The sequence below is a fragment of the Columba livia genome, chromosome 11 (genome assembly GCF_036013475.1).
Source record: "Columba livia isolate bColLiv1 breed racing homer chromosome 11, bColLiv1.pat.W.v2, whole genome shotgun sequence".
Lineage (NCBI taxonomy): Eukaryota > Metazoa > Chordata > Aves > Columbiformes > Columbidae > Columba > Columba livia.
The window spans coordinates 8,043,586-8,115,674 of record NC_088612.1 but is presented as its reverse complement, the minus strand read 5'-3'; the positions used below and the strand labels follow the sequence as shown (position 1 = coordinate 8,115,674).

General features: G+C 38.8%; 2 long non-coding RNA genes across 2 annotated transcripts; one reads left to right on the top strand and one right to left on the bottom strand.

Annotated features, from left to right (window-relative positions):
* Positions 1 to 37,038: 37,038 nt before the first annotated feature.
* On the bottom strand, positions 37,039 to 49,470 carry LOC135580560 (uncharacterized). The gene is made up of 3 exons (XR_010475360.1): positions 48,314 to 49,470; positions 47,347 to 47,426; positions 37,039 to 37,948 (listed from the first exon to the last, which is right to left on the bottom strand). It is a non-coding gene; the product is annotated as an uncharacterized LOC135580560 (long non-coding RNA).
* LOC135580561 (uncharacterized) lies at positions 42,704 to 57,555 on the top strand. The gene is made up of 3 exons (XR_010475361.1): positions 42,704 to 42,836; positions 53,436 to 53,603; positions 55,780 to 57,555. It is a non-coding gene; the product is annotated as an uncharacterized LOC135580561 (long non-coding RNA).
* Positions 57,556 to 72,089: the final 14,534 nt, after the last annotated feature.

Sequence of the window (72,089 nt, the reverse complement as noted above, 5' to 3'; positions counted from 1 at the left end):
GTTTTTATAGCACTAAAGATACCCTATTGAAATCCAGTCTTTAGTTTTGTGGGACTTATCTTCCATTTCTCTTATGTGTATAAAAGCTTATAGGTGGAGGAAAAAGGCTTGTGTGAAATTCCTCAAATGAGATAAGAACAGGCACCTAGGCACCTTTTAAATTGTGTTCTGAAGGCAAATTAGCCTGGACTTAGGAGTATCAACCAGTAAGGCTGTCTTGCTTTTGAAGATGCTCATTTTCTTATATCTTATATCTTAAAACAATGAGAGTGCAGTGTTGCCACCATTGCAGTGATGCAGGGAGAAGACAAGAGACCATCAGACAATCATCCAAAATCAGTTCCAGGGCCTCCCACTGTGCCCAGTAGGATGGGAAACTCAGGACAGAGCAAGCACTTCTCAGGACGCGATTGGGAAATAATGGTCTAACTTCATGTATCAGGCATGAGAATGGGAGTTTATGTTGCAAATGGAAATTTGATGAGTGTTCGCTTGCCTCCTTGCCCTGCACATTTTATATTTCCTATGTACATCATCTGATCTTATGTGCCTATAAAGCTTTTGTTTTTTTTTTTTTTTTTTTTAATAAAAGGCCACCTGTTTGCTTTACTTTTAATATTTCTGCAATATTTGAAGCCCTATAAAACTCCTGTTGAAATAAATAAGATAGGCCAACTCCAGCCCAACTGCTCACACCAGTTTTTTTTTTTACAAGCTGGGACTGTGATAATGTGTGCACAGTAAATGAGGATCCGATGCCAAATAATTGTAGCAGACTTTTTTCTACCCCCCAGGATTTCCCTGTTTGAGTTGACCAGGTTGTCTGCCCTCTGAGGCACGGGAGGGAGGGAGCAGAGGTAATGGAAGTGCCTTTTGCAAGTTAGACCTCTTTGTCTTCCTTTCTGAAGTAAAAAAAAGGTGCCAAGAACTTCATTCAACTGCTCATTTGGATACAACCAGACACCCTGGTGTCAAGTGAATAGGAAGCAATGGGAGGTCAACATGTCTCAGTGCCGCAGGAGAAGGGGGTGGCCAGAACTTCACAGCAATCAGACCATGTATATATATGCATATAGACTACCTATATCAATCATTAGATAGAACATGCATGTGACGTGCATATACACATGCAAGGCTATTAATGTGCAGAGAGGGAAGTAGCAGCTTCCTTTCCTCTGCATACACACCTACTCCCTCTGAACTGAGGAAGAAGGAACGGAAGATTAAAATTAAACACCCCAAATTACTTGAAAGTATCCTGAATTATTAGGAAGGCAAAGCAACGGCCCAGCAGGGAGTGGAAAATGTAATAATGACAAGTTTTATGCCTAAAGGGAAGGCAAGAATGAAATCAAAAGGATCTGATGGGGCCAGGTGAGTAAGGAGTCAGCCAAGCAAGGGGTGTGAGGTACCTGGAGGCAGTGCAATGAGCTGGCAGGGAGCCACACTGCTGGGGAGAGAGGAGTAGTGTGAGAATGTCAGAGAAAGAGCAAAGGGGAGGGAGGAAGAAAGAGGCAACAGACCTTAGTTTGCACTGGAGCGGTCCTCTGACACATGGTGGTGTCTGTGGTTGTAGGAGGAGACACCCAGGTGCACAGAGCCCCAAGAAGGTAGGAGCCCACGTTTCCATGTTTGCACCTCTGCTGGGTCCTCATCCCCAGACACCTGGGCAGGGGCAGACAGCTGGATTCCAGGCACTGCAATGCTGAAAATGCCAAAATGCTCCCAGCCTCCCCAGGGAAGCAGTCAGGGCTCCAAGCCTGTATTCAAAACACAATTGGACAACACCCTCAGAAACATGGTGTGAATTTTGGGGTTGTCCTATGCAGGGACAGGAGTTGGACTTGATGATCTTTGTGGGTCCCTTCCAACTCAGGACATTCTATGATTCTGTGAATATGAAAATTCCTGTGATCTGCGGGAAGTTGGGTCAAGATCAGACAGGGTGGCTGGGGAGCAGGCACCGATGCTGACTGTGGCGATGTCCTTTCCATTAGCCCATGAAAGGCAACTTCAAAAACAAGGTTTATGTTTGCCATTGGCTGTTTAATAGGGGATTAGTTAAAGGGAACAAACTGGCAGTAGGTTTAGATGGATGTGACTACAGGGACAAAGGCTTAACATGATGTGCTTGAAAATGACATTTGCCTGTTGCCAAGCAGATGTGGCCCGCTTGTACCTGTTGCTTTGGTACAAGGGTGTATGCAATGTGAGGAGCATGGATGGAGGGGTACCTGGGTGAACCCAAGACCAGTCAAACCTTCACCCTAGCCACTGAACTGCAAATCTATCCTTTACTCAAATGTGGGGAGATCAGTTTTTTTGGGGGGTGCTATTGGTGGAAGACAGATCGGCATTTCTAGATTGCTGGGAGTGCATACACAACTCTTCAGTCTCCTGATTTTCCTTGGCAGCATGTACAGAGTCACAGACACCTGGGCTATAAAACCTGACCACTTTCCAAACCCAACACTTTTGGGTTACTCTCTGCTGATGTTTTCCTGGCTCCTTGAACATCAGCTTTCAAGAACCTCAGATTTACAAGATGTTGTTGTGGCTGTAGCTCCATGTACTGTCCTGATGGGCTGAGATGCGCAAAGGAATGAGAGTGCTCTTCAGCCCCTTTCCAAAGCTTTCGCTTGTGAGAAAGTGGTGGCACTCACTCTTGGCCAAGTGATTTTTCTTTGCAGCAGGCAATGGGCGTATCACTCAAGAAGAAAGAGCCAGGGCTGCCCAGGCAGTGCAAGGGACCTGCTAAAGGCAGCTTGGAGTCTGTCAGCCCAGCTGGACCTACTTGAGAAAGAGGGCAGGAGAGCAGGGCTGGGAAGGGATTAACTGGTTTTGGGGAGTGGTGTTGCTGCCTGGGATACTGTTTTAAGCACAAGCGTAGCTACTTCTTGGCCTTGATGCATCTGGTGTATCTGATCGCAGCTAGCTAAGGGATCTGCAGAGCAGGTTGATTGAAGGCCTTAGGACATGTCAAGGAGAACAAGCACAGGACAGAGTGCCAGCTTGCTGGGCAAATGGCAGGAAGCCTGGCTTTATCAGGATGCTGCAGGCAGGAAATGATTTGAAGTACACAGCCTTTTCTTGTGGAGTGATTGAGGGAAGGGAGGAGGGCAAGAACCAGAGCAGCTGGGGCTATATTTCAAAGTTGGTTTCCATCTCCACTCTCCTGTGTTACTGCTCTTTCTTCCCTCCCACTTCCCCCCATCCCCCCCAAAAAAAAAGAATAAAAAAAGGAAAAAATAACACAACTAGACATCTCTAACTGTAGTAATTCTCATTCTTTCTTTTCCCCTTCTTTTCTGAAGTGTATGTGCCCCAGATTGGCAATATTTCACCTACAAAGAGACAGTTGTTTTGAAGCCAATCTCAGCTCTATCTCTCGTTCTTATGAGTTGCTTAGGGTTGGCTGAGGAGAGAATTAGAGCTATTTAAGGGATACTGTGAATGTCAGTGTGATTGTATGGGGACTCTTAGCTGACCAAGGATCAAAACAGAGTAGCCAAACTGCTTATATAGAAAGCCCTGAGGGAGGGTGGTGCTGGGGTCTGGCAGAGGCAGTATCACCAAAAATCAGGGGGAACAGCCCTGTACTTCATAGCTGCAAAACGCAGCTGCCTCGGGGAACATGAGAAACCCATGAGTTTGCAGAAGCAGGAACATGTCATCTACATTTGCAAAGCTGTGCTGTTATTGCTCCCCAGACTGACCAGTTGAAAAGGTGGCTTCGTTCTGTTAAACTGCAGACATGCACTCTATGCCAGAGATGATAAACCTCCAGCCTTCTCCATTTCGCTCTTCCAGATTCTCTTCTGCCTGTCTTCCTTTTGCAATAATGTGAGAGATTTTTCTTGGCTGTCCCCTTCCCCCTTGGAGACCAAATACAGACTCTGCTGCTGAGTTTCTGAATTTATGACAAGGACCAGCTTTTTCTAGCCTCAGTTTCCATTAACAACTAGCTCACAAGAGCTGCATTTGGACCATTTGTTTTGTCTCTTGGCACCAGCTATTTTATGAATGAGAAACGTAGCAAAGGGCAAACAATCAGAAAAGTGGTTCCCACTGTTCTCTACCTGGTGGGAAAGTCTTTGTAGCCCTTAGGTCTGGTATTAAAACTTACAAACTCTACACTTGTAGCTGTTGTGTAAAAGCTGTTATTGCCCTTAAAACTAGTCATTGGAGTTGAAAGATAAATATTATTCCATATCTTATTGAATAAAATATATTATATCACAGGTGATGGAGACAGATTGTCTCAATAAATTCTGATACTGTATTCGGAGGAAAAGTGGCAATAAAAATGCTGATGACTTGACACAGGGAGAATATTGAATGTCATTAACATGTTATTTCCTCTGTTCTGATATCACTGTCATGTTCTTCCCACTGCTCTAATCTCTATCAGTTGTGGGCTTTTTTTTTTTTTGCTTTGCTTATTTGAATGAGAAAAATGACATTTTTTCAGTCCTTTAAATTAACCACTACTTGAGAAATTATTAGAGATAGGAGATGACATCCTCAAATATAGAAATTAAAACATGGTTTGATATTTAACAGTATGTTATGTATGGGCTCAAGAGGAATCCTTAAGACTGTCACTGTCATCTGATAGTTGGTTACAGCAGTCATAGCCATCTGCATAGGGATAACAGCAGTATCTTGTTTTTTATAACATACTTTGAAAGCACTTAATGAAGGTAGTTGTTGCTGTTCATTTACAGATGGGGAAACTGAGGGATGGGGAAGTTAAGTGAGTAACCCAAGGTCATTTGCTTGTTCAGTGGCAGAGACCGATTCCTGTGATGTGTCCTGCCTCTACCCAGTAAAAGGTGTATTGCCATCCTATTGCTGTGAAACTTGATCTATTGCACACTGCAGCCACTTTTCCAGCCCATGCTAAACTCTCCCTGCTGGACATACAGCCCAGCAAATTTTTAATTGTCTTTATTAGAGATACTTCTGGATTTATTTTCAGCTTCTGTCTAGATATGGACTGTATATCTAAATATATATTTCACAGTGGGGTTTCCACAGCTAAGAATGTATTTGTGTACAGTTATGAAATGAACCCGCTAGGAAAGATAGCAATAAACCCTGTCTCCATCCCCATTCCCCAAACCAAAATAAACCCACTGCTTTTCAGAAAGCCTGAATCTGCCCAGGCATTCCCATTCTGTCACTTCATGCCAGAAAGCCTGTTGTGATAGCCCTACGGGCAACTCAGATCAGCTTGTACCAAAAAGCAGTTGGATCATGTGGATTGCTTGGCATCCTCATGAGAGAATATGCTGCTGGCCTTGAATGATAGCAATTAAAGGTGCAAAGAAGTCATCTGTCTATTTGCTAAGGCCAGCATCTAGACTGGTCTCCTACTGTAATCTTGTGCTTTATCCACAACTAATTCTAAATGACTCCAGGAATAGCCACCATTTCCATTACAGGACCATTTCATGCACTGTTATAGATATTGTCAGATGGTTTTCAGCAATTAAATTCTAAATTGATTTCACAGTTGCACACGCTGCTTCTGTTATTTATTTTGGTCCTCACCTGTATTCAAAACCTGAGGGAAGGGGGTGCCTCTGTCTCTTCACAAGTAGATGCTGCTGCAGAGCTGAATAGAATATTTTAAGTGCCTGAAAACCAGACTTTTACTTAGAAATAGTGTGCGAGGCAGGTACAACGGAGTTTAATTCTCAGAAAGCCTAAGCAATAACACTGACAGATTTTGAAAAGGGAAAAATACCATAGATCTTTTGCTAAGTGTCACAGTGCCTACTTTTTTCCTATTTGTTCTGCTGTCCTGTAGGAAGATGTGTTATTTCTCAACATAGAACAGAAGATGGAATTAGCTCCCTGGTATAGCTGCATTATTGCTCTGCTATTCACTTCTTGACTTCAGCTCAAGTGCCTACAGGTCTTATCCTGCTAAGTTGATGGGAACCTTCCTGGTAAGGCAGAGATGGGGCCAATAAACCATAACAACTTTATGCCTCAATTTACCCATGTGCAAAATGGGAATAAAATTCCTCGTGTTTTGTAAGGCACCATTGAAAAAGCAAAAGGAGCTAGCTGCAGAGTAAAGCTACAGAGTAAAATAGTATTTGTACTTCAAGTCTCATGCCTCACCTCTTTTGAACAGCTGCTACCTGAGTACAGATCAGAACTCTAATGATGTTCTCTTGTACTCAGTGTCTCCCCTTTTGCCTAGGATGCACACTGGAGTATTTGTGAAGCTTCCTTTTATTTTATTTTATTTTATTTTATTTTATTTTATTTTATTTTATTTTATTTTATTTTATTTTATTTTATTTTTAATCTGTGCTTTTTGAGAATCATTCTGGATTTAGGTGATAATGCTATGTCCTTTTTCTTGCAGAAAGCGCTCTCCAGGCCAAGATCAGCTTCAGGGCAGCTACTTTAGTGACAGGGAAAAAAGAGATATTCATACCGTCTTGGCACCACGTCATTATTATCATGCAAGCAGTTCCCCTTTTTTACTAACATATAAAGAGAACAATTGAATTTTGCAAAGCAGGACTCTTAATCTCCAGGATCAGATTCTTCACGGCAAGGAGGGGGTGTAAAAGTTTCTCTCTTGCTCTGTCTTTTCCTGGTGCATGGTCCCAGCTGTATGACTCCATTCATGAATATGCATGAAATCAGATATGACATTGCCCTGCTCCCATTAATAATCTTGTCATCTGACTTGTGCAGCATTAAGCTTCAGCCCGTGGCTCCTCATAGCGAATGCAGCCTGAAGGAGAGAGAGGGAGGGAAAAAAAAATAAGGCCATGCCTTTTTTTTATTGGGATTAAGTGCTTGAAAATTTTGGCAGGGGGTTGCCAGGAGAGTAAGGGGAGGGAGAGAAAGAGAGAGAGACACACACAGGGACAGAGAAACAAGAAATCCTCGATGAATGCGTTGGCTTGTTAGAAGTCCAAAGCGGTGGGTGTAATGGTATGCGAGCTGACCTTGAATATAGCCACTGTGGGTTGCCCCAGCTTTTTTGTAAAAGAAGCATTTGCAGCAGAGGTTTGGATTTCAGGCTTTGCAGTCATCAATCATCTCAGCCTATTCTCCTCTTTGACAGCTCTGTACAAGGCCTGACATTTGACACCCAAGACCCCAGGACTTACACAGAGGCACAAGCTGAGGCCCTAGGGAGGAGGTAGGGAACTGGGGGAGAAGAAAAAAATCATAACACAAGAAACATTTTTTTTTTTTTTTTTTTTTCAAAGAAGCTACAAAACAAATTGTAACTGTAATAGGCATTGATTTAACAGAAGAACATCACATTGAGTTCTGTTCTCTGCGTTGTGCAGTTCATGCTGATAAGGCTGATCTGAAGAGGTGGGAGAAGAAAGGCGGGCTGAGAGGGCTGTGGGCAAGCAAGATGAGGCTCATACCTTCCTTTCTGCATACCTTAGGCCTACCCACCTACCGAAGTTCTATTCCATTTCAACACAGTTAACCTGCACTTGAGAACTTCCATTTCAAGCCAAGCAAACTGACTAGTTCCCTGAAACTCATGGGTGACAGGATGGACCTAAGCCAGGTTGCCTATACTAAATTTTAGCCAGCCTAGTTATGAAATCAAGTGTCTGGATTGCAATTCTGGGAGCACTGGGAGTCTAAAGGGTGTGAACAAAAAGCAGATATGATTTGTTAAAATAGATAAATGTTTTGGTTTAAAACTTTCTTCTTTCTTTTTTTTTTTTTTTTCCCCAAATAAGTTCTTACTTGGTCTGACAGGTTTTAACAGTTATAATATTTTTAATATTGTTTGTTTGGTTGTTTTTTATAATACAAATACAAATACAGCATCATTCTGACCCCTGAGACTTTCTTGTGAGCCCACCCTTTGATTTTGTATCTTTTTCTATCTCTACAGTCTTCTGTCCCTCATACCCACTTCTAGTTAATAATAGGACAAGTCCTATGTAAATTTTATGTGCTGTTAAACTACTTATTCCACCAATTTGTCATGAAAGCTGTCTGTGGCCCACTGTTACCTCTTCAGTCATAAAAAGGGAGGGATTTGGAACTTTTCAGGGTGTTGCGGGTGAGTTTAGGCACAAGCAATTTTTTTGTGAGCAAGGGAAATTAAAGATGTGAGTGTTAGTGGGCAGGAACAGACACAGCAAAGTATTTTTCTTCAACATCTAACTCTACAGCAGCACATGACATATTTAAATTGATCTAGAAACAGGTGACAAAGATTGTCGCCTTTATGCTAACTTTGGATTCAGCCCAGAAGTATGTATCCAGCCTGTGAATTTTGCTGACACAGGAGGTCAGGTTAAATTCTCTGGATGATTTTCCAGAAATGTTAGGCTGTCCCTCAAGGAGAGCTTTACTCATGGGGTGGTTTATTTGAAAAAGTAGCACCCCTCTTCAGGAGTTCCCCATATATTGTTTTTGATCTTTTGTGCATTACTTTATCTTTCACTTTGGGTATTTGCCTTTTGCAAGTCACTGCCTAACTCGATGTGTGGATCACGCAGTACTGCTTCTCATTCTTGTGTGGTTGGCTGAAAGGTGTAGAGATAAAAGAAAAGTTTAAGCATATGTCATTTCTGAAACAAACGTTCAGACAAGCACTTCCAGAGTATTTAGCAAACTTTTGTTTCACATAAACAAAACTGCTTTCTCCAATGAACCTTCCTGGAAATGGGTCAAAAATGATGTCAAAGTCAATTAGCAGCTTTTTATGTGAATGAATGTTTGCAAACATTGTTCTGCTGTCCTGCTTCAAAGTAGTAATTACAGTTGGAGCTCTGGATAAGGAAAACCTGAGCCTACTCTATAGGACACACATTTACTGCCTGCAGGGGTTAGGATGAATATTTTTCCCTCCCCCACCTATGGACTGAGCTAAGTGCTCTGTGGATTTTGAGGGTTGCCTTCCTTGGAAGTATCAGGGTTTAGCCACTGCTGCAGGCACTATACCAAACTTGATGGACCACTAGTCTGATTCAATATGGCAATTCCTCTGTTCCTTGTATTTTTCAAACTGGCTTCTGTGTGCACATGCCCAAGTGGATGATTTATCGCCTACTCTGAGGTATGGTCTTGCATAGAAAAGGGCAGGATCAAGCACATTTGCTGTGTTTGTGTATGTGCATATGTGTCTAGAGAGAGACAGATATGAAACAGCTGATCAGTATTGTTTTCTTTCTCCACTCTGGAATGAACCTAATCTGTGGTTCTCTTCTTTTAACCAGCTGCTCTTGCATTTCCAACTTTTCATGCAATGCTGCTTTCTACTTTTCCAGTTGGCATTCAGGGTAAAGGAAGGAGAGGATATGTGTCAGTGCTTTGGATGTTTATTTCTCTCACTACTTTTCAGATCCAAGGACAAGCCCACCAATACCTTCCCAGACTCCAAACTTGTCACTTGAGTTTCTTTTTCTTTCTTTCTTTTTTTTTTTTTCCTATTTCTGCACTCAAAATGAGGAATTTGCAATATTAGAAATGAGAAGTCTTAATCTATTTGGAAATGCATTGGTCTGTAAAATAAAAGAGGGAGGTATTTGTGTGGGTTTTTTTCCTGCTTGTTTGTTTTATTTCCTCATCTATAAGTTTTTGAAAAAGATTCAATTTACTGAAAACACCTGAAAGCAGAAGTTTGAAAATGTCACCCGAACTGGAAATGGTTAGTTTTAAAGCAATGAGTGAGCTGTCATTACAACCCATTGCCACCAATTTATTTTTGTGGTAAAGCTTCAGACTCCTCCATCAGAGACCTGAAGGCAGAAGCATGTGCTACTGGTGGTAGCACATCCACTGCAGGCATTAGGATTGTTCTCCAGCCTCTTGCACCTCTGACTCAATTACAAACACACAATGTAGATCATCGATCCCTTGAGGCTGTTCAAGAAAGAAGGGGTGTCTTTCATCTAAAAGAAGAAACCAGAGGCTTGTTGTAGAAATCCTACAGGACAGTCCTTTGGCTTGTTACATAGCAGTGCCTCAATAGTTTTGCTTCTTGTTAATCTAGTATGAGTATGATCTGCATCCAGTCTTCACCTGATTCTGTATTTTCAAGCTTTCCTTGTCTGCAGGGCTATTGTGCTGCTATTTTTGTTTATGTAGTCCTCAGCTGTGTACTTTATAAAATTTGGAGTTCTGGTAATAAGTTTAATGTGTAGATCCTTATCAAATCCCTAAATATCTACTAGAAGGTCACAAAGAGGAAGTGGTTGTCATTGTCCATGAGCCTATTTCATGGTTTTATGATCAGGCCATGAAGAACTTGATGGATTTACTTTGAGTTTTTAGGTTTGTTTTGAAATCAAAACTCCAGATATAGATGTACAATGGACATGAAAAGGAATGGAAGACAGGCAAGTCCTGTGGACTGCAAGTAGCCTTAGATGTACTGCACACAAAGAACAGGTGAAAATAGTACATGCAGTGCAAATAAAATAAAGTAGAGTATTATGGTCTGGAGTGTACCTGATTCTAAAGAGACCACTTTAAAAATATTAATATAAGGTGAAAAGAATTGTCTAGCATTTAAATTCCTTTACCGAGACACAAAAGCTCAGGCAAAACACAAATCAAGTGAAACTTCTTGCTGTCAACAGAACACAATGAGAACCAATAAGCTGCTATGTAGTACATCATAAATATCTAGGGATAAACACTGGAGACCAAAAGAAGAAAGGATGGATCATTTCTATTTGACTTTTTTTTTTTTTTTCCTTTTTTACTATTTCTGTTATGTTTGCTCTATAAAAATGATTATTATTCTCTTCATACCACCAATATTGATGTGAAATTATTGCATAAGTGGAGACAAAGGGATCAGTTTCAGCAGAGAGGCAGCCTTTTTCTAGGTGTTATAGAGACTGGTGGATGAAGAGTCCTCGCACTGGTGATGAGCACAGAGACAAGTAATTGTGAAACCACATTGATAATTCATCTGCAAACAGACCAATGTGACTTTCCCTCTCATGCCCCCAAAATGTAATAACTGCAGCTGTGTTCAGCTTCATTCAAAATATCACGTCCTTTTTCCCTCGTGCATGGGTGGACACTTCATGATGCTAAATAGGACATTTTTAACTGCTCATATCTGTACCTTGGGGCCTACCAGATTTGAGGGCAATGTAGTGCCTGCTCATTTGACTTGCACAGCTGCAAAGCTTCCAGCACAAATGTGACTCGAACGCTTTTGCGCAGGGTCTGTGTGTGATGGCACATCGCTCAGTTGAAGAGGAAAAACAGAGAGACAACAAACTCCCAAGCCTTAGTGGAGCAAGACACCCTCCGCAAGCCTATGAGATTAAAGCAATGGATTTTCAAGTAGTTCTTCAGAGTGACTAATTTATATGGATATCAAGGATTCAGTGGGAGAATTAAAAAAAAAAAGGTAGCTAGGGGAAAATATGATGCTCTCTAAGTCCCAGTGGTATGCCACACTCATTTTACTAGAGAGTTTATTCTTTAGTACTTTCATGGATTGACATGAGGGAGGAATTCGCATGTCAGGACAGATAAAATCTCCCTCCTGCCAAAGGAGTCTATTCAGACATGCATGTTAGTAGGTTGATAACTTATTCTGTATTGCAGAGGACTCAAAGATAGACATTTCTCCTTTTATCTCCATCTCTGTGCGCCCTGCATACTAAAGATATGGGCAAACAGCAAGATACATCTTAACTAGCCCTCTCAGAGAGGAGTGACTTCTCTTAGTCCGTGCCAAGAGATGCAAACTTAAAGGGATAAGGTGTCACACAGACTAATAACAAATAGATCAGCAATGTTTATGCGCATAATTTGAGCCCTGTGTGAATATTATTTAAAAAAATACAAACTCTGGACTTGGAGGTTATTTTTTTTGCCAAAAAAAATGCACAATATTGCAATGCTCTTGTTTCGAGTGACTCTGCTAGAGGGATGTGGAATAGGTTGAGAAAGACGGGGGACTAGAACAAATCAAACACGTTGAATAATCCATCTTTGACACAGTTTCCAAACACTAATGAAACCTTTGTGTTTTTCTGGAAGATAGGCTTCTTCTCCTGCTGGGGAACTGAGTCAAAGAACTTTACTCCTTGACTGGAGCAGTAGAAATATGTCTCCTCATCAAACTGGAATTAAAATTTAGGAATGTTTAGTCTGATGCTTAAGCTAATCATCTCCATTTCACATTTTTTTTATTTTATGGGGCTATTAATTGTCACAATTTTAAGGAAATTGGTTATTTAAGAGTATTACATTATGTGTGTGTCATTCCTAAGAACCCTGTTTAGAAAATGTGGGATGAGGTTCCTCTAGAGTATAGCTCAGAGCACCTCCCAACTTCACCCTGGCAAAAAGACTTTTTCATCTCTCCTTCTCCTTCCAGTGACGACACTGGGAGAGCAGCCTCCTTCACTGGGAGCTGTAGGGCTAACCTTGTGGGTATGAAATAAATTAGACATCCTAGGAGTTTCTTTGAACTTCTTTCATCCTTCCAGCTTGGTTCCCAAAAGTGAATTCTTCTTATTTTTAAGCGGTTTGTATACTTAGATTGAGATTAAAGCGGTTTATATATAGATGTGTGTACATACCTAAAATGTTTGCCTAGATGTATCTTATCTAAACTTCTGCATGTATCTGAATTTCCCAGGCTTGATCCATGGTTTGTGTAAATTGATGTTGTCTCACTGTCTTTGAGTAAGCTTATTTACGTCAGCTCTGGAATTAGTCCCCTGTATTCCAGCCAGCACTTAGTTGCAAGAGTCAAAATAACATCAATACGTACTGTTTTCCTGTTGTCTCCAGCCTCTCTAAAAACAGAAGCTATTAGAAATATTGTGAGAAAACTATCTTGCAAGTTTTGCTCCCCACTCAAGAGTTTTAGATGGATATCTGGCAAGAATGTGCAGTTGTAGCAATCTCCAAAATTCAGTGTAGTTTTCTTTGGCTTAGTAGTAGTTCATTTTGATTTGCATACCCCAGTTTCGAGATCTTGTAATTTTGGAGATCTTCAGACAACATGTTTTTCTTTTGCCTCACCATTTTCATATGCTTCCAAGTTACCTGAATAGAGAAAGATAACATAAGAAAAATAAGTCATGAGAATTGCCTTTTTATGTTTTTTTCCCCTCTGGGACATGCAGTCTATACTGCAGTCTATTCTAGAGAATGCTTTCATTCTACCTAAGGTCTGACACAGCATGCTTCGTTTTGGAAATAGTATTTTCCCAGGCAAGACTTAGTGAACTAATCACTCAGAGTCATAGACAGACAAATGGACTATTTGTTTCATCCTAATTATTAATGTGGTGTTATCACTAATGTTAATATATAATGACATACTTTGCAATGAATTTTCCCCTATTTGTGTATCACTCAATATGAAAGTGATTCTTATTAGACTATAGAAAATGACATCTCAGCATGTATAATTATGCATAAGAAGTTAAGAAAAGAGGTAAAATAGACTAGCATAAGTGACCAATTTAGATTCACTCATACAGCATATACATTCCATGGTTATTTCACATTTTCTTTATTAAATAGTTTTTTCCTGTTCTTATTGACCAGTAAATTATTCAACATTTCAAGACCGTTTTAGACAAAGAGATTTCAGCTTTGAATTTTTCCTTTCTATTGATCTTCGTTTGATTTACAACCACTTCCTATCAGAAAGTTCTCTCCTGCTTTATGTCAACCAAATTTGGGGCACAGTTTCATCCTCACGGAGCGCACCTGCTTTGTGTCCCTTGTGAAGGGAGATTAGTCTCTAGCTTTGAGAATTTGTTGCCCTTTGACTATCTTCACCGTAAAACCAACCAAAAAGTTAAGCGTGTTTCTAGGTAGAATTGCTTGGAGATTTGTAAAAGTATTTTGATCTTGGATCTGAGCCTGCCATTAAAGTGCTTGACTTGCCTTGACCACTGTAATTTTAGAAAGCTGACCCTTCTCCCTTGCAATTTACACAGTGTTTTTAGCCTAATGCAGAATTTCCCTCTTCTGCAGCTGGGAAGAGAGTATCCATCATTTCCAGATGTGGACATATGATCCAGGAGGCAATTGAAGGTATTTTGGAATCATATGGTTTGGCTTATGGGTTTGGATTGGTCAAGAGAGATTTGCTTGAAATCCTTGAGAGAGAGTGTGGCACCTCACTGACTTGAGAGGCATTTTGTAGTAAAACCTGAAGTTAAATGCTTTTTATAGAGAGGCTTAAAACTTCTAAAATATAAATCTAAAATATTTATACATGGGCTAGAATGGAACAGAAGTTATGACCTTATATGTGAATGTCTAGGATTCGTTTTTTCCTTCCACCAGCCCACCTGGAATGACTTTAGCTTTCAGCTTTGCCTCGGGCTGTACCCAGGTTAGCTTCTAGTGACTTATGACTCCATCAATCTGCACAGATATGTGCTGTACTCCTTCAAGGGAAGTAGTTCATCTTCCATATGACTGCATCTCCACCTCTTCCAAAGTTCAAAGAACCCAGGACAATTGCTTATTTGAACGAACTCCCAGTGAGCATATATGATGTTCTCCCTGCCTTCCTGTGTGAGTCAGGACTTTCTGGTGAAGTTTGATAGAGACAAAAACTTTCAGAGTAATCCATCCCCTGTTGAACTAGAAAGACATGTGATGAAGTTGATGAAATATCAGTTGAGATTGGTCAGTATGTTTTAAGGAGATTTGAACTGGAAATGGATCAATTTAGAGCTCTTTTCTGAAGTCAGAGGAGCAGATTTTTTATGATCCATTTCCCATGAACTAACAACTGTTCCCTATCCAGCAGACAGTTTACTTGTAGCTATTTTGACTTGCATTATTCCACTTAATGAAGATAAACATAAGTCAGACACAGGAAAGCCACAGAATGAATATGAACAGGAATTGTTCCAAGTATTCAGCATTTACTAGACAAAATTGGCCAGTAATTCTTTTTGCTTTTCACTGAGGATAAAAATCCCTGAAAGATAATCATCATCGTGGTTTGAACTAATACAGCACTTCTACCCAGTGATCTGAGAACATTTCCCAAACATTAACTGTGCTGAAAACAGCCTTGAGATTAGGTTCATACTATTTAAAATACCTGTTCTACAGACAGACAAACTCATGGGTCACCTAGAGGTACCATGACTTCCCATGGGTCACAGAGTCAGAAGAGTACAGATTTCTGACTACCACTTCTGTGATTTCAGGGACATTGCAAAGGATGTTTAATATTGCTTATTCAAGTTGCTTAAATTATTCATACTACAGTGACTTTTGGGATGAATATTTTTTCTGCTTATATGCAGCTTTTTTAAAAAATTCTCCTTTTTTAGTAATTATTTGCGTGGATGTACATTGGCACATTTCATCCTGAAACTGCTAATGTTTTTAATGCTCAAGATTCTAATTGGCAGATGATTAGTGATCTTAATCACATGTTATTTTTTCTTCCTCTTGATTGAATTAGTATAACTTTTTTTTTTGAGCCAGAGGAGAAAGAATGTCCAATATTCTACCTTTGTGGGAATATAACCAGTTCCCTGATAGGAATATCTGTTCCCCAAACCTATATATGAACAAAAATTATTTGCCTGTATGTTTCCATAAAGCAAATAGTAGGATGACATGAGCGTGGGTGTAACAAATGTTCTGAATGAAGTTGGGGTCTCGCAGATACTGTACTTCACTCAGTTCCGATCACTGTACAGTTAATAGGTGATGGCGAATGGACTTCAGTAACGTACTGGCGACAACTCAATGCACTCACAGCTCCTCACACTTTTTTCTATATGCTTCTGTCTTCAGTCATCAAGTGACTTCTCAGTCCAATTTTGTTTATTTATTTGTAGTTTCATGGTTTAAAAGTTACCCAGTCTTATCTTGCTTGTATTCCACTAGTGAGAGTAAGTAGACTGTGATGTTCACACCAAAATAGTTGGCCCAAATAAATAGATCATGCCCTTCCTGAGCCTTGAATCTATGTTGTACAAACAGCACCATATAGTTAATTTTTAAGTTAGCTGATGAAGTGTTTAATAAAGCAGAGACTGGGGGGATGAGGAAGAGACATGCCACCCATAAAATTAATTGTTCTGGTGGGCTTCATATTTTAACCCTCTGTATTGTGGCAGGAACAAATATGGAGCTTTGACTAATTAGACAAGAGGGGAAGATAAAAGTACTCATCAGCTTGTGGGCAAACGCATCAAAAATGTTATTTAGGGATAATCACTGGTTTATAGATACAGTGCATAGAACGCTGATCTGGGGATTGGGGTCTCCATGTTTTATTCTCGATCCTGTCGTATTGTGCTGTCTGATCTTGAATACTTCACTTTCTGCTTCTGTTTTATCTACACATCTTTGGGCTCACATGCCTGCAGACCATAACCCTGTTGATCAGGGCACGTCCTTCCAAAAATGTATTTGCAGATTCTGCCTCCACAATTTCTACAAACCTTGACCTGATTTGGACAAGCAGGTTCTTTGAATTACAGCAGCGCACGAATTGACATAAAACGGGAATTATTTAATGGGGCAGGTCTCAGTGTTTTAATTAGATAGCTCAAAACTACCTCTTTATTCTTTCACGTAAAGCTAGATTTGAAGCAGATGCTCAAAATTTATTTATGCATGCATTCAAACAAGACAACATTGTAACTGAGAAAGCTTAAAGTTTTGTGCTTAAAAAAAAAAAAAAACAAAACACAACGCTATTTGGGAAATGAAGTCATCTGCAGAAAAAATACTGACACAACAACAAAGCAGTCTTTAAATTCCTCTGTTTCTGGGTTAGAGCATGCCATCTTTAGTATTTATTTCCCTAAGAGCTTGCCTTTTTATTTAACAGATGTATACTCCTTTCATTGGTGTTTATTTAAATTCCTGCCAATATATCTGAAATCAGCACATACTCAATGTTGATGCACCACCTTGCTTAATTGACTTAGCTGGAAAATAAACAGTGCAAGGCTATTTTAGCAGCAAACTGATTGATACAGCTACTCATTCCTTACCTTTATCTGTGTACCACACAAGCAGACAAGTATTAGTGCCTGACAGCACAAACACAAGGTTGCTACATGTTTTCTGCAGTCTTTAACATTTTAGGGACAAACTTGATATTAATGTCACTGTCACCCTTCAAATCAGAAGAATAACCTTTTAATCTCTGCTGCTCTAAAACCTTGATAACATCCATAAGATGCTATCAGAACCACGAGAGCTTATTAAAAATTATTATTTTTAAAACAATAGGTTCCTGATTATTCACAGTAAATAAGGATTATAAGGCTATTCACGCAATGTGAATAATTTGCTGCTAATAATATTGACACTCAATCTGTCTGCAAAATGTCTCTGTTAGCAGGAAACAATCACGCTAGGAGGTGTTAGGAAGACTTTGCAGTGGAGTGTCAGAATGAAGCAATTAAAAACTGCTTGGAAAACGTATTTGAAGTATAAAAAAATTATGCCTTTTTAATAATAAATATTAAAAATAAATAATAAAGTATTATCACAGAGAAAAATTGCTTTCTGCTAGTTTTGCTTTTCTTTATCTTTTGGAAAAAAAAATATGGATTTTTTTAATAAAAGAGACCAAACTTAGAACATATTGACCAAAAAAAGGCAGTGAAATACAGCGCTCCCACCAAAAAAAAAAAAAAAAGTCAAATTCTGACCATGCAGTGGTACTGATCACTCAATGGGGACATGAAAACACTGGATACAGTTTGCTTGACAAAATAGAGGAGGAAGGGCTTTATCAGAAATGCATAAAGGGATCTCAGTGAAACCAATATTTTAGTTTCATGTAGATTATGCTCTTTCCACACAAATCTTAGTTCTGACGTGATCTTTTGTTCAACATTTCACCAAATAAAATGATTATTCCTGGGAAAATATTTAGCAGATGAAAATGACCATTTTCATGTGAGTTGGGTTAGGAACTGATACATCTTTTTGAAGGAATACTTTGGGGGTTTGCATTAAAGATTTTCTATCACATATTTCAGAAGTTAATATTTATTTTTGTTAATTTAGCACAAAGGTTACTTCTCTGAAGCTATTTTTGAGCTCTTACCCATCATACCAGGGTATTAAGTGACTACAGATTTTTGCCATTGATATAAAAGTGTCCTAGTGTATTTATGCTACATATGTCCTTTATTAGAATAGGATTTTTATACCATATAATTAAAAAGGAATATAAAAATAACACAATGACAGAATATAGATTTTTTTTTTCTTATGTCTTTGGTCAGGTGGAATTTTTAACATTAAAATAGTAAATCAAAAATAGGATGCAGTAAAGAAGAGCCATTAGATTAGATCTGATATGAAAGAACTTCATTATATTAGAACATTTAGCATATTTAAACAAAGGAGTTTTCTGTGTGTTATCAATTATGGTTCATATTCTTTTTGCAACAGTTTTCTTTTATTTTGTATTAAATTTTCCTGATAAAAAATTTTGTTCTTAAACAAGTCAACATGTGTACAAATAATTTTCATGGTGATTTTTTTTTGTGTGTAGTGGGGGTTTTTAAATGATTGTTCAGTTTGGCATGTTTTGTATTTGCTTACTATCAGCTTGGTTGCAGATACCATTCCTACTGTACTCTTACTACAGTGAATTAGCATATTTTTAATAGTCATTTATGTTAGATGTTCTAAGAGAACATGCACTGTCAGGCAAAATAAAATCCATATAATTTCTTAGTCATACTGGTATTAGCTACTCAAATAGTTAGTCTTACTGAGTGCATTACATACATGTTAAACAAAAGGGGAGAATTAGAGGAAAAGGAAAATTTTTGTACTCTCAATATTGGTTTTTTAGAGCTAAGAACTGAGACAGAACAGTCAAGGCCCAGAAAGCTTTCTTAATTGTAAGCTAAAAGGCATGAAAATCTTGGGTTGAACTAACAAGAGGAATAGAAAGCTTTGCTGAACAGAAAGTCACTCCTGAATAGCTTAAATTTACAATTATCATGTGAGTAAATCTCCTATTGATTTTGAGCTGAAATGGCTCAGAGCTGGTGGCTTCAGAGCCACCTCCTCAAGCTCTGAACATGTCCTTGTGTTTGAAACTCACTTTGAGCACATGAGCATGTTGCGGCCAGATAGGAGAAAATTGAATCTCATCAAGAAATGACCAGTGCAAGAGAAGGTTATGAGCTTATTAACCTGATGAATAAGAAGGTAAATATTTGGTGTAAAACCTGTCAGAGATTACACTTGTAAAACTTCTAATTCAGCTATTTCCTCTTATAGCTGTCAAAATATGTCTGGGATAAGTTAATGCAACATTACACATTTCAGAAGCTTTTCCTCTAACCTGAATTTCAATTATTTTTTTCTAGTAAGTTTTTTCCTTCCTCACCAACCTGTCTTTATCAACAACCTAGCTTTTTGTCTGCAGGCTGGCTTCTCAGCTGTTTATTTCCATAGCTATCATCCTTGCTCTTTGTTTTCAAAAAGCTTTCAAAAATCAACTCTTAAAACAATAGCAACCTGATGGGCTGAATGCCACATGGATAATGACTGATGGACTTAAGGAATGAGTTTTGCTCATGGAATGGCGTCTCACTGGTGTCTCTGCAGCCTGTCTCCACTGTTTAATAGCATTTCTGGAGAAGGCTGGAGAGAGAATTGTGGCCCTGATACAAATTTAAACTGAAGGAGACAAGAGGTAGAAAAGTAGAGCAAAGGAACACCAGAGACCAGTTGCCTCCCACGTTCGCTACCATCACATGAGTCAAATGACAACATTTTACCATGAAAATTGAAGTTATTGGACAATCGTTACCTGCAAAATTTTCAGCACTGAGGAAATAAAAAAGAATAGCTGGAGAAGATAATTTTTATTTAAAACCAAGTACACTATTTTAAATGGTTCTGTAGTCTCTGCCTTTCACTAACTCTTTGCCCTCTAGACGAAGAAGGATTTATCTCATACATTCCAAAAAAAAGTCACCTCTCTGTAACCTACAGTTCATTCAATCAAGGCTTAGCGTAAATAATCGGTATGGAAAACACCAATCGGCTTTGACTAGCCCCTGGATTTAGAAGGAATACACTGCTCATGTCTGTGGAACTCCTCTGGGAAGCAGAGAAAGGAGAGTGTGTCTTGATTTACACTGCTCTATTTCTCAGATCTGCCAGCCTCTCTGCTCTGTCCACTTCACTGCCGTCAGATGCTGTGAGACAAGCATATGGTGTTTACTTCTCTGACTGACATCTCTCTGGTTTTCCTCACTCCTCGAGAGAATCCTCTCTTGCCAAGTCAATTTGCAAGGGCTTGGATGTAGCCATGGCCCTCTGGTTGGGATCCAAACTATTCCTCGTTTTCCCTTGGCAAATGGCAGTAGAGGACAAGCTCCCTCCACCCTACAAAATCAGTGTTTCACAAAGGGAAACTCAAATCTAAAGAACAGCCTGATGCTGTGCCCTTCTGTATCTCATTCATTTGAAGACATATGAAGATGGCACTCCGAGACTGTGGCATCTTTTTGTGCATCCCCTGTGAGTGCTGGGGACTGCAGGGGAGTGGAGCAGCCCAGGTCCCAGGTGAGGGACCACTGGAAAAGCCTTGCCAAAGGGCTAGGGACAGCCGATGGCACTGCTGCTGCAGCTGATGAAGACTGAAATGAAGAAGAGGTGCCAAGCAAAAGATTTGCATTTACTGGAGGTTGTGAAGCTTAAATGGAGCTTGGCTTAGCAGTGGTTTTAATATCCCAGGGAGTTTCCCTTCCCACTTAGAGACACAAGCTGGATGTTTTTGCAGACAAAAATTAAAAAAAAAAAAAAAAAAGAACTCCAGCCTCTTTTAAGATCCACTATTTGCTCTTTATTCCTTTTCTTTTCCTCCTTTTATCTCCTCCTTCCCTCCTTCCCTTCAACACTTTGATCTAGTGGCAATGGCATCTTTATCACTCTTATCAGCTCCCCAGTTCTTGGCTGTCCTTTTGAAGTGTGATTTCCTGAGTCTAGTGGTCAAAAAAGGATACTAGGCACGGCAGGTTTCCTGCCACTTTTCCTCTGTATCTACAAGTTTTCTTTGCTTTCCTTCCTGTTTTTCTGCTTCATTTGTTTGTGCTTCCCTTTGCTGTCCAAACCTGCTTCTCTGCCTCAGACAGATTCTCCCACACCCATAGATCATTATCATCCATCTATTTTTCTTCTCTAACATCTCAAAGTGATCTTTCTCTTTTCTCTACTGTGCCTCATCCTTTCTATTCTTCCTTCCTTCTTATTTCATCTCTTTCTTAAGGTTTTTTCCCCAACCCTTTAGTTTTGACTCATGTTTTCTGGTCTTTCTGAGATTGTCTTTAGACTTGTTTTAAAGCCTTGACTAAACTGGTGAAAAGTCTCAAAATGAACCAGATGATCCTTTGGGATTTTGTCCAAAACATACCCGAGTCAGAAGCAACACTAGTTGACTCAAAGGGATTTAGGGCAAACTCCCTGTTCTTGCATTTCCTGAACATTTGCTAGGCTTTTCAGCTCACTTCTGATGGCAGTTTGCAATCTTTAACATGTTATTAGTTTGAAGGAAGATCTTCATAGGAAGATATTTTTTTTTTCATACTAAGAAAAATAATGCTCTGAAGAGATATTTGGCTTTCACAACCAGTAAATGCAATTCCATATTTTGTTACAGGCTGCAAATCTGTGTTGGGATTTTCCGAATCTATGATGTATGAAATAATTCAGATGGTAAAACATTATTCGAGGGCTTCCCAATTATTCCCACAATACCTGTTTGGGAAACTGAATAGTGCTGAGGCTGTTTTCTCTGCTTTTGAGCAGGTTTTTCCTTTCCATGGGGAGGTAGTGGTTCAGTTACAAAATCTCACAGCCGTGAGTTTAGGCTTTCTCATGCAACAGCGCTGAGTGCATCCAGACACAGGAGGAGTGAGGAAAACTTCATTTCAGCCACAATGCTGATATTTGGCAAATGAGTGGTTTTACGGTGCTTCATGCAGCTTTGTTATTTATTTATTTTTTCTTACAGATCCAGCACAGTGACTTAATAGGGTGAGCAGGGCTATCGCATTAACTTCTCTATCCAGCTGGGCACAGATTTGCATCCTGCTGCCACTGGGCAGGGTAGGATCCGAGTTTGCTTGCTGGGTATGGTGTAGCTCTCGTACCCAGCTGAGCTGTAGCTTATCAGGGGATACTTTGCCTCTTGGAGATACAAATGGCAGCTGCTTTAGACAATAGGAGATGGCCTTGGCATCTCCCTGCTCTGTCAGGGAACATACTGTACTTCACTCTCACCAGATGCTCATGGTGCGTTATCATCACGCTTTCACTCTAGGAATCACTGGCTGAAAAAAGCACTAGTAAGGCTAGGGGTGAAGTGAATACATATTTCATAACATGAGTTTATTGCAGCCTTTAAATTCTGATCTGAATCAATATTCTCCGATCCTAAGACTTCCAAACTTTTCTTTGTTACTTCATTCCAATAAACTGATGTGCTTACCACCATGAACATATCAAGTTTTTGCTTCTCCCTTATCTTTAGAAAGAAAAAAAAAGAGAGAATAATTCTGAAAATGCTTTTTTCTCCTTCATTTAGTTATTATTTAACTATAGAAAAACGAGTGTGAGAACAAGAAGGGAAAAAAAAAATAAAAAAGGAAATTAGGAAAAAAAAAAAAAGGATCAAAACTTCTGATTTCAGCTTAAATTTCTTCCCTCTTTTGACAGTCAGCAGAGCCCATGAAGAGTTATTCTGTCAGATAACACAGTCAGCATGGAGGAAAGCCAAAAGACTCTCTCTTTTAAATAGGAAGGTGGATTGGTGCCTGCAAAGGGTGTTTTCAGGCAGTGAGGCTTTGCTGTTGTTGTCGTAGCTGTGTAGCGGTGCAAGACAAAAGGGGACATTGCAGCTTTCCAGCTTTCAGAACTGGGGGCTGAGGAGGAAAGGAGAGAAGAGCATGATTGATGGAGTTCTGGTTGGCTTATAAAGGGCAGCCGGGAGTGCAGGGAAATAATCAGGGAAAAGGGCGTCCCGTACCGGCTCTCTCAGAGGGGAGAAATGAATCCTGCACCTCTGCATTATTAAGTTGTCAGGCGGGCTGATGATGAAAATCTGAAGGTCAGGCATAACAAGAAGCACCTTATGGGGAGATCATGACCTTTCTGGAAGTGCTACACTCATGTTTATCTGCACCTAACCCTTATCCACAATTCTTCATTTGATAAGAACATTGGGAGAAGGGATGGGGAAGGGGGGGCTAGAGGGGGAAGTCCTCATCATATGTATAAGCAGTGTGTAAAATTAGGCTTCCTGTGAAACTGATTGTGGATGCTCAATTCACAGTGAAAGATAATAAACCAAAAGGACACACGAGGGATGCAGGCAGAAATTGTTCACTACAGTGGAACTCAATAAAGGGAACAAGAGCTTTCCTAAATGACAAATTTGGTACAGCGGTGCTAAAATCAGGATTCTCCCTGGCACCACTGCAGCAATTTGCTCTCAGCTCTACCACTTTTTATTTACTTTGGAAGTCCTAATAATGTTAGAGAGTGGCTTTTTCATCTATTTATTTATTTATTTCTCCCCAGCAATGTTTATTCTTTAACTGCTTACTTTAAACCAAAGAGTCAAGGTGAAGGACAATGAAACGTTAGATTCCAATTGATTTTTCCTCTTTAGTTTCCATATCAGAAATGAGAATAAATATAAATATATTCCAGGCTTAGATGCCTGTCCTGTGCGTGCCTTATTGACTGCTTTAATAAATGTCGTGACCCCTTCTGCACACACGTGCACACGAACTCACACATGCTTGCAATCAAATAGGTAGAGGCATTGCTCTAATGACTGATGCAGTAATGATGGCAATTACACAGAAAATATTCCAAAAACATATTCCAAACCTAAATCTGGTCTTAGTATGTGCTAATAAGGTTTTACTCCACCCTAATTTACAGCATCTTGATTTTGCTTTTTAAATCCATAGGGTATTTAAAGCATGACAAAGTACACTTGTGGAAAAGTGAAGTCAAACAAGACTTCATAATTATTGCAATATATTCACTTTTCATGCATAATCCTTTAAATTAGCAATACAATATATCACCTCTACTGCCACTAGAGGCTAATGCACCTCTATTGAAAGCTGTGTTAAGGAAAATTATGTCCTATCTTGAGAGGGCACATAACCTTCCAAAATATTAAATGACAGTAGGTTCCAATCCTGTAATTCTTGCATACTCAAGTAGCCTCATTAGCCTTGATTTTCTTACATCAATGGACAATAACCTATTAGCCTTAATGGATTTACTAATATACATTGATGTGAGATCAGAATCAGTACTTTTGGGATGTCTTATTTAAGGATTACCAGAGCAGCAGGAAAAGAAATATGATATATAAACTAATGAATACTTTTATTAGATTAATAGTATGATACTGGAACCCATCAACTGTCTTTAAAATGACTCTTTAATGAACAGGTGACACTGAAAAATACTATGTTGTCGATAGAGCACATAATGAACCTTCTGTATCACATAAAAATGAAAGAAAGGTTTTCCATTTCTATTGCTTAAGTGATCCAATTTATCTAATTTTACTCTTCTCGCCTCCCATGTGCTTCCTTCCTATTGCTGGGGTCTACAGACCATGTTTGGTATCCTATTAAAAACAACTAATAATGCCTGTGTATTCTGTAGTGACTTTCACCTTCAAATCCGGTACTGATCCCTGGTGGAGGCTGATACCACTTATTGCTGGGGAAACTGGGGCATGGGAAATGATATGAGTTGTCCAGAGTCACTGAGAAGACTAGCGATAGACGCTAGGACATCTGAAATTAAATCTGATGACCTCCTCGTTTTGAAATTCTTTATGTAAAACATTGGGTTTTGATCTTTTTGGACAGATTTTGTGGAGTAGAGTCATATGCCCTTGCAAAAGTCAGCAAAAATTCTTGTGGACCAAACTCGCATTTCGAGTGAACAAGAGCTGCAGAAGGCAGGTCGCATCTTAGCTCCATTGCAAATCCCTTTTGACTAGCAATATTTGCAGTAGATTTTGAATGTGAAAGCCCAAGGGGGTGTAAAAATATACTTTGAAGGTCATTGTGTGGGGAGATTTGCCTCCAAGCAACAAAGCCTGTGAAACACTCCAATTTTTCTACACAACGACGATTGTCTCAGGGTTTCAAGGGAAAAGGGAACTGCTAGGAGATTGGCCTTTTCAGATTACTTGGCCATTCCCAAAACTTTGCCTTCATAACCAAGGCTCTACATCCACTCTGATGAGATTATTATGGGAAAATTAATTTATCTTGGCTCATTTGTATTTGCTCAATAGTGTACTTGTTTTATTAGTATAATGTGAGTCTCCCAAAACATTGTTTGGAGTAAAAGCCAAATATGAGGAGCTGTACACAATTTTCATAGCTTTGTCTTTTGCAGCTTCCTTGCATTGTTTACTTCACTCTTTTGTGTGGTGGGGGCCCCAGTTTAAGTCCCTTTTTGCTAACCAGCCCCATTTCTGTGAACTTAAGCATCTGTGAGACTTGTGAGAGATTTTATTATCTTTCCAGACTTTTTTTCTCCTCCTCCTGCCATCAAAATTGAAACTGACTGATAGATAAGACAGAGAGGTATGATCTCATAACATGGTTTGTTAGAAATGGAAGCTAAAAGATAATCTGTGTAAAAATTGTTGGCCAAATCAGATTTTCTTACAGATTTCAGAATTGCATTCTTTATATGTTTATGTGACATGTTGTTATTGCTTACTTTAAAATATTGTGCCAGATAATACTAAAAATCAGCTTTTTTTCCCTTTTGTGTTACTAGAACATATTGTAATATTGATTTACTTAAGAAGGCTTTGGCTGTCAAGTATCCATACTAGCAGCATCTTATGAAAAAATTCTGAGCCAATAAAGCAGGGTAAGAGACTGATGTTAGAAAAACCTATAACCAACCCATCCCCAAACACAATGAGCTTGATTTTGTGCAGTGCAGAGGACAAAAGTAATGAAAAAGGAAGGCTACTTAATAGTTGCTAGTCAGATGTGGTAAGTCCTATGGTAGATCTTAAACCAAATGATTCTGAGCTAAGGAATAAAGAAGCCTTCTTTTTCACAGCCTCCAGAAGAATGAGTGATGATTTCCAATTGCATAAAATTAGATCTGGCTAGAACTCAGTGGGCAAGTTTGCCTCATGTAATGGATCATTTTTAGGCCAAATGCAGCTTTCACTGAAGTCAATAGAAATATTTTCATTGACCTCAACAGATTTTGATTCAGGTGTCTCTATCTAGTAATCTATATAAAGTTCTGGAAAATCAAGAAAAGGGAATTTGTTGTTATTTGTACTGACTTTGAAGCTCTTTTAAGAATCACAAAAACAAGCTCAATGTTGGGTTCTAACCTGAGGTTTTACAGGCTCTTAGTCAGTAACATGGACTGAAACTTTTATACTGTCCAAAGAAATACAAGATACCTTTAAAAATAGCTCCTGAGAAAGGCATGCCACCTACCATTTCCACTGCTGTTTTTCAGCTGCACAAAATATTACTATAGTGCTTTAGTGATGACTGTTTTTACTCTTGGTTTGCAAAGCCTGATGCGATAATCCCCTAAACTCAATGCAAATCTCAGGAGACTGAAAACTGGCACAGGAGATGCCAATCCAGATGTGGCGCTCTCTTCAAAGCACCACAGAAATCATGGCTGAGTCACAGGGTGGCAGATGCACACACATCACTTAGCCAAGTTGTAGCTAAAAATGGCTTAATATCAAAATACAACAGTTTATAAGCAGAAAGATAATCCTTCCTACAGGCCAGGTGTGTACTGTATGTAAGTGGGGACAAACCTGATAGGAGACTTTTGTTTGCCCACCCATTTCTTTAACAAAACAAATAAACAAGCAAACAAAAATCAGTTCCTTGTTTGCTCTTCTTAATTCTTAAATCTCTTCATCTCCAGCCTTCCTATTACTCTTGCCAATCCATTTCTTCTCTCTCAGAACGTCTTCTCTTGATGATGGTGTTTCCACCCATGTGGTTGCTGTTAGTTTAACTTTTCAAGGAGTCAGCAACTGCTGTACTGCTGTTTGTGTTATGCTGCTCATTACAGAGGTTTTTTACACGCTGTGGTCTCTATCTTGGAAACCTGTAGCTTTGATTTACTTTTTGGTTGTTTTTTCTTAGTCAACAGAACTGTACAAACACACTCAAATTGAAAAGACTATTGCTATTTGTGCATGGGATGAAATTCTATATATTTCTGCCAGGAAAGCGAATATTGAGAAGGGCGAGATTATTTAAGGAAAAAATGCCAAAGACTGTGTTGTCTTTTGATTTTTCATGATACATAATCTCTATTATGTTCTTCTGTATGGGGAAAGTTTACTATCATGGATCTTTTATTCTCTTTTACCTGGAGAAAAATCTGGACAGCTTAGCATTTTTGTTTTGGTTTTGTTTTTATATCTGCTAAACACAGAAATCCTGTGTCAATTTTCTGAATAACTGTATCTTCTATCATTTTTTCCAAAATGTACTACAATATTAACTGTGTCATTTTTTTCTTGTGCCATTTCTGAAACAAGAACTTGCTCATAGCCACAGCTGCAGTTAAGGGCAATGCTGGGAATACAATTTGATGCCAGTGTCATAATGAGAGTGATATAAATACCAAAGAGAGGGAATTTGTATTAGATATAAGCACACATAAACAGAGACTGGCAAAAAGTACTCCAAAATCACACCTACTCCTCCAGAGCTTACTCATTAGAAACCTGTCTGACTTTAGTTTCTGTAGGGGAAATGAGCACTGGAATTTGTACAATATTGTCTCATGGAAGAAAATTAGTTGCTGGCTATCCTTAAAGGAGTAGAATAGTTTAAGCAGCAGTTTCATTATAGTGCTTCTACCAGACATTATTTTTATTATGGAAAGTCCTTTAAAATTTATGGGAATTTATTTCAGAGGCCTTTGACTTATTACTGAAAATAATACAGCAAAATACAACCTTTTCCCTCTTACCGCTACGTAAGGCTTTAACTGGGAAAGCAGTTTACAATGGTGCCCCCATGTAAGGCTTTATTCAAAAGATTTTACGCTTGATAACATCTGAGCCATAGGAGCTGTATGTGGGGTTTAGCATCTTAGCAGCTGCAATTCTTAATCCCAATTCCGTTGCCTCCATATTAAAAGCTCCATGGTCACTGGACACCAGCTTTGGCCGTTCTACATTGTCATTTATTCCTCCCCCCACACGCGTGCCTGACCATATAGGAAAATGAGTTTACAACTGACTACGCCTATGGGACTCCCGGAGGGATACAATGTGAGAGCCTTTACCAGTGGTGGATGGTCCTCAAAAGGTTTGAAAGTTTCATAAGTACATCCTTAACCAAACTCTTTTGACCTTTATTCAGATTTGTTTTTGGAGAAGGGCAAAGGGTTGGGCCAATTCCCGTTTAACCCAACTGGCTTGTCTATCTGTAGGATGTAATTAATCACTAAATCGCTGCCATACTTTGTTTCGGAGGCTAGGTCCCAATACAGCAGAGCACTATACTTATCTTTAAGCACATGAGTAATTCTTTAAAGTCAAAGGGATTACACATGTGCTTAAAGTCAGCTGCATATTTAAGTAGTTTGCTAGATCAGGCCTTGAGGAGTTAGGGAACATTTATATTTATTGTACAGCAGCGTCAAGTTTCTCAGTTTGCCTTTGCGTCACTTTAGTCCTTGTTGCCTGAGAATTTTCTTTACAGTAGTGGTGCAAAGAGGGACAGTGGGGTACAGTTTGGAGCAGGGCTTCACCCACTCCCAAAGTGGGGGACTGAGGACTCTGTTTTCAGTTTTCTGGACTTTTTCAATTAGAGGTAGGTTCAGAATCAGCCACTTTCAAAATTAAGGAGGTGTCCTATATAAGTTACTTCTATTTTATCTGGATTTGAAGAATGAGTAGCTTATGTCAGGTCATGCATGTATTTCCTAATGTGAAGTTGCCTTGTCATATCCAGAAAAATAAAAATATAATAATCAATATCAAAGAAAACCAACAGAATTCATTGTATTTGGATCTTTTCCAGTAACTGATCATATTCCTTCAAGCCTAATTCTCAGCTTGCTCAAATAGGTAGTGATAAGATTTTTACATCAATTTTGTCTCAGACCTTGAGAATATGCTTTTCATATTGTAAAATGCAGAGGGCGGTGAACTGAACTACATCCCACAGGCTGAAATCTCACCAACAAAAATCTTGGTTTTCAAAATAAAACTAAGACTTTCTGAGTGTACATCAGGGGGTTTATTACTGGTTCTACATAATAAAGTAATTGTGCAATTAGTAATACATTTGTCACTCCTTTACAGAGGAAAAAGTAAAACATGTTCCGCTTTTGTGTAAATTCTGACAGTGGTGATTTTTTTCCTGAGAATTATACCATTATATCATAAAAGTGTCAAGGCTTGAGTTTACTGTTCCTACTAATATTCTAAAATATTCTCTTAGGCTGACATCTCTGTCAATTAAAATTAAACAAAATTGCATTCTGCCATATACACTTCAAATAGGAAGCTTTCAAGTTTATGGCTGTTCTTCGAATTGATTTTTAAGATGGCATCTGTAAAACTTGGCTAGTACAAGATGAGGTAGGATGTAGTTAAGGTTCAGTCAATTTTAAAAATGTTTTAAAGATCATAAATTGACAACTGAAATAGACTGAACATCCTTGGGATTTTGGGCTGTCAAACATAAATCCAGGGTCTTTTAAAAACTGAGTTCTTGCAAAGTGAAAATTTTATGAAAACATGTTCTCTCCCCCCACCGTGGCTTTGATATTTTTGCAATAAGTTACACAAACAAGAGCGCTTCTGGTGTTGTTTCCAGTTGCTTGGTCTCGCGGGATTTGGAATTCTTCTTCTCCTGGTGTTTCCCACAGAAATAGAGTGAGAACGTGCTTTCTCACGGGACTGTATTTCTCATGGAAAATAATAGGGTTGCCAGCAGCAAACGTTTTCTGCAGTGATACCCTGCCAATAAAGTCTTCAGGGAAATTATTGCCCTCAATAAGATGAAGACTAGTAAATTAGAACCCACATCTCTACACCACAAAGATATGTCTTTAGGAAGCTTTCTCCTTCTATTATTCCCTGGAAACCCTGACCCCAAGAAAATGCTGTAGACAGTAATGTTTGGTTTACACTTAATTTTGTTCCCCAGAATAAAGATGTCAGTTAGCGTGTAAAAATAAAAAAAGAACAATCTCCCCTGCATACAGTCCAGCCAACGTATTTATGCCAGCAAAAGCCCTGGTATGGACAGTTATGCTGAGAAAAGTTATTTTACAGCATAGCTTTGTTTTATTCAAGGAACTACAACAAAAATATATCCTTTAGCTATTAAAAACTGCATCCCCTAAGAGTGAGGCTTCTGATACAGCAAACCCTTGTAAGTGTAAACTTGTCAAAGATATGCTGAATGCATTCTAATAACTGGAAGCCAAAAATTTTGATGCATTAGGTTTTATTATTATTATGAGAAGCAGAAAAAAAAAATGGCCTTGCTATGTCTCCAATTCCATCACCACCCATAATACTGTAGATTAAATAATGGACTGTGTTCATTTAATGCACATGTTTTTGGAAGATGATCTCCCAACCAAAGGGTATTCAAAGTCAAGCAGTGTCCTTTCTGCTGCTGGAAATGCAACAGGTCTCTGTGCTTAGAGTGCATAGGAAAATCTGATCATTCTTAGAGAAATATTTTCTGAGGAGAGTATAGAAAAAGAAGAAGAAGAAAGAAGAAGAAGAGAAAGAAAGAGAGAAAGAAAAAGAGAGAGAGAGAGAAAGAGAGAGAGAGAAAGAAAGAGAGAGAGAAAGAAAGAGAGAAAGAGAGAAAGAGAGAAAGAAAGAAAGAGAGAAAGAGAGAGAGAAAGAGAGAGAGGGAGAGAGAGAGAGAGGGAGAGAGAAAGAGAGAGGGAGAGAGAAAGAGAGAGAGAAAGAAAGAAAGAAAGAAAGAAAGAAAGAAAGAAAGAAGGAAAGAAGGAAAGAAGGAAAGAAAGAAAGAAGGAAAGAAAGTCTGTTTTCCTCCATGGAAATGTGCACTGAAAGAAATGCAGGTGTTAGCCATGCAGGAGTTCATGTCAAGAGAAATGTTTCCCCAGAGTCCCATGAGAGGAAAGGGAAAAGGCGGGGGACTCTGGGGTGCTTGACCCAGGGTGCAGGGAAAAAAAAGCAGAGGCTGGTGACAGAAAGACCTTAATTCATGCACCATGTGCTTGAGTGATGTGTTTACTTTGAACCTTCGAGTCAAATTCAAGCAGCAGCCAAAAACCACAGATCAACACATTTTTAGTACAAAGTGAAAGTAGGGTCATTGGCACCCTCGATGCTCCACCAATTTCTGAAACAACATTAAATCCATATTAATACTCACTTTTAGTTAACCATGTCAAAGGAGATGGTAATTATGGGTAAGTGGGAAGGTTGAGATGAAACCAAATAATTGCTGCTGAAGGAGGTAACATAAGCACAATTAGTTGAAAGGGTTATTTTTAATCTTGAAGGGGATTTAAATCCAGTTTATTTCTGGTTTAAATCACTGGTTAGCTTGGAATATGCTGGAAATATACAAGTTTGAAAAATAAGAATATAACTAAATTCATCTTCATGCTAATAGGTTTGATTTTTTGAGGAACATTGCTTAGCTGAGGTAGAAAGGGTCTATAGTTCTAGTGAAATAAATGGTTCTGCTCCAAGAAAGTAATGATGTATTTAGCAGAATTTGGCCATCATAATTAGTCTGTTTCACCAAGGTGAGAGGTTGCTGGATGTAGAAATGATCTCAAAGCCAAACTGCTGCGGTGAAGTAGGACACATCAGAGAAGACTTCGCTTTACCATGGCTTGCGAATCAGTCTACGTGCTTTCTCTGCCCTGCTGCCTTGCTGGGTTCAGGGTTCTTTAGACATCTCATGTCTTTGCTTTAGAGAGGTGACAGCAATATTAATGGCATCTCACCTAGGAGCACCTTTGTCTCTTGTCAGATGTTCAAGGCAAGAAGGGTCCTTCAAGTCTGACTTTCTCTGCAGACTGTAAAACCCGACTTAGTGCCCTGAGCAGCCTGAATGAAATCCCTTCTTCAGGCAGCCAGCATTAGCTGCAGAGAAGAGTAACTGTGCTCTTAGTCTATTCTGGAGCATATTGGGATTTTAGTCAGTCAATAGCCACATAAAATTAGAGGGTCATGTTTATGCCATGTTCTGATAACTGACACCCATTATAGCAAGTTTTGGGTTTAGATTTTCTAATTAAAAAAATATAACAAAATTCTATTACAACAGTGACCTGGCAAATAAATGTATTTTCTCAGTAACACCAGTGTAGCCAAAATGGACCAATGCTTAAAGAAAACAGCTATGCAAAGATGGGGTTTTTATGCCTCACCTTTTCACATTTGTGCAGGGTCTTATTTTAGTTTAATTTCTGTTGGCTCAGCCATCTGTGCATTTTATTGCCTTTTCTGAGGAACTTTGCAATGTTTTTGTGAAGTAGGAAAGCACTGAGGAAAAAATTGAGTAGATATAAAGCCTTAGAGAAGAGAAGTGACACAACAGGCAATTTTTCCATTTGCTCCTCCAGATATTGAGCTGAGCTGGGGAAATTACTTTAAGTACATAAGGTGACACAATTACTACAGTTGGGTCTTTTTTTAATTTTCAAATAGACAGTCCAGTACACCAAATTCAAAGGTGATTAGTTATAGGTGCTCCAGCCCTTCACCTCTAGTCATTGGGTTCAATACTGTCCCAGGTTGTAGCTCTGCACTCTATCCTTTGTGAACAATTTGTCTGAGAAATTTATACCTTTATTCTGCTTGTGACTTATCTATTGACAAGTTTGGGCTTTTTTTTACAAATATGTTCACAATTCAAAATAGTTTGACATGTGGTTTATGTGGTCTGATTTCAGCTTGTGGACTAATCATAAAGTATTCACCATGACTGATGCTTTGAGTATTTCTTATTCATGATGCCTGATTAAGATGCACAGCTACATTCTCTGGCTTCATTGGATGACACTCATGTTGCAAAGAGCTTTCGACTGACCTTTTAATCCTTTTGGTGAAAATACATGTGCACGAGTGCCCACAAGGCTCTCCTGCAGCTTTTTTTGTAGGCAAAATTTCATGCAGACAGTCAGTAGTGAAGACTGCCTGATAAGGAACAGAAACAATATCTAGAGATGTATGAAATTTATTCACACTGATGTTTTGAAAGGCTGTTTTTGAACTGTTTCCCTAGATCTTGAAGTGAGGAAAAAAAACATTGTGTGAAAACTTCCCATGTGAAATAAATGTTTTCCTTCCATTTCTTAGTGAACATTGGAAATACAGCCACAGCATCCAGCTGTAACTGATTAACTTTGCAGCATTCTTCACAACAAAGTCACAGGATACTCGGCATTCAGAGATGCCCAGGCCAAATTACTCCTGGGTGTAGTACAGGCATAACTAGCTGGTAATATATTAAGGCTCCTGCACTGTCATTTCAGGTGGAGTATTTTTACTAAGGATGTCAATCTCTACATCTATTAACCTCTAACCAATTAATTTCACTTTAATTATTTTTTAAAATTAAAAAAAAAGAAAAAGAAAAGAGAGAGAAATCCAAAATCAGTACTGCCCTGAGATAACAAATGACCAAGCCTCATCTTGTTGTTCTAATGCCAAAGAGAGAACAGGGATACAGTCCAGGGCAAAAAAAATTGGCTCATTTAATTACACCTGCACAGTATTTCAATAGTATGTCTTGGTGAGAGGGGCTTTTAAGAGCAAAGTGCTTTGAAATAAAGCTATTAAATGCATACGGAGACATTGATCGATACACTCGAGTTATGGGGAGGGGGGGAATGAGGGAGAGGGAAGAAAAAGAAAAGGACTTTTTTCTTCTCTGTAAGAGTGGATTTGGAATCTTCAAGGGCACAAGGATGGTAAACGATTGCTAAAAGTCCAAATTAAGAGGTATTAGTCCATTGTGTGGCAGTCAGTCACATCATATTCGCATTGCTGTTTTCTTGTCGGAGGTTTTGCCTTGATCTACCCTGGACCACATTGACAAGTCACAATTGAAGCATTCTAAATAATCCACAGTGAAATAAGGCATAGGGTGTCACTCTCTAGGCTACAGAAAGCCTGAGCGCAGTGAAGTTAGAAAGGGTAGCAAAGCCCTTTTCAGTCGCGTTTCTCAGCCGATTAAACTCATTCAGGGCCAGGCTGCTGGAACGAAAACAGAAAGATCACCTCCTGTTCGCCAGTGTTTTGTTGGCAACAGCAGACAGATGTAGAGAAGTAGAAACATTTTTACTATAGCAACAAAGGGGAGAGGGGTGGGAGGCAAATAAAAAACCAAAAACCAAAAAGTTGGAATTTGCAGTTTTGTTAATGTCTCAGGTACTTTGGAACAGTACTTCAGGTTAAGACACATCAGCGCAGATTGAAATTCAAAAGGTTCGTGTGAAATAACTGTACAGTGCAAACTTGTGTCTTCTTTTCTCCCTAAACTCCTCCACTGGTACAGTAATTAACCATAAGAACAGATTAACATGTTCGGTTCTTTTTTTGGCTTTTGAGAAAAAACCATTGAAGAGTGATGCCTTCTTTAAGAGGATCCCATCACCCATCCAGCTACACTGATGTGACATAGTGTGACACAAGATGCCACAGAAAATTAAGCTGAACTCTCCAACTGAAGACTTGATTTAGCCATACATTCTCCACAAGTCACCATTTAAATTAACTATTGTAGATGAAGGCTAGGAAAATGATAATTCATCTAGTGTAAATAGTTATGCAGAAATGGTTTGCAGCTACTGGAAAAATAATCTGCAAAATACATCCTTAAAATATGGTACTTTTCCATTTCTATGTATAAAGGTAAATAAATTCAGCTGCAAGAAATGCAGCACATTTTTAAGAGGTCACTACAATGGCTTTTTACCTGCTGTGTGTTAAGTATTTGTGCACATGCAATACACAGCCTTAGCAAATGTAGATTTGCATGTATAAATGTGCATACATATGTATGTTCAAATATATATAATTAAAAATTTTCTGTGAACTTTCAATGTAGAAATGCCCACACATCAAGTTTGGGAATAAATGAAAAGCATTTTATTTCTGTGCAATGGAAAAAAAAACAAAAATCAACCTGAAACCTCAACTAAAGGAAGTACGGGAATGATTCTGCAACCGTGAGATTCGGACAGTAAAATGGGGGGCTAGCTTCTCCTCTAATGAAAACATTCTGTATAAAATAATAGTTACAATGGCACTACTGGAAGAGACTTGTTCCCTACCAAGACCTGTGGTTACAGCAGTCATTTCAGATGTGGTCACAGACTCAGCTTCTGCAAAAAAAATGGGGCAGCAAGGATTTATACTGAAGTGTTTCTACCTCCTAAGGAAATATGCTGCTGATGAAAATATTCAATTTAAAAATTCGCCCTCACAAAGCCAAACATTGCCAGCACCTTGGAGTGTTTAGTTCCTTAGAAAATTTGGCCATTAACCTTGGTATTTACATTAGTGTTTAGCCCTTTTGAAGCTCAGGTCTTTGGAGGTGGTTGTGTAGTTAAATGTTTCTGGAAAAAAAAATACTTTAAATTCCTAAGTCTCTTAAACATCTAAGGTGCACTTATTTTCACGTAGGTGCTTTCGGAAAACAAAACAAAACAACCCCCCAAACAGACAAAAAACAGCCAAACAAAAACCACAAACAAACAAAAGATCCCCACCCCAAGCCCATTGTCCCCAGTCTCGAAGCAGACAGTAAGTGCGAGGCAGGACTGTTGGAAGGGGCAGGAGGACACGTGGGGTTTCTGCACCAACCTGTCACGGCTGGGATAACGAGTTCTGACCCCCTTGGAAAGCAGAAGCGATTCCCCCGAGGGCAAGTAAATATCAAGCACTTTAGCAAGTAGGCTCGCCTATATCTGAAGCACTTGAGTGTTTATGGGCAATGACCGGTCCAGAGGTTTTTTGTAAGCTCCTGTCGTTCTGGACTTAGATCTGAGCTTCGATCTAATGGCTAACAGGTCCTAACATTACATACCTTCATTCCAACCCTCGTTTCCCAAAACCTTAGAGACTTTCAGAAGCTCTTGTGCTCTGCATTTGCGTGAACTGATCTAAAATACTGTAGTCATTTATCACTGGGTTGTGTTTCTGCCATGCTTTAAAAATTTGTGTAATATATATCAGGTGTCTATGGATTTTGGTGTGGTATTGGGTCATGTAAGCAATTTGGCATTGTTTAGACTGCAAATAACACACAGGGTCAAGAGCAGTCAATATTGGTCCTATAAATTATTGTCTAGGTTCTCATAAATTGTCCTGTAATTTGTGGCTTGGAAAAAGAAAAAAAAAAAAAATATATATATAAAAAAAGAAGATATAAGAAGTCAAATCTCTTTGCCTCTGCATCAGTAGTTGTTTTTTTAGCTAAAAGGGCTGTCCTTCCCAGTAGTCCGCCAAGGTGTTTGTTTCTGTTGTCCACATTGGGCCAAAATACTGGGGACCAGAGTGACTTGTGATGTTGTGCTTCCATAGGGAAATGCAAAACTAAATCCCCAGGCAGAATTTCAGACAAACAGTCATCTTATTTACTTATATTCATCTCTTCTGGAAAAAAAAAAAAAAAAAAAGGAGAAAATAGCTTGCTTAATCCCAGTACTAACACAATATTGATTCACATTCATGTTCAGTATTTATTGACGTGCATTGCATACAATGGAGGCTATCAATTAGGCTACTCTGTTCCAGGGAAGGGGCAATCACATTAGAAAAGACATGAAGCTCATAGTTTATATAGTCCTAATTTTATGTAATGTAAACCTTTTAAACCCTGGGCACATGACAGTGAAAATGCATGTCCTAATGAAAAAAAGCAAAAAACAAATGGATTTACTCTCCAGCTAATTACTATGGGTGACTGTCCACAGAGTCACATCATTATTCCCCAAGTTCTGTAATGAAATCAAACTTCTCTTACTACAGACTGGATTTCTGTGTATTTTATTAACCGACGTTAAATACATTTGTACAATAGCTTAGCACAAGGCTTTGTTTTGTAAGTTGGCCAGATCCGTGTAATTTTACAGGTGGTGTGTGATCTTACAGTATTCTTTCCGTACATTTAAGCAGGAGTTCAGCATATTGAGTCCCCATTATGGATTAATGTCAAGGAGAGCATAATGGCATGTGGGCAGTATTCAGGAGACCAAGTTGTTCCATGCAGAAATCAAATATAAAACACTCTCTTTTTTTTTCCCTTTGGAGGTTTTATTGCATGGTCATAGCTGGATTTACACTGTATTTAATAAAACATTAGCAGCCTCCAGGGATTTAAATATGTAACGTAATTCTTTTTCAGTAAAATAATTCCATAAATCCAAATATGAAGCTTTTTTTTTTTTTTTTTTTTTTTTTTTTTTTTTTTTTGCAAGTGCTGTATGCCCGTAATTAAATTAAACCCTATATATGGCTTTTTTTCACCACGGAATTTAATGGAAGCAAAATCCATCTGCAAAGTTGATTTTGGAAACATATTCACATTTTTTGGAGCTGAAGTAAGTCTGATGGCTAATAAGTTTGGGGGAAAAACAGGGGTGCTGACTCTCCATCCTGGCTGAGCTAGCTTTGATACAGACCTGTGGCAAAATGGGGTTCAGGATTACTTTACAGAGGCAGGTGAAGGTGGGCTTAGTTCTACACTGAAAAAAATACAGAGCTGATGTAATTTTCCTCTAACTCAGTGTTGCTTACTGGCATCTGGACTACAAAGAAAGTGAACATAAGGCAGCCATATTGCCTTGGCCAGGTAGTGACCAAGGTGACGTAGCCACATTTCCCATATATTCTTCTGTATCACATTTTCAGTCCTCAGGGCTTTTTTTGGTAAGATGACAACTGGGGGGAAAAAGAAACAAAACAGTATCTATGTTATATATAGCAAATTTAATATTTTGGAGGCATTTTGAGTGTTTCTGCTGAAAGACACAGTTGGTCATATCTTCAGATGGATGATGCAAGATTGCACAAGCTACAGTTTATTTCCTTGTAGGCATAGTGCTAATCATCTAGAAGAACAGGCAAAAGGAAAAGAAACAGAAAAACTATGCAGGGAAATAGAATAAAGGTATTATGAAATGAAGCTTAATGAGATATCTTGAGAGCTCTCACTGTAGTTTGCAGAAACAAAAAGGTTGAGTAGTGACAAAAAGCTATTTTATAACTTTTTAATGAAAATAAGGATAAGGCAAAAAAAGAGTGGACGTTTCCAAAGACACATATTCTTGGCTATTACGACAGGGAGCCATTTTCCAAGTAGAATGAAAATTCTGTTTTGTAACAGTAACTGTGGCTAACTGGAAGGGAAGATGACTTTAACTGGAATTTGACTAGATCCATAAAGTTGCCACTTTTATATTTCTAGGTGGGACATGGTCTTTAAAAACTACAAGTCAACAGTCTCTCATGTCACAACTTTTCCATAAACAACAATTTTGGCAGCAAAGTATCCATGCTAGAGAGTACAGATTAGTGCCTTAGAGGAGCTCTGTGTATTTTGTGAAATGTCTGAGATTTTCTTGAATTCTTTTCTTAGAGATCCGGTGGAATTCAAGTTAGTGATCCAGTCTGGCACACATGACTGAGTTTGTGTGGACTAATGATGCTACACCATGAAGGAGAATGGATGAAGGCAGCTGTAGCATTTGAGTTCTGTGAGTAGTAAGTGAAGTGAAACAAGAACGTGTGAAGTGTGAATTCTTAATTCACACTTAATACAAATTATTTAGCTTTCCTACACACACTAACAATTTACAGTAAAAAAACCCATCATCTCCCAGCCTAACTAGGCTCTCTCTGACTAAGGCAACATGTTTTCCCTTGTACTTCAGATCAGGTGCCTCTTACATTGAATAACTGCAACTCGCTGAACTTGGAGATCAGAGAATAACACCAATATTTCATGAAAAACCTTCACTCAGGTTCATACATTCTTGAAAAATTGTAGATGAATGTTATCATTTTATTTCAAAATGTAAAAACCCCCAAGCCTAAGGTGGCTTTGTGCTTTTTAAACAGAACCACTGTTTTCACTTTTTGAACTTTTGCTCCACTTTCTTCTATTTAATCCCATAATTCTGTCAGTTGTTCATTTTTACTTTCACATTGTCTCTGAAAAAAAAGGCAAAAGAAACTATTAAAGGTGTTACAGGTGTTTAAATTTACGATTTGAAATTGGTCCATTTCTTTGTTACTTTTAGCGCTTCTCATTAAGCAAGTGTGAAACTTCTGGAAAATTTAAAAGAAAAAAAAAAGAGATATATTTGTGAGTTGGGGATACTTACTGTTTTCAGTAAAAAGCTCTGACCAGATTTCCTTTTTTTGATCTTGAATGGATGTAATACCTCGAGTTAGATCAGGTGGAAGACCTATTTGTGTGTATTTTTCTGTTTCTGTCAGCCATAGTTGAAGATTGAAAAACCTCACTTGAGATGTTCAGGACACCAATTCAGATGAACTTTTAAACACTGGGATGTGAACCAAACTCACATTCAGACAGTGGGTTCATGTTGCCATCCAAGTGGGCTGAAAGGCATTTACCACAAACGTCATCCAACGGGTCAGAAACAGATTTCGCTGTTGCTGCATTTTGATGTATTGTTTTGTTTTCTTTTGTCCTAGCACCTCCAAAATAAGACAAGAGTTGCTAAAAAGTCAGCCTTTTCTTCTAGCTGCTGGTAAATACTTATTGAATCTTTCTTTGGGGTCAGTGATTTTTCATATGTCTTAGTACACAATGGAATTATTTAATTACTTTTGCTAGCAAGTTTACAGACAAGTATATCCCCATCATACTGCATATCCTCAAATAAGATTATTTACAATCCAATCTAAGGAGTGCTGACTGGTGTCATTGGAAGCTAAAGCTGCATCAGCATTTAAATTTCTACTTTTCTGGGCAAAAACCCAACTGGCTGATTCAATTAAACTCTTTATGTTATATATTATCTAGAAGTTCACAATCTGAAGTGATTCTCGGAGTCTGAAGCCATGCCTTTATGATTGCAATTTGGTAGCAAGACAATTTCCGAGGACTATTTTACTTGAACTGCAATGAAAATGTCAGGACATAACACACTTTCTGATGTGGGTTTTATGAAAGGCACTCCAAAACCAACCATTATTTCAAGCACAAGCAATAAATAACCTTCATTATTCATTAGAGTGTATATATGCATTTGTGTTTGCAAATACAGTGGCTTCCTGAGCAAAGAACCCTTTAATCAAAAGACCCTTCACTCATTTAAGGAGGTAACAAATGGGTATGCAGGAGGCGCAGAAAAAGACAGCCTCTTTAATCGGTAATGGAGATAATCTATAGAGTTCCTGCAATATAAGTAGTCCATCTTACAGGCATAAACTTTAGATAAGATATAGGCTGTGGAAAGATTCATGCAATATTGTGAAGCTACTTTTCATAATAGTCATTTGGATGAATTTTGTTTATGGTTTATATTGAACAAAGAGAATAGACCTTTCCCATATCACGTAAATCACAGCCCTCCTGCAGGATGTCTGGAGTGGTGCTCTGCTATTACTATTCACAAGAACATTAACACCCATGAAATAGGCTCTGTGAATTTACTGCTATTTACCTGTTCAGATTAGGAGCTAACGCACCTCTGCCAACAGCCCACAGGATGTGCCAGACCTGCAGCAGCCCCTCACATCCTCAAACACTGTGTGAAAATGCTAGTAAGCAGCCTCTACACACCAATGTCACTTCTGTGAGGTTGTTTTATTTTGTTATTATTATTTTTTTTTTTTTAATGAGACTTTGAAGAAAGATCATACTTATGGCGTATTACCCATGTTGAGAAGTTTGGGACAGATCAGTCAGAATTTTGGAGTCAAAAGTAGAGGTTGGCCAAAATACACTGATTTATTGGAGCTGTTTTCATTTTGAAATTGAAAAGAAATTTGTTCAGAAAGACAAAGACAAACTTGAATTCTTCTCTGGAAATTCAAAAGCATAAATTATGGTTTCTAGAACTGCTTTGTTTTAACAAATTTAAGACAATTTTCATTTTCAAGTGTTTTTATTTTTGGAGAGTTAAAAATTAAATTGGACGAGATTTTGAAAGATAACAAGCTGAGCATTCCCTGTAAAAATAGACTGAGATGATGTTTCTTGTTTTGTTTTTGTTTTTTATCATGCTTTTATACAGAAGTGTGTTTGTATAATGAAATCTGTGGTTTTGGTGGGAGAGGTGAAATTAGGAGAGAAAATGTGCCCAGTAGCATTTTGATAGTTACTTAAGAAAATGGGAAAAACAGGCACCAAACCAAAATGACTAACAATTTCAAATGAAGGTTTTTGGGATAATGCTGGAGGAACAAATCAAACCAGTTAAAGCACTGGGGAAGGACACTGGTTCCCCAGGCCCTAGATAATGGTTAGAACAGGAGCGGAGGAGGAGGAGGCAGAAGAAGAGGAGGAGAAAGAGTAGCAGTAGGAGAAGGGCTCTCTTTCTCTCTCCTCCCTCTTTCTTGTTCTGCCTCCTGTTTTTCATCATAGGGGCACTAATGAACTTTTCAAGTCCCATGAAGACAACCCTTGTGCTCTGATTAGTTGCCTTACTTTTAATGAATTGTTTTAATCAAGTTTCAAAGCAGGCACTCTATGCTTCATTGCAGCAGCCCAATGACAATGAGCTGAATGTTACCAAGACAGTGCATCTGATGGACTTTAATGGATTTTATGTGACAATGTCTAGTGGCCTCATATTAGACATAGCTTCACAACAGAGAACCCATGGGGTTGCACTATGCATTTAATCTATACAAACTGTAAGGATAAAGGAGATGGAAACCGGGAAGGGGGAGAGACTCTGAACCCTGAAGACCTTCAAAAGACATGCATTTCATGCTAATAAGAAACAGTCTTCGGTCATTTTATTTGATTTTTTTTTTTTTTTTTTTTTTTTTTTTTTTTTTTTTTGCAATAGCAGAGTCCCGTTGTGTTTTCTTAGGGAATGTCATGAGTATAATATCTCCAGGGCTTTTTGCAATAACATTCTTGAAACACAAAGTTATCTGGAAAAATTAAGCTCTCAAGGAAATCTTGGCAGTGCTGTAACATTTCCTGGATTTCAGGTAGCAATTCTGAGTTGTGATCTCTTAAGTCCGTAACAATTTGCTATTTCTAATTTATTGCTTCATTTGTGACTGCTGCTACAGCCAGGTAAATTTATTCTGATTTGCACAACCTAAGTCTTAGCTCTGACAGTGACTAATTATTACCTGAGTTAAAATAATGAAAGTGTCGGAAAGTGTCCGAATGCAATTTGTTAGGAAAACATGTGGCATGCTGTGTTACCCAAGCCTAGAAAAGCCTAAGTGATCAGAAACCATGGAGAATTAAGAATTTTTCCCCCAAAGGTTACAAATCAATGTGGAAAATTTTCAGGGAACTGGAGTGCTGAGGGGTTCCATTCACTAGAATACAAAATGCAGACCATACCTGTCTGATTTTTTGCTTAGGCAGGAAAAGTCACTTTTTAGAAGGAATCTAAAAGGATATTATGATGGTAACCAGGTCCAGAGAGCTTGCATCAGTTATAGATTATTATTTGATACTATTTAAAGTGCGCACTGGATAAGGATTATTTTGCAGCTGTTCTTTTTTTCAGGAAAAAAAGAAAAAAGCAAAACCAAAATCAAACCAACATGCAGTAATCAAAATCTGCCTCCAGAAACTCCAAAAGTTTAAGCACCTTTAGCTGATGTAAGTAACATATTAATTTTTTTTTTTGGCTGGCTGAGGGTCAATCCTGTGTTTTGTCAATGATGGGCATGTCCTATTTGCAGAACAGCTCAGCTCCAGCTGTGTAAAATGAATCTTGAAATTAAATGGTCAAATGATGTTAATGACTCTGCTTGCAAAAGTTTCTGAGGAATGTTAGCGGTTCTGGGTTAGAATTAGAAAGCATTTGACAGCTTTGTAGTTCTGGTTGTTCAAATAGCTCTGTGCAAGCAGGCAGGGTATCAGTAAATTAAAATAAGAATATAAAAATAATAAACGGCTATCTGGTTGAAATTATAAAACAATACAAATGATTTGGGACTGCTTCATTCAGGGCATTTGTCGCTCTTGTGAGCCATTTAAGCCACACTTTAAATTAAATTTGTCTTAAACAGGATTTAATTTAGATTTAATAAGGCAATTGTTTTATTGTTAAGTACCATTTGGATGTCAACACATAATGTTTTTTAGAGTGATAATTCTACTGTACTCTGAAAAGATGCTGGGACTACATAAAGGCTAACAATTTCATTGTCCTTAGTGATGTATCTATGTTTAATATTACTTAATATATATACCTATATTTGCCACCTGTATTTCAGGCCCTCCTACCACATGAATGTCCTTTTGTATTAAGAAGCTATACAGTCTTCATCTCTGTCTTCATCTAACACACCTGCTAGACCTCTAGAGAGATATGATTATATGAATCACAATATATTGATTGATTTCTACTTTACATGTACTGCCTGCATTTAATTTAAATACACAATTAAGCATACTGAGGGCACAATTTGGATTGCTATGCTGATAAATAATTGCTAATTGTGTCATGATGCATTGGATATTTTAAGGCGATGCTTCTCATATGCTAGTAGCAACTGCATATATTGAAAATACTGGTTTAATAATTCATATTTGCTCATGGCAAGTGTTTTTCTGTTTCTCGGGTCTCGAAGGAACATATCTTGGCACTTCAAAACAATTTTTGGTGTAATTTTCAGAAAAACATGAACACCTTTCCACATAGAGTCCATGCATGCTTTTATGAAGATTATATGGAAAATATAGATGTCAATGTATAATTCTGCTCTCCATTTGGCTAATTTCTAGTGTGTGTACAATACATCTACAGATCAGGCAATTAAGTCACTAATAATATTTGTACTAATTATTGCTATTAAAGTCTATCAGTAGTATTATACTAGTGTCAGTAGTATTGCTATTGTCCAAATACATTAGATTTAATTTGTCATTTTATATGACAACAATAAAATTATTTTTTAATCTTTCCTAGACCTATAAAAGGATTAACAACTAATTTTCCAAGAATTTTCATTCAAGGGGAAAAAAACCCAACAGCATTATCTTTTCTTGCCTTCACTCTCATTTTGTGTTTGCTTTCTACAAACAAAACCAAACTTGTACAACTCAGTTTACCTAGAGAAGTCTCTGTGAAAACAGCAATTTAAAAGCAGCCTGGAGAGTATTTGCAAATTATGAATTTGTAAATACAACATTTATTATTAAAAACTTGGTTCTAAGAGTTGCACTCATTTAATCAAGGAACGGAAACAAGTCAGTGTGATTCACACACCCAATAAGAAATAATCATAAGAGACCCCAGACATATAATTTCTAATCTATGACTACACTGAAAAAAACTAACAGCTGTTCAAAGAAAATCAATATACTGAGAAAGAGGAGTTTGAAAAGCATCCCAGAAAGACAGATCCTTTTGTCACTGAGGTCACTTGGAAGTTTCTGCCTCACCTGGGTTGTGGACAGTGCAGGGGACTTTTGCTTTTTCAACGCTGTTTGGTATCTTTTGTGAGGAGTGCTGGTTAGGGTGTTGTTATACAGCCAGTTCCAGTGGCACCAAGCCCAGGTGAAGAAGTTCCTGCTTTTTTTCGCCCATGTGCATATCATTCCCACCCCTGCAGCACATCCCAGCCCCACAGCTGGATCTCCCTCTGGACAGCCAATTCTTCCTGTGGCATCTCTGTACACCAAACTGTGTCAACAATGTGAGTCAAGAACATGGAGGTTTTATTCTTTTTCTTTTTGGAGAGAAGCACTGGGAGGAGATTTTTACATTCTTAGGTCCAAGAGAAGAACCTTATATGATGCCTGAGGTATCCAAAAGATGGGCTGATAAGGAGTGCCTGAAATATTGGACATCTTATTCAAACTGCCCCAGTATGTTGGATAAAATTAAAGCACTCAAGTCTCTATGGACTGCATCGCACCTTTGCATGGGACCTTGTCTACCCAGCCCTGCTGTGAGGTGGTTCCCAGCTCAGAAGGGACGATGTGCACCTGAAGCAGCTGGCAGTAGCATCCTCTGGACCGATGGCCCCGGTGTGCGGGATGGGATGTTCTGCATAGCCCACAGCACAGAGAGGGAGCATAGCCTGAAAGGCTGCAAGCAATCTGTGCCGGTAATGAGCAGCCAATTAATTGATTACTGAAAGTACAACTGAATCCTATGCCTCGGAGAAATCTAAAATATAGTAACTGCTTACTTTATTGACAGCATTCATGCTATATTTAGTAGCTGGTATGTAAGAAGTAGCTGGACAATTTTGTTACACTTAATATGTTTCAGAACACAGCATAAAACATGTTTTAACACTATAACATCTATTGAGCAGTACCTTTGGGAACAGGCTTTATTATTAGATTACATTATACAAGATTAGACTAGTCAATAAGGGATTTCTTTCACACAGCATGCCATCTGAAATACCTGTTTTCTTTTTTTTTTTTTTCTTAAATTACTTCAAGACCTTCTTTGTAGGATCTTAGGTACAATATACCCATGAATCATAAAACTGACAAGCCCCAGGGCTGAATGGTCTCTGTAAGGGAGATAGGAGGCCTAGAGATAAAGGTGCACTACAGGTATACAGTGACAGGGGTGGATTATAGATAAACAAAAGGCACAGTTATTAGATGGGAAGTGCCAGGCAGGATTGTACACACAGAATGCAAATTGTAAGGACTAAGTCTCAGGGACCTGAGACTGCTTGGACTGAGGCTATTGGAAAACAAAGATAATTATTTTTTCTGGGTGTGATCCTGTGTTTTTTTTCAATCTGCTTTAGCTGCAGAGGGGAACAGGCAGGGTTTCAGTCACGTTTTGGCACCTGGGTAAAGCCCTGGGGAAATCCAGGGTCCTCATGAGTTTAACTCCAAACTCTATTTTCTGATCAAATAATTTTCCCATTAGTTAAATAATAATTAGAAAGGCAATGAGTAGGTAGTATCATGAGATGGTCTGAGTCAGGGCAGCAAACTGATGCTTTAGTCTTCCTAGGATCCAGCAACCTGAATCTTCTCCCTGTTGTATTAATCTTTGCTGCCTTTGCTCAGAGCAGGGCAGCACCCCAAGGCCAGGCAGGCTGCTGGGGTCCTGCCTGCTCAGCCTGGGGCTGGACACAGCTCCCTGGGGGATTTTCAGGACAACTCAATCCCTCCTCAGACTGGAGTTCCCAGTTTAGGAGTTTGGATTTCAGACTTTGGTGCCTGCAGAGGGCTGAAGTGCTATTTTGGTACCTGAACCCTTTTTTGAACATACGTCTGCTCAATTATGTTGCTGAAATATAGTGAGAATCAAACACACTATTTGATTTTTTCAAATTATATCTGTTGCTATTCACACATTTTTTTCCCCTTTAAATTCTGCATTGCGTGCTGAATTGGAGCTGTTGCTGGCAATTTCTCTCTTAGTCTTAAATTAAAAATCTCCACTGAACTACACAGTTGGTGACTACATTTGTACGAGCAACTTCCATTCAAATTTCCTAGATGAAGACGACTTCTGGCCTGCTTTGCCACGCTAACTGGAAATGAATATGAATTGAAAGGTCTACATTTAAGAGCAGTTTCCTTTTTTTTTGCCTACGAGGATTTTTCTTCTCTTATATAACCAAATTTCCCCACAAGACTGACATTTCACGAAAGGGGCAGAGGCAGACAGGTGACTACAGATCAAATTGGATTTCTGCAACCTTCTATTGTAAAGGTCAACCCTCCACTCTGGGTTGTCAGCCAGCAGTTCCTCTCCTGGTTTCAAACACAGGTGAAATACTTCACATGACCAGGTACCTTTTACTCTTGTATTTTTTTTTATTTTTTTAAATTATTATTTTGGTCTTTTCTTTCTTGAAATGGTTAATTAAGCTGTTGGTTTTGCTGAAGGCTCACAGTTGTCAGGGCAGTGACCTCAGACCAGGTACAGTGGAAGAAGGGATGAAGAACCATTTCTTGCTTCCTACAACATCCTGAGCCTGCTCAGGTCTGAGCAATAATGACTGACAAAAAATCCTGGAAGCAAGTACCTGTTGCAACATTTGAGAGAAACTGAGGATCTAAGTCAGAGGCAGAAAGAGGCAAAAAGTTCCCCAACTGGGGGACAACGTTGCTTACTTTGAACAGGATTTGGCAGAGACTTTGATGAAGAAACCAGAGAAATAACTCCAGCAATTACCTTTTCCCTGTGTTGGCCAGTGGGTTGCCATGGACACTCTGTTCTGACCAAAATACGGGCTCTGCTGCAGCGTTAGCAAGCTGTCGAATAACCAATTGGGTGTCAGAAATTTATAGCCAGTAATTAACTGATAGGTTTATAATTAAGCGGAGATGCCCCTGAACAGCAATGCTTGGATCTGAATTCAAATTCTGACTTTTTCCAAAATTCGGGGGCAAGAGAGAGTGACAATTTGGGTTCAGTCCCATCTTTATAATTAAACAATGATTTTTGACAGGAGGGGAATCTCCAGCAGTTAATGACTGACTGCAGGAGTTGAGGGCCTGAGGCAAAGCTGAGGGCTTTTAATCCAGGTGGTCATTAACTGCCTGGGAATGCCTGACCCTGGGGTTAATTGTTTCTATTTTAAATCATGAAAATAATATACACATATACAGACATACCCCCCCCTTCCTTATTTTCTGCTGTACATATGTGTTACAAATATAAATACCCTGCCATTTTATGTACTGGAAAAAGATGAAAGCTGAGCTGTTGGGATGCTGTTGATGTGTTTGCTAAAGAGCTCAGGTACCTAAAATATTCTCATGGCAATCTGCTCTTTCCATCCCAAAAATCTTACCTACAGACCAGCCAGAAAGGACTGAATGGAAAAGACGTTGAGTTGGGGTGTGCAAGCTAAAGGAGTGCGCAGAGGGGTTTTTTTAAGTGTTCGGGCTTCCTCTGATTCACAAATCCCCAAATTTTGGGAGCTGATTTGATTTTGATTAAATTTAATTGTGATTAAATGAGTGGATTTAATAGAGCATCTCTGCAATTCTGCCCATCCTGGGATTAAGGTAAAACGACACTTTAAAAAACTCCTTGTGCACCATTAAAGGGCAGAATCAGGCCCATCAGAACCACCACCACCTTATTTCAGCGCTAACTCCAGCTTGTGCAAGAAAAGGCATCAGAAATTACTCACAGCCCGTAAATCCAGGGAAAGTCAGACCCTCTGAGTAGGTGACATGCGGCACCAGCAGATACCTCATTTGAACCAGAAAGAATTACGTTGTGGTTCATTTAGATGTATTTTCTTCCCCAAATCCTTCTCTCTCCCCTCCTCCCTTTCCTTGCTTTTAAAGAGACATATGTCATCATGGCCAGTTCGGTTTCCTGTGTTTAACCCTTGCTATATCTAGCCTGATTACTCCTAATAAAGCTTGACAGTTGGAGGGTTAATCCAACCCTTGGTCTCATGGTTTCTTCTCAGGAAACAATCTGTCCCCAGAGCTTTCTGGCCTGTTGCAAGGTTATATCCCCCTGGGGTGCCATCAGCGCCAGCGAGGGCTCCTTTCCCATTGTCTGCCAAATGGCCACCAATTAAGTCAACTGTTCCCCAATTAGAATTTTGAGGAATTTATCTTGTTCCTCCTGTGTTCAAACTCCCAAGCAGGGGCAGCTCTTGGAGTCGGTTACAAGGGCTTTTTTTTTTCCTCCCCTTCCAGAGTGAGAAGGGGGGGGGAATTAAATAAATAAATAGCTGCTCTTTCCTGTAATCGGAGACTCCTGGGTTTTTCCTGTTGCCCATTCACACAGCTTAATCCTGGGGTATGTGATGAGAACTTGGTACTATTTAAGGGAGGATATTTTATTATTGTTCCATTCACCTGAACGAGCTTGGGAGATTTTATTTTTTTTTTTTAATCGATGCTGCTCTCAGTAACAGTTTTCTCTGTGACATCAGCTATCAATAGAATAAGATTTCCTGAATTAAAGGAAGAAAACAATAATTTTAATTTCAATTGGTCTTATAGCCAAATGTGACAGGGTTATTGTTGATTTTTCTCTCTTTTTTTTCTTTTTCTCTTCTCTCCCCTAAATTGTTTAACTGATTGTTTACATCTTTTTATTGGTGAATTAAATTCTGGGCTCTGGGTCACCTTTAATATGGGAAATGCAAAGTCTGGCAAAGTTATCAGGATAATATCCTTTAAACTAGATATACAAAGATTCGATCGATCCATTCTAGGCAAATAGGACCTTTGGCTTTCTTCCTGAGAGAGCGTGTGAAGGTCTTCTTTAGCAAACTCTATGTGATACCTCAGCTGCCCTTGCCATGAAGAAGTAAAACATTTCACCTCCAGTGCCATGGGCAGACTGTGCTAGGCCAGGTGTGGTGTCACCGTCAATCCACATGTCTGAATCTATCGTTCAACAGAAAGAAAGAAACTACTTTGTTTTTTTTTGGCAAGTTAAAGTCCATTTTTCTAAAACTGCTAAAAACTAATGAAACATCTCCTGTCTTTCATTTGTACTTTTCAGAAGTTGATGCACAATGCAACTTTTCTTCTTTTCTGGCTTCATTATATGTGGATCTCAGTTCCTGGAGTTTGGCTTTACAGTTGGCATTTGAATGAATCCAAGGTTTCAGACTAAACTTTGGGATTAATCAGGAAAACTTTTTTACAGGGTATTCACTTGGATGTTAAACAAATTCTCTGAAAGACGGTCCTAGACCTTCAAATATTTTGGCGATCACACCATGTTACACGCTTTTCTGCTGAGTTTTTTGCTATACTTGGCTCCATAGTTTCTGACTGCATTAAGTGATGTGACTATGTGACTAAAAATGTAACCAACATCTGTTGTGGATGTTGTCTTCTTTTTTTTTTTTTTTTTTTCCAGAGACAGTCAAATGGTTTGTTTAGGAATGCTTAGGAAGATCTTCAGCTCCAATTTTCACACATTTCCTTCTTATTACTGCAAATAAGGCCAATTCACTCAACTCACATCTGCTTCTAAATGTCACCAATTTCCTAAAAGTTAAAAAAATGAGGCAAGATGGAGATAAGGGCAATATATAAAATTTAGCTGCCAATCCAGTTTTGTGTAGAGTTTATGTATGATTTGATCAGAAGTTGTGTGTTTGGCCATCCAGATTTGCTTTCAGTCACTACAAAAAATGGCAGGTCTGATCCTACATGGGAGAAATTGCAGAAGTTATCCTAAATTTACACAAATGAAAGCAAGACCTTTAGCAGCCTTCTTAAGTTCTGTAGTCTTCTCCTGTGTGAAGGGAGGAAAATTGCAGTGTTGTGTATGGGAAACTGAGACCCACAAAGCTTCTCAAAATGCTAGGGATACATTATACTTTAAAAAAAACATTTCTTTTGTTCAAGATGCACAGCTATTCCAAGAGGAGGGGTGAGCACATGTCCCAAACATAGTGAAACTGTAGAAAACAGAAATATATAGACATGCTACCCTTGAGGGTGGGAGGTAGAGGAAGTTAGTGAAAAAATATAGCACAGTAATAATATCAAAAGAACAGGACAGCTGTCCCTGGTCAAATTTAATTGGGTTTTTCTCAATACAGTAAAGAGTGGTTGAGGAATTTCTTTGCTTGCCATAAAGCTCCCAGCAGTACCCCCAGACCACACTCAGCTCCAGTCCCATGGAAGCAAGTACATAATCTTTACCCACACATCAATACTCGGCTCCCACATCAACCAGAAGGAAGCATGCACCATTAAAGAGATTAATTCCCACGCGCTAAAATAGACTGTATTTATTGAGGAAATGCAAGTAAGCATTTTAATAGAAACTTTAAAACCCATTGGGCCTGATTCTCCTCACATTGGTTTTGAATCAGTACTACTCAGTTTAGTTAAACCTGGCTATTTTCTGGTGTTAGCAAAAGAATGGTGCAAGTCATTCTCCTCTTGTTCCTAAATAAATCACTGCTTTTGCTAAAACTGTTCTTCTCAACTTGGGCTCATTAAACTCAGTGAAATTCCAAAATGCTGGTGCAGCTCAAGTCCTCAAGCACATCTTCCCTGTTTGCCTTGAACCTCTTGCGTGTCCTCACAATGGCTCTGTGCACAACTTACAAATGTGCAAATTGCACATGTTTGTTTTGCCTGCCCATGCAAACCTCAGGTGAAAAAGCAATACTCCTTTTTACAGATGCAGGTTTTATTTTCCTGTAGCCACGCTTCAGGCAAGTTCTTTGGCATTTTCCATCTCTTCCCTAAGGAAAAATAGAGAGTAGAGGGAGGCAGGGGACCCAACACACAGGCAGGGGGAACACACGGTACTGCAAACACATCCCAATTTGCTTGCTGCTATACATGTGTGTAAAGGATCTACTGCTGGGAGATTCCGTTAATACTCTGACTATGTAAGGAAGATCAAAGGGGTTTATTTTATTTCCTATCTTAGTTTGGGTGTTGGATTTTATATCTTCTCTCCCCTCCTTTTTCCTTTTTTTTTTTTTCTTCTCTTTTTGGAAGGTACTTACTTACCATGTTTCACTTCAAATTAAGACAGGGATCTCCTCATGTTACCCTGTGTAGAATACAGTGCAAATGACCTCCTTCAGCTGTCAGTGATAACTGCTCCACTACTCCACCCAAACATGTCCCTTAGAGGAGGGATTCCCAAAGTCCTGTTCATGGGACACTGTGATGGGACCTCTGTATGGGACCCAGCCTAGGGGTGCCCTGGGTCATTGAGACACCTCTTGTCTTCCCTTTCCAGGCCTATTGGGTACATGCCACTCTTAGGAGGGGTTCCAGCAAGGCATCCCCCTTGATTAAGCTCCTCTAAGAGGCTTTTGCTGGTGGGGGGCAGATATAAGACCTGTCAGCTCCTGGGCTTTGCACCTCACCAGGGCAATGCTCGGCTCGATGCTATATGCCTAGAAGAAAAGCTGCAACTGCTGCAGCATCAGCAATGAGCTAGTTGTGTTGGGAAGGGCTGCAAATAAAAAGAGCCTTTGTGGTCCCTTGTACAAAGGCCTCCTGGTTGCTCTTTAAGAGTTCTGCTTGAGTGTGTGTTGGCCCAGCTGGCTGCATCGCTACCTCCTTGGCATGGTGTGAATGCGTGTGAGGGCAACATAGATGCTCTCAGCAGCAGGAAGAGCAACTAAAATACAGATGTTTGTGAGTGAAACGGCACGGTGTACCAGTGGTGACACAATGCTGCTATGACAAATAATTTAGCATGCCCAAAGAGGGCTTTCTCAGGCCTGTGAACATCATTAGCTATGACAAACACAAAATTGTTCCCTAGCCAACAGCTTAAGTAGATTTACAAAAAGTGATTTATTTCTGTGCAGTTAGTAACAGTCTCCAAACACTTTATTTATATTTATAAATAAAAATTAAAACTCAGAATTTGGCTCAGTTGCTGTGAGAAAGAAAAACCCTTTGCAACCACATTGGCAAAAAGTAGGTCTGGCTTTTAACAGCCTTGCTGTGGTCAAGAGTTGTGCTTCTCTCGCGTGTCAAATGTGATGTTGAAAGTTCCCAGAAAGAGGCTGAAGCTCCTCTTCGGTGGGTCCAGGACACCTTGCTGGGACTGGCATGGGGTGACGCTGATCTCAGCACACCTCCTCCTGGTCATGCAAAGAAGTGGTGTTGGTGAGATTCTCTCAGGGTGTCAGATGTTGCTGCCAATCTGATCAGGCAACAGGTGCCCGATGTGCACCCGGGGCGTTAGATAATTCGTGTCAACAAAAGGAAACAGAGAGTCCGAAATGATGAAATGAAGACAACTCAAAACTACGGCTGCAATTTCATATGTTGTTTGTTACCTTTCCTTTGTCACTAGAGCTTTGACACCTTAAAGGTCAAATTTAACTTTTTCTTTATTTCCCTATTCTACTTTTCTATTTACTTGCTCTGAGGCTACAAACTGTGGGGATTTTTATTGTGTGGGGTTTTGTTTGTTTGTTTGTTTTTTTTAACACCCCCCTCCGCCCCCCCAAAAAAAAAAGCCAGGTAATCCTTCTCACAAGATATGTTTTAACTTGAAAAAAAACAAATAGACAACAACTCCTCCTTAACCAAAAAGGATTGAAATAATCAAGCAAACCCACAAAGCAAAGGACTTGAATGGTTACTTATTTGAGTTATTTATCCCTTTCTGTTAGATTCTGAGCTTTTCAGGGTACAGACTCAAACTCTCTGTAGAGTTCCTAATACAATATGGCCATTTTCACTTGCCCTTTGCCACTGCAATGGTACGCATGAAAAAATAAACAAATGTCAATTTTAGTCTAATTTTAGACTAATTTTCTTTTCTGTTCTTCCTCTCTAAAGGTACCAAAAGACCCTGGATTTCCTGTGAGGCTTGGTAACATGAAATGAAACTTGATATAATGCAATTGCTACCAAAGCACTATCACTTTGTGACATTCAGTTTCTAAGGAAATGTGGGAATGTGCAATCCATTCGTGGTAATTTAAATGGAAGTTTTGATTGGATTATGTAAGTATATTTGTGTTTGTATGTGCATGTGTGTGTGTGCATATATGCCATAATTTGTCAAAAGAGGTCACTCCATAAAAGTGAATTTAAACTTGATTTTACATTCTTGGTAAAAGTGCAAAGGCTAAGTTCAGTTTGACCTTGGCTCAGCAGAGCTTTTCGTCTGATTTTTCAGTCTGATATGAAAATTGCTTGTGAAATAAAGACAAACATAGGTTCGCCTGAGAAAGCATTAATAATCCGATCCTTACATGTTTGTACAGAAGACAGGTACAATCCAGTGTTGATTGCTTCTTAGCTTCTCTTTGCTTTCACAGAAAATCCTGGAAGATAACACCAGGTCATCACAACCGTGCACTGGAGCATTGTGCACCAACAAACAAACATTAGCAACTCTGAAAGGCATAGCTAGCTATCGCACATGTGTGTGGGGCTGATATACCCAGATATACAAGAGGAATCATCATTGCAATATATCACTTTTGGCATTTTATCATCCCCATTTGACCATTTTCCTCAACAAATTATTTTAAGTGTATATTACACTACATTTTTAAAATTTTGTTTTAAATAGAAGATCTTTTACAGGATGCCTAAAAGATTATTTTACGAGATAGTGGTGAGTTTTCCAGTCTAAGTAAATAAGAATGCCATGGGAACTGAGAATTTGGGACACATTCAAACAGACACTGTAAAGTTTTGAGAAATGCCAAGTTCTTTGAAAATCGGTGTGTGTATGTGTGCACTATGTGTTTGTATAGTCAACAATCTCAGAGCAATATGGTATGCCAGTTATTAATTCTGCTCATTGCAGATGGCTTCATTATGTGTATTTAATTTCAGTACTTAAGCAAACATACAATAGTAGGGCTTACAAACTGCTTTAGGATATGATGGTTATGTACAGTCAAATGAAATGGAAACAAAACGGAAACAACTGATACTGCTTGGGCTGGAGGTAAATCTATATTGATGGGATTAAGCCATTCAGAAGCATCCCTCGACTTGAATGGCCCTAAAACCACCAATTGCTTTGTTTGCAGTGTTGAGAAGGTACTGATCGCTAGAGCCTTAATTTGTCGCAGCAGTTAAGTGCTCCAATTCCTCAGCGCAATAATTGCCACATGTTGAGTGTGCAGATGTCTAAACACGTGGGAGCACTTCCCGTTCCTAAAGACAAATGAAGATTTTCATTTTGTTTTGTAAACGTGTCAGGATTTATCACTTAGTCATGTGTCATGCATTAGGGTGTTTATACAATACGGCTTTCCACACCCTGGTTCTGGACTTCTATGATTTCAACAACAAGGCTGTGGCGTAATGAGGGGTTTGCCAAACCTTTGGCTGGACTAAAGAGAAATGTGAGATGAGAGTGCCTAGTAAATGGTAAATAAGGTTATTCCCAAGAGGGAGACAAGTGGGATTCACCTATATCCTCATAGCCTGCTTGATAAAAGAGACATCATCAGCATGACAGATGGACATTAAAAAAAGAAAAAGGAGATAAAAGTAAAATTGAAATAATGATGTCCACCATTAGTAATTATGTGCATCCATCCGTATCACACTGACACTGTATTGAATTGCATCTGTGGCTTCTCCTCAGTTTCCATGTCCCATCCAAACACTGAATATTTGACTTTTTAAACTTTCCCTTTCATATAAATAGCTACATTTCAAAGCAAATTGTTTCGAAGTTTGTATATATAACATTTTATCAGAGGCAGGCTGACTGACTGTAATAATATTTCTGAAATAACTGTTCCAAGTGGAAACAGGAATAGACAGAAATTGGGAAGTTTGGAGGTGGCTTGGGCACCAAGCCCAAAGTTTACTTCATTTCAGTTTTGAGTTTTGGAGTTTCAGGCTGATGTTGGTGCTGCAGGTTTGGAGTTTCTCTCACTAGGACCGAGGTCCGGATCTGAATGTTCATATATAGTGAATAACATGTGATTTGGAGTCCCAATATATAGTCAGTGTCTCTGAAAGACTTTACAACTAAAGCCAAGATTAGCTGCTAAGATGTCAAAATAACTAACTGGTGTTTCTAATGAGCTTTTGTATTTTTTGATCTAAAAATACAGATAATAAAAAGCACCTAAGAAGCAAAGTATCACCCTCTCTACTCTGTTACCCTTTTGGGGGCTGATACTCCTTTTTTTTTTGTTGTTTGCAGAAAGAAGGGGGAAAAAAACCCTCAAACCAACAGTTATTTATCTGTTACCAGACAAAGACTGTAAAGAAATCTAAGAAGCGCATCCCAGCACAAAAGCCTGAACTCTTTGACCTCTCAGGCCTCAGGCCTGGACAATTGGCCAAGCTGGGCTTTTTCCTGAGAACTGCCCGAGGGCAAAGGCTGAGAAAAGATGCACATTGTTCCCCGCACCATCCATTAAATGCAAGGACTGAAAGGCAAAAGGAACTTACCAGGTTATAGCAGTGCTGAGAACGCAGCTTGACACTCATTTTCAAGGTAATGTAATAAAGGGAAAAAGTGAGCTGTAGAGATCTTAATTCTTTAAAATTTAAAAGCTAATTTTGTGTCTTTTAGTCAATTTCCTATGCAGGAAGGAAGAATTTATTAACTGACTTCTGATGTTAAATGGAGTGCTAATGGGCAAGTACAACAATTCAACAGGTGCCAAGTAGAAATATAGAGACATTATATCAATATTAATCTTAAAGCCTTGCGAATGCCTTGGTAGGGGGTTTTATTAGACAGGTTGTGATGGGAAGACCCCTGCCACCCTCAAAGTGAAAAGGGGGTTTGGGTCTCCTGTTTAAAGCATTTGAATGCTTGCATTGCAAGGTATTTTAATGAAACATTAGGAATTTTGTGCCATTGGAAATTGCCGTTTGTTGAGAGAGGTTGTCCCAAGCTGGAAGCTCCTCTTGGAAGAGATGCTGTGTTGCATGCCTGTCTTGGCCTGGGCAGCAATGCTGGAGAGCAAAAGTATTTCCAGCATTGAACATTCAACTGGAAACCTGAACACCCATTACTACTCTGGAGAGAAGTCAAAGGAATAGTTGAACCTGCTAAATATCTACACAGCCACAAACTAATCTTCTGCCAGTAAACAAATGCTGACTGTAATGTACTTCTGATTTTGACCTCTGAGTTGAAAACTTTCTGTATAAACACCAGCTGATGAACAGGTCACTTTGCTTTTAAGACAAGACTCTCAGAGTCTCACCCCACACAGCAGGTCCCTGATCCAGATAAAAGACTTCAAAATGTCCAGCAATAACTTTCACTGAACAATTTTTTCATTGTTCCAAGCTGTCAAATTATTAGTGGGAAAGATTAGTGGGAAAGGGAAAGTGTTTTTGTCTAACATCTTATTCTTGATTTTTTCAGGTGGAAAAGTTTCGTGTTTTATGAAGAGGGTTTGAAAATGTCAAGATGTAAAAAAATTATAATTTTAAAAATGACAAAGCAAAACCAATGAAAGATATTTCACAGTATAACTTTTTTTTTTTTTTTTTTTTTTTTTTTCATTCAGCTGCACATATTTTCTGGTTGAAAGTGTGTTTTTTGCAGACTAAAAACTTTTTCATTCTGTATCAAAAACAAACAAAAAGGAAGACACAGAAATTCCCTGGAATAGGAGAACTATGTGGCTCTGCTCCTCTTCAGTAATGCATTAAAAATAACAAATAGTGGATATTTAGCAGCACTGAAATAATAATAAAAATTTCAATGGAAAAAGGGAGACTCAGTTAACTGGAAACCTTCTTCCCAGGGTTTTAACTCCTGTGAGATTTACCACCAACCGTCTTATCTGCCTGGCTCCAGTTTTTAATATTGTTTTTTTAAGTAGCAGAAACAACCTTTGGTAAAAGTGCCCTAGAAATTACACACAGGTAACGAGCTATGGCATAAACAGATATAGTGATATCAAAGCAGCAACAGCCCCTTTTCTAAGGAAGGTTTTGCTGTGTGACAGCCACGGGGAACGCCTGAGCCTGCTGCTGTGTGCAGGCAGAGAATAAATTCCCCTGCTCCCAGCCTTTCATGCTGGACTTAGTTGAAGCCACCGCAGAAATTTCACCTTCCTCTGAAAGTTCAGAGCACCATTCCCCCAGCCCTGCCACAGCTCTGAGCTTGGTACAGGAGGATGCTGTGAGCATCAGCAGCAGCTTTTTTGGAGAAAATAACTGCTTTTTCTCTTGCCAGGAAAGCAGGAGCAACCCCAACCCCCTGCTCAGCCCCTTTCCAGAGGATGTTGCACAACCCGGCTGCATCATGTTCTTACTCTGTCATGTCCCTTTGCGAGCGGTGTCGTAAACAGCATCTTATTCATTTCAGCGGCATGCTGCAGAGAAACATCACACGGTAATCCTGCGTAGTTGGGCCAGAAAAGGAAAAAAAAAAGCGTGGAATGTGAATGACACAGACTCTGGGGCTGCCTGACACCGGGCTTTTTTTTTTTTTTTTCTGTGTGAAAATGGTAAAAGGCTTGATCTCACATGAAGAATTAGTTTCCTGTTCTAAAAATAGCAATAACAATCATAATAACAATCAGAATAAAAATCCCCCCCAAATTAATACTTTTTGAGTTCCGCCATCATCTAAGCATTCTTCTTACCCTCTTAACTCTGTAAATCAAAAGTAGACCTAAAGAATTCAGCTCAATATTACATATGTGAAAATATGCTGAGTGGGATTGGCAGCATCTCTCATTGCCAGCCCAAAATGAGATTTGGAAATAAAAAAAAAGACAATTAAACCCCCCAAACCAGGGAATACCAGTGCTGGGGTGTGAGGAAGTGAGAGGGGGAGATTTGAACATGCAGTGTTATTGTTTAGTAAAATTTTATGTAAGAAATATAATGATGTCGAGTTCCATAGCTGCCTGATGTATTCAATAATTTTTTATTCAAATATAAATATATAAGATACTGAAAAGCAGCTTTCCCTAGTCCCTTAAAATTCCAAACTGTACAACCAGTTCCCATAAATGACTAATTTTATTTTAAATGAAGCTAATTTTTGGCGAGGTCTTGAGAAGAAAAAAATATTGGATCTGCAACAAAATCCATATTTTCCCCCCACACTGTATCTTAAAAATGTATCCAGACTAACAGCTTGTTTCCAGATGATATTGGATGCTCCTTTTAGTTTCCAAAATAGAGTTTTTGAATCTGGTTGTGTGACACGGAGATCGGACACGGGTTCTAGATTTTTACCCCCTCCACTTTGCGAGGTTCAGGCTGGGGTAACTGCACATGCTACTGGCTAAAAAGAAAATAAAAATAAAGGTCTGCAAAATCTGGACCTGGGATACTAAGTGGAAGAGCTCAGTCCTTCCCCCCTATGGCGGGTGGATTTATTGGGTGTCACGATGACACAATGTGTCTATTCGAAGCCGAAGAAAGCCCCCTACTTAACCTTCATCTTTTTGTGTGTGCACGTACCAGAAGGCACCACACTGTTGCTGGAAAGCAAATAATTAGTGACATGTTCTGTAACACCATTGCTATTTAAAGCTAAATCAGTGGGTTAACGCTTCTCGAAATGTGACATCCGTGAGGGATTCTCGCTCCAGTACTGTTAGTCACTTGGTGGTCTCCGGAGTGACAGGATCAATGCCCCGAGTTTTAAACATCTTGGTTGCAACAGGAAAAAAAAAGTGATTATTGGAAAAATTTAGAGGGAAGAGAGGGGTAAGGGGGTGGATTTCACTGCGGCTGACTCTTTCTCCCCAAATTGCCCCATGGGGATGCTGGTCCTCAGCCCTTTGTCTGACCTCCACCCCAGCACAGGGCTTGGTGGGGCCCCTCTCCTTGCAGGCTGGTGGGGTAGGGAAAAGCACGTGAGATGGACTTTGGAATTGTAAAATCCCCAAAGGCAGAGCCCAGGGCTCCCCAGGCATCTGCACAGCACTAAACACTCTGACGGGCTTGAAAGAATGAATCCCAAGAGTTTATAATTATGCACCAATGATGGAGAGAGACTCTGGAGTTGATTTTGCTCAAAGAACTGAAGCAAAGCCATTCTTCTTTAGGGCAAATGGCCTGAACAAAACTCTTTGCTTGGTGAGAATAAAATCCAAAAGCATTGAAGAAAGAGAAAAAACAAAAAAAAAGAAGAAAAAGGAAGAAATAAACCAGTCAAATCACATTTTACTTCTTACCCGGGAGATTGACACAGTAGCTTTTTTTTTTCTCTTTCCCACTTTCCATTAAGCTGGTTCTTTAAAACACATCTGAACTTTTCCCATCCTGACGATTCCCACGGACAATTGGCAGAGAATCTAGGACAACTTGCAATGCTGGGATTTTTTCCAGGCATGAGTAACTTGTTAAAAAGCCACTATTTCCCTAATACTAACAGTAAACAGAGTTCACATCCACATGAAATCCTCTGTGACCCATCGGGGAAAGTTTTTTGTATATTTATATAGAGAGATATATGAAATCATTTAATTCCTTTATCCATCAAGCACTTGGAACTCAGCATGTCCGTTTATATTTCACTTATAAAAATAAATATACACATGCATGCCAGGCTAGATTTAAAGGTATCCTTTTCCCCTAGTTGACAGCTCCATGCCTGTAGTTTAATAAGGGAAAGCTTTAGAAAGAACAGTATTTAAAATAAAGTCATTGAGCCACGTTTTATGTCACATTGATGAAATATAACTCCATCACACCTGCTGCTCCTACTGCTTTGGGTGGTGGACAACTCTGTTGAGTCATTACTTACCGAATTTCTCAGCATTTAGGAACTTGTGCTGTTGGGCAAGCAGAAATTTCAGGCAGACATCCACTGCGTAGATGTTTTAAGTGTACAATGGTTTGAAAACATACCCAGGTGATCACTCCCTTTTGGGATCTATTGATGTAGCAAGTATCTATCTGAAATAAACTTATTTTGGAGTATGAAGGCCAAACTGTGGTTCTAACCCTGCCCACACTGCATCCCATCACAGCAATGGATTCTGCCTAGGTAGCTCAAAAAAAGTTGTGAATATCTAAAAATAGATACTGGCTATTTCAGATAATTTAGTAGTCTAAAAATATAAAGCAGCCCTTTTAAAGGGCAGGGACGACAGCTTGTCAGAGGGTTGATAAACTCTGGTTTGCCTGTGGGTGAAGTGTGGGTGCTGAATGGGATGGACCAAACAGATGCTTGAGAGAAAAAAAAAATCAGAATGAGCAAAATACTTTGTAAACCACTTCGAAATTTGTTTTATCTTAAGTATAATCATGTAATCCTTAATCATATGGCTAGAGTTGGGTGATATGCAAACTTTTCCATGTTTCTGACTTTTTCCCATCCAAAAATGCTGTGAAAAGACAAAGCTGTGATTTTCTTCCAGAATGTATTTCCAGAAAATATCGATTTTTGAAAGAATCAAAAGAAAATGTACTGGCTTGGGACTGCTTTCCTCTTGGAAGGCTTTGGCAACCTCACACTCCCTACAAGTGAAATTAGGTGGTTTTGCCCAGTATTTTGTGCACAGACCTGATCTCAGCTCTTGGGTCTCTCTGCAAGACATTATTCTCATTAACAAGAACCATTAACAAGCCTATTTAATCAGGCTAGATTTCCTCAGTGGGTTGTAGTTTCTTTGTTGGCAAAGTGGACACTTTCCTTGGGGAAAATATCTAATAAAAAAAGGGAATTATCTGGTCAGAAGAGCATTTTGACTTAAACATTCCCAATTGTGCTTACCATTCGTTGCTGATTTAGGTAGGGAGGGTGATTGAGGTTGAACATTGAAAGTGACACAGAGCAGAATGATTCCCAGGCAGCCCAAATCATCCAGCTTTCCTGACCATCCTGAAAAACAAGCCGGATCCTTCCTTGGAATTGTGGAACATGAAATCTTCCGTTATAATAGTGATCCAGCAATAAAACAAACCAAACCCAAAAAGAATTGGTTCCATCTCTGAAGGCTTATATTGACACATTTGCTAGAGTTTTATTAGTTCTGGCATAATGAACAGTATTCTGCATTTAAATAAAACAAAAGTATGGTAGTTGCAGCAATAGGCTGCATTTTTGCTGCTTGGATGAAAAGTTTCAGTCTTGCTGGGAATAAGCAGATTGCTTTTCCCAGCTCCTCAAGAAGTCAGTGCCAATCTTGTAAACTCTTTGAGATCTTCTCAAAGTACAGCTGAGACCAGAACCATTTTTCTTCTCTGCAGTTACATTGCTAGCTTTCTGCATCTAATGGGTATTCCTTTGGCTCGGGAGTTCAGGACCAGGCCCAGAGAGTAAAAAACATTTTACCTAAAAAAAAGCCCACCGTTTGTGACTAAATTTAGAGAGATTTGATGAACCCCTCCTTTCTGCATTAGCAATTTCCCCAGCCCTCCAAAAGGTCATGTTTGAGGACTTCTGTGAGAAGGAACAGGGAGATGTTCTGTGGGAGCTCCTTGAATTTTGTTCTCATGGAGCTCAAGTCATTTTAAATGATGAGAAAGTTAGTGTAGTGTTTTTCTCTTTATTTGTGGTGTCTCAAATTATTTTTTATGAAGTTATTTGTACACATTTCAGCGCTTCCTGTTTGGGAGCAGACGTGGAGGCTGAAATACCATGAGAAAAATTTCTTATCCTGATGGTAATTTAGATCTGGCTAAAAGGAGGATGCACTGAAAATCCTCGCAGAACTCCTGTTTTTTATCCAGGTTCTCCCCTGATTTACAAAAGATATATTTTGACTGGTAGACCAGATATTTTCTGATTTTTAGACCACACAAATAGTGAAAGTATGGCTCCTAACTGGACTTCGAGGTTTGCAGTTTCACTAGATAATATCTAACAAGTAGAATGTCAGCGTGAGGTTAAGTGACTTCTGTACCTGTCTGATTTTAGGCTGGCCTAATCTGAAAGTAAATCTCGTTTTAATTTGTAAAAATGCTATATTTACTTCTATGTCTCACCAAACATTCTATGTACAGAGGCTGTAAAAAATGCTGGTTTTTTCCATAATGACTTCTTATGTCACAGGTATTTTTTGTTGGCTCAGGGCAACCGAAAGAATGCAGCATTGCCATCAACAGATGTATCACCAAACAACCCAGTTCTGTCTGACTTGGTTCTTGGCATCTGTGTGCTATTTCTGTCAAACTCAATCAAACTGAGTGTTAATTTTTGAAGCAAAACCCCTGTGATCATTTCACTTGTGATGTAAGCCAGATCTAACCTCAAGACTGTCAAAGGCCAGAAGTCAATGACCCAATTTTGCATGCCATGCACCTCCTATCAGAAGCCAGTGCTTTTCCTGTTCTGCATTCCTGCTTATGCAGATTATTCCTTCTTTGAGAAATTTGTTATAGATTTCAATTGTATAAAATACAGCCTGGTTGCAACTTCAAGAAGCTTTGTCTATAGCACACTGTGTTAAATAGATCCCAGAGTGTATGTAAGGTAAATTTGGAACCTCATCCAGGCAGGAATCTGATTTTGCAAAAGGAAATACTTCACTAAGCCTTCGCCCAACTGCAACCAAATGCTGAGATTCCCCAGTGAAAACTTCAGTGAGAAATTTGTGCTTGGTTAATGCAATTATGGAGCTTTCTCTAATTGCTCACTCACTTGGAATATAAGATGGAGTAATCTGAGTATTTTAGGACCTTTCTACTCTGATTATGTTGTAGAGCCTAGTGGGACAATATTTTGACCTAGATTTCTGCATTCACCTGAGCTGAACTTGGGTTATGACAGTACATCAGTGCTGGTTTTCTTTGATTTCTTCATAGTGTTCTTTTTTTTCTCTCCTGAGGAAAGGAAGCTAAAATCCTACCAGTATAAATTTAGCTTGTGTTTTGCAAAACTAGTAAATAGTAACCCAGGTCAATTAGAGAATTGCGATGAACTGGAAAAAAGCCATGTTAAATAAAAAACAGGGAGGGGAAAGGGCTTCATACATTGATAATATCTCCCTACCTCTCTTTTGATCAGCAGGAGTACTGCGTAATGAGGCAGGGGAATGTCTTCTCTCTGGGAATGAAATTATTCAGAGTTGGTGCGAGCATGAAACCTCTGCATATTTGGTCTCCTGGTCCCACAACCTCTTCTGCTTTTGCAGACTCCACCTTCCCCCATGCATAGACTGAATTTCAGGAAACCAACCCATTTAGGACAGCACGTGTTTCACAGTCATCTGTGAACCCTGTCTTGAGTGGAAAAGATGTGGAGAAGATAGAGTGAGAAAGAAAAAAAAAAGTCTTACTTATGTATGTAGTTATGGTAAATAAATATGAGAGAGCTAAAGAAGTATTAACTGAACTGTGAAACAGCCATTGGCTGAATTCAGTTCAAGTTGGCTAAAGAACGGCAAGTTAACAGAATTTAATACTGAATGTCCCTCTAAGGTGCAGGTCTCATTGAAAGTACTGAAGGAACCCACGTACCTTATTAATGCATAGACAATTTAGTAGAGCTGGATGAAAAAACTAATTTGGCTGTGTTTTGGTTCCTTGCCCAGGCTCATTTTCTGACAAAATTTATTTAAGCAACATTTTTTCTGACAGATGTAACTGCATTAATGATCCAGACATTGTCAGTCTCCTGCATATTTTCCTTTTGGTGTGATTGTGTATCCCAAATCCATATAAACAGAAGATATTTGCTTCAGCTGGCTTGCACACAGAGCTTACACCATGTGAAAAGTTAAAAGCAGTCAGGCTGTGACGGTATCAGTGGTTGCTGGTCTCTGAACGCAATTCCAAATGCATGAACCTATTTTTAGAACACTACATTCATTTTCTTTTTTTCTTCTTTTTAAACCATAACCTTCATGAAAAGACTGTGATGTATATTACAGCCACACAGGGCTGAAAAAAAAAAATCGCATTAGCAGTGAAACAATAATCCTGCTGCCAAATGTACAAATATTCGCTAATAACTGCTGTGGTCCTGCAAACCCAGAGGAGTGCTTCATCTTTTTCTTCTGGCCTGGTTTTTGACAGAGGGCTTCCCTTAAATCCGTCTGCCACTCAGCTGTTCACAGCTCTCTGATTCATACCAGCCCGCTCTGCGTAAGTTCCCCTGTTTCTTCTCCTGGAGTGGTGCTGGCTATATTTGCTTATTATAGTAAAATATATATAGTCAAATAAACGCCATGGATGCTCAGGTATACACACAAACTCCCAGTGTTCCCCAGGTGAACCTGGCTGCAGCAGGAGATCACCATAAACTGTGCTGTCTAGATCTAAAAGGAACGTCTATGAAATTAATTGGCGCTTTAAAATAAAAGGCATTTAATGTAAAACTGATAAATCCATTAAATGTGTATTACGACTGCCGTTGCTTTATTCTGGCAAAAGATTTATTCATGGAACAGTTTTCTATTGCTTGTGCAGTTATCAGTGAATAATGATCTGGCAGTTTCATGCCTGAATTCCAGGTAGATAATAAAAACAAAACAAAAGGATTAATGTATTTTATCTGTTTCTCTTCCATGTCTATTTGTGCAACCCCCTGCAGAGCTGCAGGCATGCAAATAAGAGCAGAAAAATTGGTCTGATACTGTAGCTCCTGTATGGCTGTGGATGCAGTGTGCTGGTGTTTGCAAAGCCATGGCTGTTATATTGCTGTAAGAGCAGAAGATGAAGAGATTAAGTCCATTGGTACGAGCTCAAGGCACACATTTCCCAAGGCACAGTCTCCTCAAAAGAGCCCAAAAGTCCTAAAATCACTTCTCCAATTAAAACTCCACATTGCATCCCATAAGTCCTCACGAGGCTTTGCTTCACCTTTTGGGTCCACAGTGTTCATCTCCACACAAAAGCACGTACAATCTGTGTGAGTAAACCCTCAAAACATGCTCTTATTTTATACACAAGCCAGGGGAGCAGCTGGGAGACATTGTGGTTTTCTTTCTTATTTATTTTCTCCTTTTTTTTTTTTTTTTTCCTTTGTTTGCTGCCCCATCTCTGACTCAAAGGGTCAAATCCATGGCAAGTTCATTTCTGGGCCAACTCTGCCAAATTATATGATGTGAATTAATGTCTACTAGAGCTTAGAACAGCAAACTCTGATTTAAGCTCTTAGGTTGAACTTGTCTACAATTGTTGAGGTGAAAGGCCAGTTCATACCCATTAATTAACCTAATCCATCTCAATCTACTTTATTTTATACCTTTTAGGGTTTGTGACTCTAAGAAATATATTTAGATAAAGCAATACTGTTAAAATCCAGGAACACTAGTAAAGACACTCACCACCTACTATTAGTTTATACTAGAGATTACTTCAAACATTTTTTAAATGCTGGGAACTAGTTTAATCATATATTTTTTAGTTACTCCCAACATACTGAACAGTTTTCTATCCAATTCATTTAAATAATAACTCTGTTAATGTCAGGGTTATTTTTTGATTCTGACTTTTAGTCCGCTTGTAGTAATTTCATTAATAGGCAAACATTATTGTTAGACTTCTCCTGTTTTTTCTCTTCCACCTCCTCCCTTATTGCGATTCTAGTGCTAAAACACATGAAAATGAGGGAGTGCAATTACCTTGTGAAATGTGAACCTAAACATGACCCCTAAGTACAGCTTTTAGGGGCCGTTGTGTACGTACCAGCAGGCAGAGAATATTGAGAAAGATTAGCAAGGTTCAAGCTTTATCTAAAAGCATATGGGAATTTCTTAAGAGGATCTAATCTAAAAATAGGATTAAGATGTATTACTAGATGTCTATCCCCTAAATATTCATTTTTAAACTGAAGATATTTAATGACTGAGTAATATTTAATAAGTTATTAGTTGACCATAGAGGCTTCTGAAATTGAAATTCCTTGGAAATGTCTATCACTATAATAATTAATAACAATTTTAAAACAGCATCTTCATTGGAATGGTTCTCTGTCATATTATAGAAACCCATTTAAAAAGTATGGGCTGTTTTAGTTTTTTGGGGTTTTTTAATACTGTACAGAGAACAGAAATTCATGTATGCCCTAGTATTGAAATACCTGAAGTTAAACGGAAATGAACAGAAAGCAGTCATGAATATTTTGAGATTTTATTTGTAAGAATAAGATAAGCATCTACATATTTATCTATTTTTATTTGAATGTTTTTATCCTGGAAAACAGTCCAAAACTACAGAGCAGAATGTGATATTTAGGCAAGACACACTTGGTGTGTTTTGTGTGGCTGTGCCTTACACATCACGCCTATGTTATACAATACAGTCAGACAGCTCATTTAAGGTACAGCAGATCTTATTGATCTTAGCATCTACGAAAACCTGAACCACATCTGAAAGAAAGCATTTCTCAAAGATTCAGGTTTTCTACACTGAGATAAATGAAGAAAAGCTGTGATAATGCACAGGGTTTCCAGAACAGTCAGAAATGGGGGAGAATGCAGATAAGCCCTGATCCACTTTTACATTTGGATTTTTATCTCAATTTTCTAATACATATCCACACTTGAATCTTGGGTTGTGGCATTTTTCTGCTAAAAGTTGTGGCAAATCTGAAGGCTGGGCCCAGATTGAGGTTACTTGTTCAAAGTCATGAGGTAAGTCAGAGTTCTCCTGAGCTATCTTAACATTAACTCTCCCACAGGCACAATGTCTTATGCTAAGTCAAGAATATCATCCAAGTCTGTTTCTTTTGATATTTGGACATGTTTCACAGAGGAGAGGAATATCTGAAGAATATAATAATGGAGATTTTTTAACTGGATTTCCTTATCTCTTCCCTGTCGAAGTATTTTTTCAAGTCCCAGATAGATATAATAAAAAAAAAATAAATAACCACTTCTACAATTCTTAGAATTTCTCCTGAATCTGAAGACTGTATATGTACCTTAAATTAATTCTAGTTTCACTAGTTCCCACACATGGAGAAACCTATTGTCCTTCAATAAGAAAAGACAGAGATTGAAGATCTTCCTTCTGGAGTGGCAGAGGCAAAAATGTTGTTTTTGTGGAAAACCATGAAATTCCGAATCATCTCCAGCATTTCATCTATTGCTGTAGCTAAGGAGAAGATCTGCAAGATGAGAAGGAGAAGTAATGATGCAAAGCAAGTGAAGCTGTAGTAACCTTATAGTAGCACTTGGAAATAGCTCTGCCTTCTTCCTCTCCTTCAGACCTGCTGGAGGCTGGCACATAAAACCCGAGACACAGCTATGCCTAAGGGGGAAATTTAGCTGACATGTTATACGGTTTTTGTTTTGAGTCACTGATAAAGCCAAGCACTAGGGAATAGTTTGTTTGAAGTGTGTACGTGCTCCATTCTGAGCAGGATGGGAATTATCAGTATATACGCCAATCAGATAATCATGGCAGAGAATAACTGGCAAGTGTGATGTTGATATTTTGGCTGAGGGATGAAGAGGACCATTCCTTCTTCCCCTTCATGTACCTAAAACTTTGGCTTCTACCGAACTTGGGAATCCAATACACGTCCAGGATTTTTATTGTGCTTTATTGTGTTTTATTTTTTGTCCAGCCAGAATAATTAGTTATAGGAAAGAAAATATAGTGGAAGCAAACATTCCTGGAGAGATCTTTCCATTCTTTTTTTTTTTTTTAATTTATCACTTGCCAACCACAGGCTCTGCACTTGGCTCCTCAAGCAGGAAGAGAAAAGTAAAAATAAAGAGAGAGAAAAACTTTCTACACCTCATGCTTGAAATATTTTTGTTTTCATTGGTGAGAGGCAGAAGACGTCAACCTAGGACTGGACTGAAGGCAAAAGCTACATGTATGCTGTGGGCCTCAGCGCCCTAATAATCAGCAATATTATCCGTCAAACAGGTTAGCTAATAACAAAAATGAAAGCTAGCCAAGCAATTAATGTGCTAGTCTGAACTTGATAAATATGAATTAAAATAGTTGTTCTCGTCTTGTTTGTATATTGTGCCATAAAGTTAGCTGGTTGAGACCAGATGCACAAAGATACTTATGATCCCAGGGCTATGTTGAAATTACAAATAGGACATTTGTTAGGGACAGAACATGTGCATCTGATTTTCAGTGTGGATCTGGCTTCTAGTCTTTTGCTACTTGTCTGAGTGCAAATAACCTTTTTCCATACCCAAGCAGTACTTTAAAGAAAAATAAATTAAAGGTTACACAAGTATTACAGTAAATGGGACAGAAGTTCAGCATTTCCCAGTACTAGGTCACAAGTTATAAAGACTTATTCTCCCACGACCCAGAAACTCATACCTATGTATATTTATGAAATATATAACAGATAATTCTTCTGGGCTCCTGTAGTCCACAGTCAAGGAGTTGAAATGTGGCCATTTATATAGTATTTCAACTTTTATAGTCACCTGGAGAGGCAGAGAAGTTTTGCAAAGCGTGTAATGCGTGTTACATGACAGAACGGCAGCAGCAATGACTATGGAGATACCACACACACTCTGCAACAGCTTGGAAAGTAAAAAAAAGTGATAAAATTCTCCCATTCACTGGAAACCTAGAAGGACTGAGCTTTCTGTAAAGGATCTTTCTGAGATAGGAAATTGCTCTTAATGCTCACAGCAAACATCCAAACACAGATCCTTGAGCATGAAGACTTCAAGAGGAGACTTTCTACACAGCAGACATCTCTGTCTGTAGCCTGTTTATCAGCCAAATCCTGTCTTCCCTTTGAAAAGCTTCCTTCAATGATCTTCACGAAGCTTCTCTACTCCCCATTGACTGCAGCTCTGTGACACAGAGGGTTTCTCTTCCAGTCCTGCAGCCTGTGATTTCTTATGAATTAGACTCTTTGCTAGACATGAGACTCGGGTGCCACAAAGTGGAAAGGAGCAGTGAATTCTGACCGTGTTACTATTCTATAAACCAATCCCCTCCTCCACGGGTAGCATGTCTGGGTGTGTACGTATGTCTGTGTGCACACTCCGAGGGTGATTCTGATCAAAGCTTTCCCTTCTTGGCCTGTTTCTTCATGCTGACACAATTCTGACATGGCTAAGATGATGTTCTGGTATGGGAAATAAAAACAGAGAATAAAAAGGCTTTATTTGCTCTCCAGATTCCATATAATTTTACCTTACACATTCTTTACTCTGGCCCTCTTCTTTCCATCAGTTGCCAAACTAAAGTTTTGTACTGGGCCATTAAAGAAAAAGTGAAAACAAAACTTTTATTGACGTGAACACTTTTTTTTTCTCTCTCTCTCTTTGACATTGGGGCCTCAGCTAAAGTGACCTGAGGCTAAATAGGCTCTCAAAGAAAGCTTTCTTGCCAAAGAAATGTCATTGCTGTTAAACAGTACTAATGAATGCATAGATTTAGAACCTTATTTACATTAAAATTTGTTTAGCAAGCCAAGTTAGGTCTGAAAATTCGGACAAACTGTTTCCTCAATAATTTAATAACTCCAAAGACCTCGTCCATTTGGAAAAGGCAGAGCCTCACCATCCACTTACAAATGCAAAGTCACGTTTCCCAAAATTGAATAAAATGCTAATAATACAGCAGATCCACAGATCAGCAAGTAAAGTGGCTTTTACCTCTGAGTTCAGCTGGAGACAGAGTGAATAACAACAGTCAGCTTACTCTGTCCTAAGCAAAATGGTTTTATTCCATCAATTGCCTGTGTTTCAAGTGTTTTGAAGGGTTCACATTTATTTTCGTAACCTCACTGAATTTGGCACCCTTGCTAGTAGTGCTGGAACTTTCAAATTGGGAGCTTTTCATTGAAACAGGCCAATTAACTCACTTGGGTCACATTCTCTATATGAACTGCTTTTAATGGTGAGGCTTACCACCCATTTTGTGGCAAACAAAAATCCATAAAGAAAAACAAATTAATCCATTTCAGTGAGTACTTCCCAGAGAAAAGCATATATCAGCTGGTTAACCAAATATGGGACACTTAGACAAATAATAAAATGTCCTTCTACCACACACCTCCCCAAAAGCTATTGTGTCCCCTTTATGGAAACCATAATGCTTATTCCTCATCTTATGGACCAATTTTTCTCGAAAGTCTGCTTTTGGTCTACTGAGCAAGGTATCCTTAGTGTAGAGGCTTAAATCTTTATCCAGATAGACACTCCTCTACAGCATGGGAAGTGTGGAAACTCTTTTATAGTTTGGGTCTGGGCTGAATTACTGAGTAGTATTCTGCTCTGTCTCTTAGAGACAGACCTGAGTCTTCTAAAATAAAGAAAACAATTGCCATCTAAGGCACAAGTTGGAGGTGGTGTTGATTTGAAAATTTATTTTCAGTTGGAAGGTGAATGCTCAATATGTTTATTATGAAATATGAGGGGCTCTGTGGAACATAAAGGTACCTAAGCACACCCTGTATTCCATTGTCACAGGGTCGATATGAGAAACCCTGCCACAGAAACACAGGTGCCATAGAGGTCAGACTTTGATATCACAGCTGGGACAGCCACCCATCATTTTGAAGCTTGTGCTTTTTCCACTAGACTATACTTATTGTGCTGAATTCCAGTCCCCAAATTTATTCAGTCTCTCACTACTATAATTTAAAATAGTATTTTCAGTGTGAATAAACAAATGCTGTCAGGCCATTCTAACTCTCATCCTGAAATTGGGCTAGCAAGGAAACAAGAGAGACACCAGTAACATTTAAATATTTGAAATATGTCTGAAAAATTATATGCTGCTCCCATCTAGCAGACATTTTGTGGAACACGGCAGGTCTCAGTCAAACTAAGAAACCCCAAACAAATCTACCTTTCTTCACTACAAACTGTTAGGAAATACATTTTTGAAGCTGATTCTCTATCAGAATATGATATTACATGACACTGTAACCTTTTTCCTTCCAGAAAACCACCCTTTATGAATAAAACATAGGTGACCTTTAAAAACTTAGCAGTTGTACTAGGTGATTGCATATTAACAAGCTTTTTGAGGAACTAGGACAGGTACTGTACGTTTCAGTTAAGGACAGATAATAGAACTATTCAAATAATTTATTATTTTATACAATATAGGGAAATGTAAGAAAACTACCTCAACAAGAGTCTGCTTAAATTTTTGTAAGTATAATTTTATGTGGCTTCCCCCATTCATCTGAATTATACAGTCACTGCTAAATGAACGACTTCCTTTTAAAGGACAACTCTGATTCTCCTCTGCTTGAAGTTTAGGAACAGCTTTGGTTTGAGGCCACTTGATCGGACAAGTTGCAGTGACTATCAGGAATTTTTCATACATGATCAAAGGTGTCTGAGGCTTTCTGTCCTTTCTTTGCCAGGATAAGGGTTCAGAGGCAAGGCCTGAGCTGATTTAAATCAGTAGAAATACTGGGACATCTAGGTGTACACACCAACATATGTGGCTAAAGAGGACTCAGTCTAGCTGGCTTTCTCTAAGAAAGGCCCTTTGATTTATTTGATCATCTCTGTTGAAGCTAAGTGAAGAAAAGAGAAAGTAGGTTCACATCACACAGAGCATTTCCATCAAAGAACTTACTTTGGAAATTCACAAACATTTATGAGTTTGAATGATTACACTAAATCTCATCTTCTTGCATGGGTCTTCCTTCCTTACAGCTGCTCTCACTAGTTCTAG